At 42.1% G+C, this 72089-nt stretch overlaps 2 protein-coding genes across 2 annotated transcripts; one reads left to right on the top strand and one right to left on the bottom strand.

The window, feature by feature from the left end:
• The first annotated feature begins 29510 nt into the window (after positions 1-29510).
• On the top strand, positions 29511-34055 carry LOC127448649 (intermediate filament protein ON3-like). The gene is made up of 9 exons (XM_051711334.1): positions 29511-30035; positions 31328-31536; positions 31641-31701; positions 31805-31900; positions 31983-32147; positions 32271-32396; positions 32488-32708; positions 32821-32879; positions 32978-34055. The coding sequence occupies exons 1-9, from the start codon at positions 29634-29636 to the stop codon at positions 33088-33090; spliced, it is 1452 nt and encodes a 483-aa protein (XP_051567294.1). The 5' UTR covers positions 29511-29633; the 3' UTR covers positions 33091-34055.
• si:dkey-195m11.11 (uncharacterized) lies at positions 33976-49245 on the bottom strand. The gene is made up of 8 exons (XM_051711333.1): positions 49142-49245; positions 48525-48575; positions 46750-47076; positions 46333-46647; positions 44489-44824; positions 43767-43894; positions 43425-43602; positions 33976-34880 (listed from the first exon to the last, which is right to left on the bottom strand). Exons 1-8 carry the CDS (start codon positions 49194-49196, stop codon positions 34675-34677), a joined length of 1596 nt encoding a protein of 531 aa, XP_051567293.1. The 5' UTR covers positions 49197-49245; the 3' UTR covers positions 33976-34674.
• Positions 49246-72089: the final 22844 nt, after the last annotated feature.

The following is a 72089-nucleotide window of genomic DNA, read 5'->3' as shown; positions in this document are numbered from 1 at the left end:
TGATATTTTCCACAGTGGAGGAGAAAGTGCATCTCTGTTTCAACCTCTCCATTCTGGCAGTGAACACATTTCCTGTTTTCTCTGGGGAGCCAAGACTTTTTAAATCATCCTCTTTCTATGGTGAGGTTATGATCACTCAGCCTGTATTTGGCCAGAATGTGCCTCTGTTTTACATCTCTGGGCAGATAAACTGGCAATTCATATTTTCTTTTTAGACCTCTATAGCATTCTAATTTGTGTTCACATTCTCCCAATGTTCCAAATAGGTATTTTTATTGTGCTTTATGATTTGGCCGAATTTGAAATGTTTTATTTCAAGAGTACTGGTCTGTAACTGGTTTGAGCTAGTGAGTTTCAGGACCAGCTGGCTGAGAGGACTGCTTTTTGGGTTCAGCTCTTGGTCTAAAAATGCTTCATGGTGGAGTGCTTGATGGGGGCTTGATTTAAGGTGTTTCAAAAATTTTATTGATCTTTTTTGAATGTGTAAAATTAACAGGTATCTGCCTAGTTCAGCTCAGCATGCATTATTTGGCATTTTCTTTTGGACTCTTAAAATGTTCCTACAGAATTCTGTATGGAGGGTCTCAACAGGGTGTTTATCCCATTTAGTGAAATGGTGACTACAGAGGGGTCCCCAGATCTCACTTCCATACAGGGCGACGGGTAAAATGACACTGTCAAATATTTTGTTCCAGGTTTTGATTGGGATTTATATGTTATGATTTTTTCTTTTAATGGTATAGAATGCTCTCCTTGCTTTCTCCTTCAGTGTGTTAACAGCCAGACCAAACCCACCTGACGTGCTCATTTTTAGTCCAAGATAGTCGTAATTTAGTGTGTGTTCTAGGGTGGTGTTGCCTAGTGTGAAAATATATTTAATGTCTTGAAGTTTGGCTTTCTTTTGAAAAATCATAATTTTGGTTTTAATAGGATTGACTGCCATAGCTCAGTTGTGGCAGTCCTGCTGGAGCAAGTCTAGGTGCTGCCGTAGACCTTCAGCTGTGATTGACAGCAGCACCAGATCATCTGCATACAGGAAAAACTTAACTTCTGTGTTGTTTAGGGTGAGTCAGGAGCTGCAGATTGTTCCAGTGTTTTTGCCAATTCATTGATATAAATGTTAAAAAGAGTGGGACTTAAACTGCAGCCCTGTCTCACCACATGGCCCTGAGTGAATTATTCAGTTCTTTTTTTCCTTTTTTTTTTTTTTTTTTTTTTATAGTTTTATAGCACACTTATTGTTCAAATAAATTGATTTAATGATATCATACACTTTACCACCTACACCAGTTTGGAGAATTTTATAGTATAGTCCTTTGTGCCAAATGGAGTCGAATGCCTTTTTAAAATCAACGAAACATGCAAAAATGTTAGATTTTTGTGTTTGGTGAACATGCCTATCAATCAGAGTTTGTAGCATATAGATATGATCTGTTGTGCAGAAGTTTGGTAGAAAGTCAATCTGGTTTTTACACAGGATATTGTACTCTATAAGGAAGGCCTGTACTAGCGTTTAGAATACAGCAGAAGACCTGACACATATTCTCCGGTAATTGCTGGGGTCAGATTTGTTTCCACGCTTATAAATATTAGATTATAATATTATATTAAATTATATTATATTAGACCTTTGTTCCAGATTTCAGGAAAGTGTCCAGTTTGTAAAATAAGGTTGAATAACTTAAGTAAAGCAGTTTGTAAGTCAGGTGAGCTGTTTTGAGCATTTCTGTTCTAATTAAGTAAGGGCCACATGCTTTGATATTTCTTTTATTTTTTAAGTGTATGTGTCAGTTCTTTTAGTGTGAGGTTATAATCTAGAGGGTTCTGGCTGTCTCTGATTGCTGATTCTAGTGTTTCAAGCTTGCTTGTGGTAAGTAATTGTTGGGGTGATAGACTAGTTGATGGGAGTTCTTTGTAAAGAGTTTTAAAATGATCTTTCCAGATATTTCTGTTTGATATACTGTAGGTATGTCCTGATTTTTTGTTGTATTTAAATGATTCCATTTCTTCTAGAAGACATTTGTATTAATGGACTCTTCAATGTCTTAAAGTTTGATTGTAATATAGTTGCTTTTTGTTGCTAAGCGTTCTTTTATATGTCTTAAGTGTTTCATTGTATTTCTCTCTTAATTCAGACTTGTGAGGTTGATTGTGTTTAAGGTTGGAAAGGTATCTAGGTTGTTTTCTAATAGAATTACATTCATTTTTTTAGCTTTAAAAGTGGATCTGTAGAATATTTATTTGATTAGTTTTACTGCCTTGTTTACATCTGTTAAGGTGGGCTGGAATTAGATTTCAAGGAATCTTTTGATGAGGTTAGTTATTTCTGCAGAGTTGATTGTGTTGATGTATTTGGTTTCAATATCAATAGTCCATTTATAGCTTTCCTTCATTTCTATTAGTTCATAAAGATTATGATCAGTTATACTGTGATTATGGATTCTTTTCAGGAAAACATTAATTTGGCAATGATCTTTCAAGTATGTCTGTGATCTGACTGTGAAAGCACTTATATAGGAGGGGTTCATGTCTTTGATAGCATAATCAACAACACTCGAGCCAAGAGCTGAGCTGTTTGTGAAGCGGCCCAACGAGTCTCCTCGGATTCGGCCGTTTTGCAGGTACAGGCCGAGGCCGAGGCAGAGCTGTAATAACTCCTTTCCGTTTCTGTTAACTATTTGGTCAAGGTTATTGCGAACAGTTGCTGTGGGGGTCAGTTGCAGGGAATTCTTGAAAATGTGGTTATTTCCGTGAGTGTCTATGATGTCACATTCGTGCCCTGTCCTGGCATTGAAATCCCCACACAGCAATATGTTTCCCTGTGCCTGAAAGTCACTGATCTCTGTGTGGAGGATGGAGAAACATTCTTCATTATATGGTACGGTGATTCTGTAGGTGGAGTGTAAGCTGCACATATATAGAGATCTTTGTCATTCTCTATGATGCCTTTTCGAAGTTTTAGCCAAATATGTGTGAGTGCTGTCTTTGTGAATGATAAATGTGATGAGAGGATTTCTTTATTCCACACAATGACCCCACCAGAGTCTCTGCCACGACTCACATTTTTGTGTTTGTAGGAGGGCAGGATTATTTCTTTATAACCTGAAGGACAGAAGGTGTTTACATTTTGCCGACACCATGTTTCTAACAAGATTACAATATCTTGATCAGAAATGTTTGAAGTAACTCTGAATTTGAGAATTTTTGGGCCTAAGATGGAAGAAAAAAGGCCTATTCCACGAGCTTATACAGAGAGATTGCATGAAGTGTAATTTTGTGAGTTAAAAGTTAGATACAAGATAAGACAATACATCATATCGGTTTAAAGTAACACAGTGTAGCAATATAGAATAAAAAAAAAAAATAATAATTCCCCACATTTGTAAAAAAAAAAAAAAAAACAGTATATTGTATTGTGTTCTAGATTACTATTTAGCCTAATATCTTGCAAATAAGCTGGAGTAGTTGGTGAACTTCTCCTATGTCTGAAAAATCTAGATGCTTTTTACCTTGAAGCGCCGCTGAGTAGGTGTAGAGCTGTGGAGGGGATGCCTGCTGGAGGGGGTTATGAGGTGAGTGACACAAGCCACTGTAAGGATTCTCATGGCCATGAGCTGTTTGGATGATGCTGGGCAGAGCTCTGTTGTGTGGGGGTTCTCTGTGAAGGGCTCTGTAGGGCGGGGCTCTATCAGGTAGTTGTTTGGTACTTTCCAGCGGATGATGGCTGAGACTGTGGGAGCTGTTGAGTTGTCTTGGTTGATGGTGTGGTGAGACTTTATTTGGCCTGTGGATTGACAGATCTCTTCCAAGCATCACATCTGGAGCAGTGGTGGCTCAGTGGTTAAGGCTCTGGGTTACTGATCAGAAGGTCAGGGGTTCAAGCCCCAGTACTGCCAAGATGCCACTGTTGGGCCCTTGAGCAAGGCCCTTGACCCAATCTGCTCCAGGGGTGCTGCATCATGGCTGATCCTGCACTCTGACCCCAGCTTAGCTGGGATATGTGAAAAAAAGAATTTCACTGTATATGTGCATAATGTGTGATAAATATAATTATCTTTCAGATTTTTTGCGAAGATTCTCATCCCTTCTTGGTTCAGGTGTTTGTGGTCGTACAGGTGCTGCTCTGTCAGAGTGGGGTGATGAGTGATGGTTATATTGGGAAGGTCAGAGCAGGCTTTGATGATGTTTTGGTTGTTTTTTTAATTAAGTCCTTGGGAAAGTCTGTTCTTGGCAGCAGAGTGGATATTGTTATTTTGGCCCTAGGGAACCTCTTCTGAGCATTTTCTGCCATATTTTTCACAGCATCTACTACTTTTTCTTTTTTGGAGCGTAGATCATTTGTGCCAGTGTGAATTACAATGTTTTGGGGATCTCTGAGAGTGGACTGGCAGAGGAGCTTAAGAACTGAGTCTGTGGTTGGGCACCAGAACTTTGCGACTTTGTGAGTTGGTAGTAATCTTCTTTGGTTGAGATACTTGTTGTTTGAATCAATTAGGATGACAGTGTTGGGACATTGAGGTGGCATGTTTAGGTGAGACCTGTTCTATTGATGGGCAGGTGGTCCAGGCTGCAGTAAAGGCTCTCTCTCTCTCTCTCTCTCTCTCTCTCTCTCTCTCTCTCTAGGCTAGGTAACAGTCTGTCAGCTAACTATCTAGCTACTGTAGCTAGCTGGAAGTTTATCCTACTGTAATGTCTGTGAATAACTATCAAACTTCAAACTTTTAAAACTAGTTAAACTTTCAGAAAAGGCTTCATCAATCCATCATCAAAGTTTGTCATCACAAGCTTTACCTATCTAGTTCTCATATAAATCACTCCAGCCCTGACATTGGCCCAAAGTAATGACAAAAAATAAAGGGGTATAGTGGCATAGACTCTGTAACTTACAAGGCTCATAGTTGCAGAATTTGTAAAAGTTCTTCTGACAGCTGACAAATTAAGTCAGAACAGGATTATGACTATTCATATGTAGGATTCGTGTTGATTGACACATTCATTGTTTACCCCCATCAGCTTTTAACACTGTAATAGACACCCTGTTACACAAAGACTATATAAACAATGGCTGATTTAATAAACTAATAAGAAAAATATATATGCAAATACAAGTGCAACAGATTAGAGTTAGACAGAGCAGAGCAGAGCACCAGCAGATGATTGAATGGCTTTTGGCAGAAGTACTGTAGCAAGAGTTTGTATAGCTACTGTGAGTACTGTAAATGTACTTGCTATGGTGAAAGTGCTTGGTTAGGGTTGGCATGTGTTACTATGGACATAGGGTGTCACTACTATAAATTATGACTCCATGTTGCCATGGATATTTGGTAGATGCTTCAGAATGTCTCACACACCAAAGTATTACTCACAAAAAAAAACAAAAAAAAAAAAAACAAGTACTACAATCTGATTTTTTAGGCCTTGCATACTTTTGGCATGAATCCCATCCCCTTTAACAAAAAAAGTTGGAGCTATAAAATCACTACTGCAGCATTGCAGTTACACTTAAATGTCTTAATATGTAAATTAGTTATAAAAATGGAAACACATAGCTCACTTCAGACTATGTCTATATTGTAAAAGAAAGCGAAAGATGTTTCCATAGTGGGACATCATGGAGACTGTTTGTATTACAGTTTTAGTCTTGCAATGCAGACTATGAATGGAGCTAACATATGACATTAAATACAGAGTAGGTCTGGGTCAAAGCTCACTCTATTACTGTGCAGGATGATGAAGTCACAAACTTGGTGGTTGCTAGGCACCGTGAAATAAAAAATAGCAACAATAGCAAAGAACTACAGAAATGCCCACTTCTGACTGTTTGGACATGTCTGATCTGTGATGTTTTAGTTCTTTGTAAACAAATCTGATCTGACTGTTTTTGCTAACCCTTATTTCTGTTCTTATCTCCTAACTGGATCCAAAACAAAGTTTAGAACTGAGAAGCATTTTTATGGGAATGACATTCTGTTGTCATCACACTGTATAGACCAGGACTATAGAGACATAAACATATGATTGGAAAATATGATGATATCTGCTTCTGATACAGACTGAACAAACAACTGTTATAGAGACCAGCATCCACCCCACCGTTCCCTGACTTAATCACTGCATTACTACTGAGTCTCCTTGATTCTAGGGGTGTGTCTCACTCAGCTCCCTCATTCAGTAGAAAGTACAATTCCCAGGGAGCCATTTCTAGCTGTCCCATTGTCAAAATCGCTCCAGTGCACTGAAACGTTCCATCCCTAAAGATTCACAGAACAGTTCAAAACCATGTTCACTTACCGGGAATGTTATTTTGTCTCTCAAGTTGTCAGAGAATGGGTGTAAATTTAAAGTAACATTTAATGCAATGACATTTAACGTAAATTTAATGTAAAAAAAAAAAATGTATATGGCGGTACTCTGAATAAGGTCCCTACAGGGCTGTCTAAATGGTAATATCCTGGCAGCCTAAGACTCCCTAGAGTCTCATTCGCTGTCACTAAGGTAAGATTTAGGGTTAAAATTAGTGGTAAAGTTAAGTTTAGGGTTAGGTTTAGGGGTATGTGTAGGCTTTCTGTGGGACTCCAAATAAACACGATAAACACAGTGTGTGAACATCACATGCGGCTCTGGCAAGACTTTCAGCAACTGTGGGGTTGCTTTCTTGTCATGACCACCATGAACTCGTTATTGCATCGCAGGTAACTGAGTCATCAGTTTATACATTTTTACTTGATCAACACACTCGCCAGTGCCTGAATTTGTGTTCACGATATGCTGATTCACGACTGGGCCGGTACTAGAATGTGATCTTTGTGTTGGCTGTACTGCAGTTAAAAGTGCTTTTGGATCATTCTGCATACAAAACATTGATAAATTATCTGTCCAAGAACATTCAGTATACAATTAGAACTCCAGACAACATGAGTTGTGGAAAATCAGATGTGATCTAGGAGCTTTATACAGCTTTATACCATTTGTGCCACTGAAGAGACTGTAAGTCTGTCCCTCACAGCCTCATTGTCATTCCCCCCAAAAAATGTTTAAGCAGTATACTTGTCTACTTTATTAAATGCACCTATTTAGGTTTACACGTCTTGTCTGTCATAAAAGAAACAGCTAAGGACTTGTTTTATTTAAAAAATAAAATAAAAATAAAAATAAAAAAAACACTGAATATAAGAGTAATTGCTCAACATCATGGTGAACAAGTAGGTAATTGCTGTCTTTAGTAATGATATGCCAATGATTTGTAAATGGCCATGAGCTGCTGGCAGTGATCTGATATCTGCCTCTTTAAAGCAAATCCTCTCATTCATAAATTCTTCACAACCAGCCCTGAGCAGCAATAATATTAAAAAAGCCATAAATCCTCATTTTCTTCCATCTTTCTTGTACATTTTACACAGGAATCACATGGTTTAAAAAAAAGTAAGAATTGTCATGTAATGTCTTTTGTTCAAATTTCATTGCCTAATCATCCCAGCTGTTTGTAATTCATTGGTCTGTTGAAATGGTGTATAAAAGTCATAAATGCTCATAAAATAGAGAAAACCCATTTTAATTTCTCAAAGAGAAAGTTGCTTTTCCCTCTACTGTATATACACACAACTATTGAAAAAAAGCTTTCGAAAATTTCCTCTGAAATTATTCTACTTTTAAAAAGTTTATTTATCAAACATATACTGTACTGTATTGTATGTGTTTGTTAACTAATATATATAAAGTCCTCTTCCAAAACATATCTGTATTTAAAATGTTATGGTATTCTAGGCTATTTCATGGCTTGTCAGCATTGTTTAAATGGCAACTCTTTAATGTTGCCTTCATTTAGTACATTAGTAAACTACATTAATTAACATGAACTAACAATGAAAAATACTTTTACAGTGCTAAGTAATCTTGATTAATGTTAAATTTAATACAAACTAGTACATTTAAAAATTAAAAGTTGTATATTTTTACTTTAGTTAATGTATTATGAACTAACAAGAAGTAATAATGAGCAACTGAATTTTTAGAAATTTACATTAACAAGATGAATATATGTTGTTGTATAGTGTATCATTGTTAGTCAATGTTAACTAATGCATTAACTAATGTTTACAAATACAACCTTATTGTAAAGTAGGGATGTCCCGAGACCATGTTTTTAAAAACTAGTACGAGTACCGATACTTTTTTTGGTTCTCCCCGATACCAAGTCCGATACTCCATATCAACAGTTTATTTAAATTTTATCATCAAAATGGTGTTTAAATAAATAAATAAATAAAAATTTAATCAAATGAAAGTATAACAATTAATTTTCAACATGATATTGTACTATTTTTATCTAATGAAGTGATTTTACACAGAACCTCACACACAATCAAAAATACAACATTGGAGTTATTTTTTGTCAAATAAAGTGCTGCATAACAGAGCATCACAGATGTGAGATACTATTGCTTAAATATAATAACATTACTATTGATTTATTATTATTATCAAGGCCGTAACCATGTCTTGAACATTGGGGGGGACAAAACCATTTTAGGCTTGGGGATGGGGGGCTCGCTGGTGTTGAGGACTGAAATATAATGGTCCTCTTTGGTCCTTTTAAATGGTAAAGGCACAGAATGCAATAATTTTCTGAATAAAAGCTTCAAATGGCCAAATTTGTATTATTTTTTGTTTTAAAAGATACATGTTGTTTTAAGTTCACACAGTACAAGACAAGCACTGTGTCTGCATTGCTAGCAATTTGCCTGTCTTAGTCATTTTTTCAAAGAAAAGATGAATAGAATTATAATTACTTTTCATCACTGATGTATCTGTAAAATTACATGACATCAGCTGGCAAAACAAAATTATTTACTGCCCTCAAGTTGTCCCTCATTGTGTGTACCTCAACCTAAAAACACAATGGAAGCAACAAGTCACAGGTCTTACCATGTTCTAGTTCTAATCTGTGGGTGATAACACTACTTTGTGAGATAATTTTCTTAGACATTGTCAAGTGATTTTTCTAAAAAGATACTTCAAACGCCTGCTAGACAAACACATACATTCAATTCCCCTAAAATATACACACATTCGCTCTTTGTCTTAAGCCTGATATGCTGAAAACTGCTTTGTTAATGTTTTCACATTCACAGTTATGTATGACATACAAATCACATACTGTACATGACATATTTGTATGTACGTGGCAGGTTTGGTTGGTTTACGAGGATATTTTTTTAGGTTACAAACTGGTAATTACAAGGGTATTATGCTATAAATATGGTTTATGAGGACATTTCTAATGTCCCTCTAATTCAAATCGCTTAAAAAACATACTAAACGATGATTTTTTGAAAATGTAAAAATGCAGAAATTTTTTTGTGAGGGTTAGGTTTAGGGGTAGGGTTAGGGGATACAGTATAAAAATCATTATGTCTATGGAGAGTCCTCATAAGGATAGCCACAACATGTGTGTGTGTGTGTGTGTGTGTGTGTGTGTGTGTGTGTGTGTGTGTGTGTGTGTGTGTGTGTGTGTTTGTGTGTTTGTGTGTTTTCATCACAAAACAATCTATTGAGGTTTTGGGTGTGTCTAAAAAGTTTCTCTGTGACTGGCAGGCTAAGAGGTATGATTGTGGCTGTTTGCATGAGTACCCTCTTTCTTTGAAGGTATTCTTCTTGAAGGTTGGTGCAGAACAGCTATAGAAGTTGGCAGCTCTTTCTGACAGAGAGTAATGAGATACTCCAGGGTGAGTTTCTCTAAACGTTTTTCAAGGCAATACCCATCTACTAGCCCATGTCATGAGGTAGGAGACAGAGGAGAAGGGAGACATATACAGACAGAGACAACTACACTTCTTGTCCCCTGAAACAAAAAGCAAATAAAATATGTAAAAAAATAAATTAAAAAAAATTTAGCAGATGCCAAATCATTGTGGCCCAATGCTGCACACATGTACACATCATAATAAATACAATTTATAATGACATCTGATCAAAATATTTGGTTGATGTAGGCCCGCCAGAGAGGGAAATGGTGGGAAAGAACCTGAAGAGCCGTGAACCTAATTCTAAGTTTCATTGGGTAAAAAAGTTTATGTCTGTGTGCATGCATAAATGGGTTGCATGTCTATAAGCATTGCATGTTGCTTGTACTTTATGTCTTTGTATTATAAGGTCTCATCTTTTTAACATTATTGCTGGTGCATAGGCTATGAGAAGTCTTGTGCATTTCATGATTACCTTTAAAAAAATACAAAAGCATATGTGGGTGGATGGAATGTGTCTGAGTAAGTGAGATGACCTTTCAGTTGTCTTGAATAGATTACATTTGGCAAACTTTTCTCCACCAAAGGACACCCAGCAATGAATAAGGTGTGAGTTAAGAATTTCAGCAGAAAGGAATTTTGTTTGATTCAGTCATGCAGAACTGAGAAGGGTGTAGTAGCAGGTCATGGGAGAGGGCTTCAGTCTATCAAGCATAATCAGGAATTACAGACCCGACTGGTTTCATTCTGGTACAATTTCTTATCATGTGTTAGAATGAATAAGGTTTGTGCTACGGAAACCTGAGATCTGAATCTTTAATTAAGCTTTGATTTTTGCAAATAGACCTTTTTCACGCTAGCACCATTTTTTATTTTTAATGGGAATTACAAGAGACTGTGCGGGATAGACTTACAGTCTCTTCAGTGGGCTGTACTGCAGTTAAAAGTGCTTTTGGATCATTCTGCATACAAAAACATTGATAAATTATCTGTCCAAGAACATTCAGTATACAATTAGAACTCCAGACAACATGAGTTGTGGAAAATCAGATGTGATCTAGGAGCTTTATACAGCTTTATACCATTTGTGCCACTGAAGAGACTGTAAGTCTGTCCCTCACAGCCTCATTGTCATTCCCATTTAAAATCAAAGATAGTGCTGCGTGAATAAGGTCTATTGGGTACAAACTTGAAAACTTGAAAATTACACATCTCTACCGTTTCAGCCGAATTTCTATCTAGTCTTGAACAACTCTTTGCATGTTGGCATGGGAGCATGTTTTATTTCAACATACTCAGCGTACAGGTAATTTACTTTTCAAAAGACTTGCATAAACTGTCATAAAAAAATTTTATGTTCTTTGACATAGAAATAAAACCATGACCCTCATTCTCCATACAGGTTTGACAGCCTCCATTTACTAAATAAAACATGGCAATTTATCTCTAAGAGGTTGTAGTGTCATGTCCCTGATATTGTTAGAGATCAGTTCCAAAGTTGTAAATGACCTGAGCGTTTTAAAGTGTTAAAATAATTATATAAAATATGTTTGATATTACTGTGCCAATAATGCCTGAAATAAGATAACATAAAACAATGAGCCTTTCAGCACGTGGTTTGAAATGGAAATATTGACTGTTTCATGCATGAATTATTAAATATTCAAATAAATCCGCTCCCTGTTCTGTTTTGTTTTTGTTGTTCCATTGACATATGTTTTGCACTTGTTCAAAATGCATACAGGTGTTTTGTATGTCTCTCGTTAATCCTTTTTGTTGAAACCAATGTGACTAGACTTGATCGGATTAAAAACACGAATCTGGCTTGGAAAGATCTAATTTTATCAGATCTAGACTATTGGGTGTGCCATTAAAGTAGGTATCTGAAGATGTTCTGTTCTAAGAAATGCAGTGGTAGTGTTTTCATTATGACCTGCAAAAATGGTGCACATCTGAATATGATTCCACCCTTCTTGTGAGTGAGAGGTGGCCTGGCCACATGCCTTGCATATGGAGCTAAATTCATGTCTAAAATCTTTGAAGCATAAAAGCTTGTTGAATTGCTCTAATCGAAAAAATAAATGCATTGTATTATCAGTGCTAGCATTTAAATGTGTTGAATGTACAGTGCTTGCAATTTGGCAGGCTATTTTTAAGCATTGAATATTTTATTTGGAAATATTTAATAAAAATAATTTCATTATTAAAAATTAAACAATAAATATTTTTCCAAAGATCGTTTCCAAAATATTCCGTTTATTTTAATATAACATCTAGATTTTTCGACAGGTAAAATTCAGCCTGATCTATTTCGCTTAACAAAATTCACTTCCTCAAATTCATTGTTTCAAATTTGGTTGGAAATTCAACCTTCCACATGCAGAAAAAGCAGCAGAGTTCCGATGCACCATCTCCATCTGATGCTATTCGTTCTCACCAGTAGGTGGTGCAATGCAATCAGGTGTTGACTGCTGAAGACCAAAGCTACAGGTAGAGAGAACAGCCATGAACGTTTTGATAGTTTGTTTTTCAAAATTTTTCATGGGTAGAAAATAAATAAATATTTGATTTGCACATGTGGGTGGGCATGAAACACACCTTTCCACTGATTGGTCAACCCGCGTCATCATTAGTTCCTCAATGGCGTGCAACAGAATTATTATCAACCGCTGCTCAACTTTCAATGCAAAAACATATTATCTCTCTCACATTAAGCAACCAGACTAAGGAATGTCTGTGACACAAACCGTACTAGTTAGGGGAGGGTCTATAGACAGGGCTTCATGCCAACATTCTTCTGCATAGGCATGGGTTCTGCAATCTATGTGTGCCAGAAAAATATTAGTTGTCTGTTTTAGAAAAAGCCTATTGATGTCCCTCGCATCTGCATGCAAAATTACTTAGCCTACTTCTTAGGCACACAGCCTGTTTTATTTAGCTGTCAGCTATCAAAATCTCTATCAAATGGTGTGGCGAAGCTGTGCACCTAGCGCGACCCACTGGACAGTTGTAGTGAAGCGCAGAGCAGTATGTGGAATGCATTGACTTTTAAAAATGTTTATAAAAAGATTGCTGATACAGTGTCCAGATTATTGTGAGCACACACATTGACGTTGAATGTCTTTTTAAAGATGAGTCTTTATAAAGATACCTTTACGTCTTTGTGTGATTCCTGGATGCGTTCGTTATCTCTCCGCCTCCGACAGCCACAGGCGCTGCCTCACTTGTCTGGGCAGCTATCACACTGAGACAGCGTTTGCAGATGGTTCATGTTCTCATTGCGAGAATATGACCATGGCAATGTTGTGGTCGTGGCTTTCCTTCTTCCGAAGTGGGAAAGCCACTCTAGCCACCCCCCGCGCTGCGCCTTCTACCCACGGGTATGAGGCTGGCTCGGCTGGCGCTGGAGGCGATTAAGAGACTTCAATGGGTGCGGTCTCACCGGGTAATTCCCCGCAGACTGCCCGTTCCCCAGCACGCTCGTTTGCTCCAGTCCGGTTCTGAAATGAGACCAGCCCGCCTCATGGCCAGCTTGACGTCTCTTTCGGGGCCTGCGAGCAGGATGAGTCTTTGATCACTGCATCAGAGAGCGCATTGGCGATGTCAGACGCTGAGGACTCGACTGGGCTGCACCTTTGGGTCTGCCCGCCCTGTCTGAGGCTGATGCAGAGCTGACCGCCATGCTCGCCCTGGCCGCCGTGAGTATTGGGTTGGACTGGAACCCTCCACCCTCCCCTGAGCACTCACGGCTTGATGATTGGTTCCTGGGTTCGGGGCATCGCTTACGACCACGCCCCCCCCCCCAGGTTCCTTTCTTCCCGGAGATGCATGATGAACTGACGAGGTCATGGAGGGCACCTTTCGCTGCCCAAAACAGATTTCCGAGTTCGTCTGCTCTCACTATCCTCGACGGGTACACGGAGGTCCCTCAGGGGGATAAGGCGGTTGCAATGCACCTGTGCCCACAAAATGGCACCACCTGGTGGGATCATCCGACGCTCCCCTCCAGAGACTGTAGGACTACGTCATCTCTGGTGACCAAAGTCTACAGTGCCACTGGACAGGCTGCCTCTGCCCTGCATGCCATGGCCCTCCTGCAGGTAAACCAGACCAAGAACTGCACATGGGTAGTCCTGATCCCGATGTGCTGCAGGAGCTGCACTTGGCAACTGACATCGCCCTCCGGGCAACAAAGGCCATGGCGCGAGCACTCGGGCAGGCGATGTCCACTTGGTGGTCCAGCAGCGCCACCTGTGGCTGAATCTGGTCAAGATGAGGGACGCTGACAAAGCACGCTTTCTCAACACACCCACCTCCCAGATTGGACATTTCGGCGACACCATTGAGGACTTCGCCCAGCAGTTCTCGGCAGTGAAGAAGCAGACGGTGGCCATCCAGCACATCTTGCCCTGGTACAGCTCAAGATCCCGCACCCCATCTGCTCGCCAAGGGTGTCCCCCTGCGGCGGTGAAAGCCCAGGCGGCTCCACCTGAACCCAGCTCTCGGCCCCAGCGTAGAGCCCCCGTCTCATGGGCTGGCACTAGGACCCGGAAGGCTCCTAAGCGCCCCTGAGACAGATGACCCAGGGAGCGAGACGTCCGCCACGGAGCTGGTATCCAGACCACTCCATCCCACGGTGGAGGGCCGGGAGGTAAATCTTTTGTTTCCTTCTCTTTTTTGTTCGCCGCACCCCGAAAGAGCGGTTTCCTCACTCCTTGTGTTGTTCACGACCGGCGTTGTCACGACGACCAGACGCTGAGCATTCACAGCCAGGACCCCGCAAATGCGGTCCACCCACTTTCGCGCACCCAGTTGCGCCATGCCTACGGCCAACCGGTTGTTACGAGTCTCGAGGATGACCCGAGAGAAGCAAGGTAAGTGCTTCGAGGTCCCCCTCAGTGCAGCCACCTTGGAACGAAGCAACGGTCCTCAACATGGCATCACCTGCTCCTCCCCGCCATAAGGCCCCACCCCCAGATACGTCAGATGCGATTGTCCCTTTAGTGCCCCTCGCCCGGAGCTTGGACGCGTGGCTAATGCTTTCCAACCAGTCGTGGTGGCTGGCCAGGACCATCCGACTCGGCTACGTGATTCAGTTCGCCAGGCACCCACCCCGGTTCAGCTGCGTCCACTTCATTTCAGTGCAGGGCGAGAATACCGCCACCCTGCATGTGGAGATTGCGACCCTTCTTCGCAAGGGCACTATAGAGCCTGTCCCTCCAGCCGAAATGGGGGAAGGGTTCTACAGCCCTTACTTCATCATACCAAAGAAAGGCGGTGGGTTGCAGCCAATCTTGGACCCGCGAGTTCTGAACACAGACTCCTGTTCAAGACGCTAACGCAGAAACACATTTTGACTTGCGTCCAGCATCAAAATTGGTTTGCGACGGTAGACCTGAAGGATGCGTACTTTCAAGTCTCGGTTTTACTTCGACACAGACCCTTCCTACGGTTTACTTTCGATGGTTGGGCGTATCAGTACAAGGTCCTCCCCTTCGGCCTCTCCCTGTCCCCTCGCGTCTTCACGAAAGTCACAGAGGCAGCTCTTGCCCCGTTAAGGGAAGTGGGCATCCGCATACTCAACTACCTTGACAACTGGCTGACTCTAGCACACTCGAGAGAGTGGCTGTGCGTGCACAGGTACCTGGTGCTCAGGCACCTCAACTTCGGCTTCGGGTCAACTGGGAAAAGAGCAAGCTCTCCCCGGTTCAGAGCATCTCTTTTCTCGGCATGGAGTTAGACTCGGTCTCAATGATAGCACACCTCACAAGCGAGCATGCACAGTCGGTGCTGAACTGCCTGAAGTCATTCAGGCGGAGGACAGCAATTCCACTGAAACACTTTCAAAGGCTCCTGGGGCATATGGCAGCGGTCAGGCCGCTTGGGTTGATGCATATGAGACCGCTTCAGCACTGGCTTTAGACTCGAGTCCCGAGATGGGCATGGTGCCACGGCACACATCGCGTAGCTATCACGCCGGTCTGCCGCCACTTATTCAGCCCTTGGACAGACCTCATGTTTTTGCGGGCAGGAGTTCCCCTATAGCAGGTGTCCAGACACGTCATGGTCACCACAGATGCCTCCAAGTTGGGCTGGGGTGCCGGGTGCAACGGGCACGCAGCCGCTGGTTCCTGGACAGGACTGCGACTGGGTTGGCACATCAACTGCCTAGAGATGCTGGCTGTACTGCTCGCCCTGCGGACGCTATTGTCATTGATCCGGGGCAAGCATGCATTGGATTGGTCGGACAACACAGCGACAGTAGCGTACATAAATCGGTATGGCGGCGTACGCTCTCCTCGCATGTCGCAACTCGCCCGCCATCTCCTCCTTTGGAGCCAGCGGCAGCTGAGGTCACCGCGGGCCACTCACATCCCGGGCAGCCTCAACGCTACAGCGGAACGCGCTGTCACGGCAGGCGACGCTCAGCGGAGAGTGGAGATTCCACTCCCAGGTGGTCCAGCTGATTTGGAGTCGATTCGGCAAAGCACAGGTAGACCTGTTCACTTCCTGGGAATCCTCCCACTGCCCGCTCTGGTATTCCCTGACAAGGAATTTGCAAGATTTTACAATCTCCGGGTAGAGCCAGTTTTGTCCCATGTTTTGTCAGGTACGAACAGGTAGAGTTTGGTAATACGGAACAACTGGCCGGGTGTATTACTTGCGTATAGCGCCTTTCCCCTTCCCTGAGGTGAAAGCGTGCGCTTTTACCCCCAGTCGAGTTCACGAAGTCATGGACCCTGGATGTCCTTCCTCCCTAGCCCCGTGGCTCGCAAATTCGGCGGAGGAGTTCGCATCCAGACCCACTAAGGGTACTAATAAGCCCTTTACTTGAATAGTTGCTCCACAGGTGCCGATTACTCAGGTAACCCCCTGTGATGTATTTTCGGCGGTACGGTCTCCCTGTCGGCAGACTCGCGTCTCCCTTGGGCAGGGCCCTCTCTGCCCCCGGCCGCTGTGTTTGTAGAGCTCCTCCCCTTCGAGGAAGGACCTACCACCATGCCCCTTCCATGTGAGGCTGGTGAGCCCACGTGTCGTATTGCCACATGTTGACCTCCCCTTTGGGCAGGATGTGGTCTCCGAGGGGTCTTTTCCCCCTCAAAAAATAGGAATGGAAAAGAACACCTTCCCCGATGCGTATAATAGCGTTAGATGGCCCCAGCCGGATCTAATACTCTGTGGAGAGAAAACATAGAAAGAAAAGGCCGCGGCTGGCGCGGCCTGCTCCCATGCTAGTTACGTCGCTTCCCCCCTTCAGGGATGTGGGGAACTACATGACATCTTTTTGGGGTGTTGGGGGAGGTTACATGCAGACTGATACACCTGCTATTACGCACGCAGCAGCTTGCCTGCACCTGCATCAGCAGTTCACGTAACATGGTTCACCTGTTGTGGCGTTTTTCTATAGGGACCCCTAGTGTCACTACATAGACACAACGTCTCATTCCCTCCATCAGAGAATGGAGGTTACGACAGTAACCAAGATGTTATCCTATGTAAGGTCACAAAGGTACTGAAGCCTGTCCCAGGAACATGTTTTTTTTCTTTTTATCTAACATTAGAAAAGCTGAAAACTAAGCTTTGGCTTTTACAAACGAAGATAGGCAGATATGTATCTGCTAGAAATTAATATACTGTTAGCCTAGCGTAGAGCCGAGGAGGGCGGGGCCGGCTGGAATGACGCACGCCTGGTTCCCAATCAGCCTGATGGGGCGCACAAGGGATAAAGGCGGCCGGGGACGACAGTTCGAGAGAGGGAGAATTACAAGCAGCTGTACTGTGTGTTTATGGTTGTGTGTTTTTGTTTAAATTGTTTATTAAATTATTATTTAAGTTGTCAAGCCAGTTCTCACCTCCTCCTTTCCACTGAACCCCCTTACACCTAGATAAGATTTTTTGAATTTCTATTAAAAAAATTATGTCTGACAGTTAAGTTTCTGATTTAAAAAATCCTCGACTGTGTAGAAATCCTTGGTTTTTTGAATTATTTACTTCAGCACTGGACATTAATATGCAGATATTGACGTAGTTCAGGAAACACAAATAACAAAAATAAACAAGGCTCAGTTTTCACCATGGTATATATAAACATTACAGGGTAGGTGACCTGCAAGCGTTCTCTGTCAGTGAAACATGCCTGGAGTTCGGTCCGGGTAACTCTCACGTGATCCTGAGACCCTGACCGGGCTATGTGACCAAGGTTCCCACCACCCCTTTTAGGGACCAGGTGGTGAACCTGCAAGCGCTGCCCCAGGAGGAGGCAGACCCAGCCCTGTCATTGCTGTGTCCGGTGCACGCTTTACGCATCTATTTGGATCGCACACAGAGCTTTAGAGTCTCTGAGCAGCTCTTTGTCTGCTTTGGTGCACAGCGGAAAGGAAGCGCTGTCTCCAAGCAGAGGATCGCCCACTGGCTCGTTGACACCATAACTATGGCATATCTCACCCAAAACATGCTGCCCCCAGTAGGGCTACAAGCCCATTCTACCCGAGGTGTAGCGGCTTCCTGGGCCCTGGCCAGAGGTGCCTCTCTAACAAACATTTGCAGAGCAGCGGGCTGGGCAACACCCAACACCTTTGCAAGGTTCTACAACCTCCGGGTGGAACCGGTTTCATCCCAGGTAGTGGCACGCAACACAAGCGGATAAGCCCGGGATAGCTGGCCGGGTGTATCATTTGCACATAGTGCCTTCCATCTCCCTTGGAGCTGAAGATACCTCCCTCGAACGCGAACTGCAGGAAGGGTCTGTGTCGAGGAAGGATCGAGACGTGGAAGTACGCATCCTTCAGGTCTACCGCCGCGAACCAATCTTGATGCCGGACGCTCGCCAGAATGCGTCTTTGCATCAGCATCTTGAACGGGAGTCTGTGTAAAACCTGGTTCAGTACTCGCAGGTCCAAGATTTGCCGCAACCCACCGCCTTTTTTCGGTACGATGAAGTAGGGACTGTAAAACCCTTTCTTCATCTCGGCTGGAGGGACAGTTCTATCACATCCTTCCGTAGGAGGGTAGCGATCTCCGCATGCAGGGTGGCGGCGTTTTCGCCCTTGACCAAGGCGAAGTGAATACCGCTGAACCTGGGCAGGCGCCTGGCGAACTGAATCGCGTAGCCAAGTTGGACGGTCCGGATCAGCCACTGCGACGGATTGGAAAGCGCAAGCCACGCGTCCAAATTCCGCACGAGGGGGACCAAGGGGACAACATCGTCGGACGTACCGGCAGGTGGAGCCTCCCGGCGGGGCGGAGCATTAAGTGCGACAGCACGTCGTGGCCATGCTGAGTCTAGGGACATCGAAGCACTTAACTGGCTCCTTGTGACCACCCCCGGAACAGCCTGGGACGGGGAAGGAAGAGGCCTGTCCTCGTAACCCATGGAGGCTGCCACATCGGGGGTGGCTGTGTGCCACAGCTGGGTGCTCAGAGGCGGAAATGGCACCACTGGAGAGCCAATCCTGCAAGAAAAAGCCCGTGGACGGTAGTCGTGGTGACGACCGTACGCATCGGGTATGTGACCCAGGGAGGAAGGAAGCTGCTCTTTTGCTGAACTGTTGGGTACCTCAGCCACTTGGGCGTGCGGCGAAATCAAATAAAAAGGCAACAAACGATTTTCCTACCAGCTCCACGTGAGTGGGTTCCCTCGTCCCTGGGTTGCCCATCTCAGGGGCTCTGCGAGGACCTCCGTGGGTTCTTCGGCGCCAGCTGTGAGACAGGTGGCGTCAGCTTCCTGCGGTGGGCTCCCCGCCGGGGCTGGGCCGAAGGGGCGAGCTGCTGCGGAGCCGGTGCAGTCGCCGCAGGGGGACGTCCTTGGCGATGAGTAGACAGGGTGCGGGATCTTGAGCTGCGCCGGGGGAAGGATGTGCTGGATTGCCTCCGTCTGCTGCTTCACCGTCGAGAACTGCTGGGCAAAGTCCTCGACGGTGTCGCCGAATAGGCCCGCCTGGGAAATGGGGGCAGCAAAGAACCGTGTCTTGTCGGATTCGCCCATCTCGACCAGGTTGAGCCAAAGGTGGCGCTCCTGGACCACTAGTGTGGCCATCGTCCACCCGAGAGACCGCGCCGTGACCTTCATCGCTCAGAGGGCGAGGTCGGTCGCCGATTCACAGAGTTGTCCCGGAGCCACTCCTTTGTTATCTTGGCTGTGTGCTTAGGGTCGTTGTCCTGTTGGAAGATGAACCTTCGCCCCAGTCTGAGGTCCAGAGCGCTCTGGAGCAGGTTTTCATCAAGGATGTCTCTGTACATTGCTGCATTCATCTTTCCCTCGATCCTGACTAGTCTCCCAGTTCCTGCCACTGAAAAACATCCCCACAGCATGATGCTGCCACCACCATGCTTCACTGTAGGGATGGTATTGGCCATGTGATAAGCGGTGCCTGGTTTCCTCCAGACATGACACTTGCCATTCAGGCCAAAGAGTTCAATCTTTGTTTCTCATGGTCTGAGAGTCCTTCAGGTGCCTTTTGGCAATCTCCAGGCGGGCTGTCATGTGCCTTTTACTGAGGAGTGGCTTCCGTCTGGCCACTCTACCATACAGGCCTGATTTGTGGAGTACTGCAGAGATGGTTGTTCTTCTAGAAGGTTCTCCTCTCTCCACAGAGAAATGCTGGAGCTCTGTCAGAGTGACCATCAGGTTCTTGGTCACCTCCCTGACTTAGGCCCTTCTCCCCCGATCACTCAGTTTGGCCAGGCGTCAGCTCTAGGAAGAGTCCTGGTGGTTTCAAACTTCTTCCATTTACGGATGATGGAGGCCACTGTGCTCATTGGGACCTTCAATGCTGCAGAAATTTTTCTGTACACTTCCCCAGATCTGTGCCTCAATACAATCCTGTCTCTGAGGTCTACAGACAATTCCTTGGACTTCATGGCTTGGTTTGTGCTCTGACATGCACTGTTAACTGTGGGACCTTATATAGACAGGTGTGTGCCTTTCCAAATCATGTCCAATCAACTGAATTTACCACAGGTGGACTCCAATCAAGTTGTAGAAACACCTCAAGGATGATCAGTGGAAACAGGATGCACCTGAGCTCAATTTTGAGTGTCATGGCAAAGGCTGTGAATACTTATGTACATGTGATTTTTTTCGGTTTTTATTTTTAATAAATTTGCAAAGATTTCAAACAAACTCCTTTCACGTTGTCATTATGGGGTATTGTTTGTAGAATTTTGAGGAAAATAATGAATTGAATCCATTTTGGAAAAAGGCTGTAACATAACAAAATGTGGAAAAAGTGAAGTGCTGTGAATACTTTCCGGATGCACTGTATGCCTATCAATGAAAGCTAATATAATGTTATACTGTGTTATGTGTCTTGTAAATTTAGACCTATCACGTTGCATGCTCAGACTGTGCAGATTGCTTATTGATTTCATAGCGATTTTTTTCAACACTTTGTTATCCTCTGAAATAGTTTACAATGGCTTTCCAATTATCAAAATATATAAATACAATACAATTTATTAAATGTCACATTGTCTTTGACAAACTGTGAAAGATGTCAGAAAGATATGTTTAATTTGCACTTAATGTACTTAAGAGCGGTTCAAGGGCATTAATTTACGAATGTTTTTACAAACTACTTAGATAACGATGCCTTTGGGAAACACACCTTAGAGTTTAAGTACTACTTAAGTGCTACTAACGTCCTACTTAGTGCTTTGGGAAACCCAGCCAAGGTTAATAATAATAATAATAATAATAATAATAATGCATAAAATAGATATATAAACGGATGAATAGATAAAATCAAATCAGAGAGAGCAGAAAAATGTCCATTCTGACACCCAAGGATGCTCTCGCCCGCAGCACACGCTGTGCAGCACCACATTTCTGTCACCGTTATCACGTCTAAGTGTAAAGAGTAGACCTCTCGATTGAAGAATGTCCCTAAAGCCCAAGTTCCACTGTCTCCTTGTTTGGCACTCCGCAATAACAAGGTGATTTATATTCAATTAATGTCATTGGCTGGACTATACGGCCTCCACTGTGTTCATTGATCCTGGAAGCTTTCATCTCGACCCACAGAGCAATTTGTGAAAACTAAATATTACAAATGCACATAAATGCACACCTGATGAACGAAGCATTGATTGTGTAAAAGAAATACACAATCGTTCTGCACAACTATTGCAAAACAAAATGTAATTAGCCTATGTAGTTAATTAGGATGATTATTTCTTTAAACATTTCCAGGGAGGTAAATTACAAATGTTTATAAAGTTATGTACAAATATAATGATGTTACTATGACGAGCAGCACTGGTCCACCCAGACTGACGGCTGGTCCACCCAATCAAATCTGTCAGAATATAGGCTACTAATAGTTTGTAAAAAAAATAAACTGCATTTTGTTGCACGCAATATAGCTCACAGGATAATCATCATATTCCTTTTAAAAAATGTAGTTAGACAATTGTTTTTATTTCAAATAAGAAAATTGATATGTTTTTGGTGAATTGAAATATGTCGTGTCACGCTTCTCACCGAATTTGTCTGTTCCACTCAGCTAATTGATCACGTTTTGTCTCTGTCGAAGTAGTTAACATCCAACACACAAACAACAGCCACATATGACCAGTAATAGGCTGACCGCATCCTCTTTTACCCGAGCCTGTCCTTTTTGTCGGACCTCTGGTCGATTGTATGGTAGTGATGGGAAGATCGGATCATTTTACTGACTTGGATCTTTGAGTCTTGTTCAGGAAAATGAACGAATCTTTATTCAAGTCATTTCGTTCTTTTGAGCAGAATTAAATTAGAATATTACATTTTCAATAGCCAAATCCCCCCCAACACGTCTACTTACGCAAACTTTGATTATAGTCCCAATAAGGGAAAAAAATAAAATAATTATTTTGCAGCCAAGGACAAATTATGTGAAAAATAAATATTAGTTCACCTCTGGAATCTTCTTGTCAGAGTCCTTCATTCTTTTTTCACGTGACAGCCGTATACGCTACGATTGGGACCAGATGACTTAGGAGGTGAACTATTCATATCTGATTCCTGTGTGAGCAATGCATAGCATATATGGCTGTCACGTGACAAAAGAACAAAGGACTTGGACAAAAAGAGTTGAAAGGCAAACTAATCATTTCTGTTTACTGTACAGTGCCTATGTGGTTTTCATGTAACAAACGAACGGAGGTTACGCAATGTGCATGCGCGGCCAACACAAAATGAACGAATCACTCTCTGAGACTACTCTTTTTCTGAGTCACATAAAAGATTCATTCAAAATGAACGAATCGTTCATGAACGACCCATCACTATTGTCTGGAATAATCAATGTTGCTGTCTACACTGGGTGCACAATGCACCACGACGGCTTGAAGCTGTCTACACTGGACGCATCAAAGCGAACTCTCTAAAGGCCGATACACACTAGCAAGCCTTTAGAACGTTCGCTTTTACAAGTATCCAGTTCATTTTCAATGAGAGGCATGCGGAAAGCAGCAAATTGCAGGTGGTTTTGCTAGCGGCAAGGAGGCGGCACGCAAGCAGTGCTTGTGCACCAAATATCCTGCCGCTTTCACGTGCACAGCTCTTCAGCACAGGCGCCACAAGAGGAAAAAATATTTGATCTTTTTCAGAGCTGCTGTAGCAGTCATTGAAAGGCTTATTATTCACAGCCAGACATACAACAATTTACGGAGCTCATATCAGATTGCTGAAAACATTGAAGAAAAGAAGGCTAAATATCATTAAAATTCCTGAACTACATGATCCTTTGAAAATCTCATAAAGAGATATTATTTGAAAGCCGGGACTTGGGAGCATATGAGTGCACAAGTAGATTTGCCAGGTTAAAATAAACTGCAAAATGAAACCTAATTTTAAAATGAACTGATTTCAATGGGTGACATGTCGTCAATGCCAATCATAAACCATACCCAAAAATATTTCACTTAATTCTAATTAAATTATAAACAACAAATAAAAATAAATGCTGTGCTAAATTTGCATCAGGTATTCTTGAAGGCAAATCAAAGACAGACAAATCAACAATAAACACAAGTGCCATTTTTATTTTATCATTTGTTTATCTCATGTAACAACCGATTATGATTCAACTGACTTCTATTATTCAACGGACTATCTGCTGATTTTATTTAACTACTATATGAACTGCAACAGTTAAAGAAACAAAGTGAGCCCAGTTTAAAATCTGTGGTCAGTTTCATCTTAATTAAAGAGTGTTGACAGGGCACTGTCTGGGTAAAACAGATCCAAAACGACTTTGGATAACGAAATTTGTGTTTAATTACATTGGTTTTAGTAGGCCCTAAATACAAATATGTGTGTGTGTATGTGACTTGGCACAATGGAGTTCTTGTTTGTTGTAAATATGGCAACGGCTGCCCCTGAAACCGTAACGTGAGCACCGCCTACACTGCACAAAATGCATATGTAATGAGGGAGCGAGAGCTTTATATCTCTTGACATTTCTCTTAATTTATGTACGATGTTTTGCACTATTTTCTTTGCATGCCATTTCTTTCTAAGCTGCCATTGCTTCTAAGCACTTAAAACTGAAACGGAGAGCACTCCCAGCCAAGTGCATTGATCGTGAGATACAAAGGCTGCGTGCTTTTCCGATAACTATGGGTTTTAGCTCTTAAGAGCGTTCTCTACATGCGAAGTTGCGAACTTCCTTTCCTCTTTCTCGTGCATTTCCCAAACCTGCACTTAACATGAATGCGCAACGCACTTTTAAGTGCTTCTTTGCTGTCCATTGTGAAGTGCTGAAATCTGACTGTATGTCACTCATTCATAGATTTGTGCATAACTTTATAAATACTTGTAATTTAGCTTAGTTATTTTCTTAAATAATTAAACTAATTAACTACATAATGAAATACATAGTTTTGTAATTATTTTTGTGCTGGAGGCTACAATCTACAGTTTTTACACAATCACTGCTTTGTTTATCAAATGTGCATTTGCAATGTTTCATTTATCATCTGTGGGTCGACCATTGGGGTGCAAGCTTCTATACGGTTTGTGAAGACTATATAAAAAGTATAAAGAGGTTTATGTGTTGGCAGGCCAATTTCATGTGCACAATAGGGCAGTGGAAGCACTAACATAGGGTAAATGTACAAACATTAACTGATTAAGTGGAGATCTGTGCTTTGCACCCAAACTGATCATCAATGCATAACAATGTGTGCGTGACAGTGCCCTTCGGTGTCAGGGAGGAAGATGAGAGTTTGTAAAGAGAAGGAATGTGGGAAGACGCACCAAGATAGACAATTTCCCCATAGATACAGTATAACATCAGCATCGTTCCGTCTAAATTTAATACTATATCATGCGGCCACTTTGTACCAAGTCATGCACTAATGTAGGCCTATTGTTTATTGATTTAGGCCTAATTAATTTTTCATTCATTCATTTATTATTTTTATTGTAATATATTATTTAATTAAATTATCTTGTTTCTGCTCATTTCTTTTCAAATTGAAAAACAAACTATCAAAATGTACACAGCTGTTCTCTCTACCTGTAGCTTTGGTCTTCAGCAGTCAACACCCAATTGCATTGCACCACCTACTGGTGACAGCGAATAGCATCAGATGGAGATTGCGCATCACTGCTTTTCCTGCAGTTCCTGGATATGGAAGGTTGAATTTCCAACCGAATCTGAACCACTGAATTTGAGGAAGCAAATTTTGTTAAGCGAAATAGAACGGGCTGAATTTTACCTGTCAAAAAATCTAGATGGTATTTTCAAATGAACTGAATATTTTGGAAACGAACTTTGGAAGGTGAATATTTATTGTTTAATTTTAATAATGAAATTAGTTGTGAAATGTTTCCAAAATGAAATATTCAATGCTTAAAAATACAACCATGTTAAATTTCAGCCTCTCAAAATGCAGGCACCGTAAATGCAACACATTTAAATGCAAGCACTGATAATACAATGTATTTATTTTTTTCGATTAGAGCAATTCAACATGCTTTTATGCTTCAAAGACTTTAGTCATGAATTTAGCTCCATACTTGCACTCTTTTTCGTGACTGATGTACCACTGCACATCTGAACTGCTTTCATTTACATAAAATTTTATTGAAAAAGTATACCGTGTGGATTTCATCTAGACATTTCGGAATATTTTAAAGCATCATTTAAATGGTTTGTTCTAAGGTATAGTGCAGTGTTTCAGGTCTGATAATGATCAGAATAGTGTGTGTGTCCGTTCTTGTCACCTAGCCAGTCCTTGCCCCAGGAATGTGCTTCCTGCTCCGGATCTTTATCTCTCATCATCAGACTTGCCCCTTCAACTGATAGAGAATTTCTAACCTTGTATATCTGTTGATCTGTTATATACTTACATAGGGGTTCAGTTGTTCACATTAAAAATCAGGTATTCAATCTATTTTCAACCTATATTCAATCTATTTTCAACCTATATTCATCTATATTCAACCTGGAAATAAAATAAACTTTTAGAATTTTGAACATTTAGTACAAAGAAATGTTATGACCTTAATTGAATAAGGAATACAAATAAGCAAATTTGTGACAATGATCATGTTAACTTCTTTGAAAAAATGATCAGATTTCCATTAAAGCACACAAGATGCTTTTTGAAACCTTTGCAAATCATGCTGGCATAACATGGATATCAGGTTTTGCATAAACTTGTAGAGTGCATGTTGACAGTAAAGCAAAAGATAGCCATGCGAAATAATAATTAAACTTTTCGCTCAAATTGTTATGCTGATAATATAATTTGCAGTAATCCTCATTTTTGTTACAATCGTATTAGCAAAATGCTAAATAGAAGCATTTTCACAAGTAAAAAGTGAACCCCACTGTATGTGTATGTACACTAAAGGTCAAAAGTTTTGAAACATTTACTCATACTTTACTATATATTCATATATTTATATATTATATATTATTATTATATATTATATATATTATATATTTTATATATTTATTATATATTATTATATATATTATTATTATTCTTTAGTGTGTGTGTGTGTGTGTGTATATATATATATATATATATATATATATATATATATATATATATATATATATATATATATATATATATTTTTTTTTTTTTTACATTTTAGAATAATAGTAAAGTCATCAAAACTATGGAATAACATAAATGGAACTATGGGAATTATGTTGTGACTAAACGAAATCCAAAATAAATCAAAACTGTGTTATATTTTAGCATCTTCAAAGTAGTCACCCTTTGCCTAGAATTTGCAGACATGTACTCTTGACATTTTCTTAACCAACTTCTTGAGGTATCACCCTGGGATGATTTTTAAACAGTATTGAAGGAGTTCCCATCTATGTTAGGCACTTAATGACTGCTTTTCTTTATTATTTGTTCCAAGTCATCAATTTCAAAAACTTTTTTTTATTTATTTTTTTATAAAATTTTATTTTTATTTTAATGAAATAAATTAATATGGTGGCAAAATTATATTTTTGTCTACAAAACTAATTTCAAACATTTAAACATACGCCTTCAGATCAAAAGATTTTTAGGATCATGAGAAACATTTCAGTCAAGTGTTTCAAAAGTTTTGACCGGTAGTGTATATGTGCATATCTAAATGATTAATTAGTAGCATAAAAATCTGCTGTCATCAAATTTATCCCTTCAATACATATCTATGCACAATTCTTTCCCCACAGTGATTTATTGCAGTGCAAATAGGTTACTGCATTGCATTAATGCCAAGGCGCCAAACCCTTTTACGTTGCTAAGAGCAGATAACTTATGCGGTGGAAAATATGCATAACATACCTGAACTTCAGATCACTTCAACTTTAAAACACCCATGCACACTTTTACATACACTACCATTCAAAAGTTTAGGGTCACTTACTCATTCTTTATTTTTTATTTTTTATTTTTCACATTTTAGAATAATAGTAAAGTCATCACAACTATGGAATAATAGAAATGGATTATGTTGTGACAAAAAAAATCCAAAATAAATCAAAACTGTGTTATATTTTAGCATCTTCAAAGTGGCCACACTTTGCCTAGAATTTGTAGAAATGTATTCTTGGCATTTTCTCAACCAACTTCTTGAGGTATCACCCTGGGATGCTTTTTAAGTATTGAAGGAGTTCCCATCTATATGCTAGGCACTTAGTGACTGCTTTTCTTAATTATTTGGTCCAAGTCATCCATTTCAAAAACTTATTTAAAACTATTTTTTTAAATAACTTCTTAGTTTTGTAATTAAATAAATTAATGTGTTGGCACAATTATATTTTTGTCTACAAAACTAATTGAAACATTTAAGCATACGCCTTCAGATCAAAAGATTTTTAAGATCATGAGAAACATTTCAGGCAAGTGACCCCAAACTTTAGTGTATAGTGTATATTTATACGTGCTCATGAGCAATACCCAAAATGTCATGGATGAGTCCACACACTATCCTGTGGATTCTCAAATGCAGCCTACCGTCTGGTTTAATAGTTTGCCACAGTTATTACAGTCAACCTTCACCACAATGTCCCAGAGATCCAGCCCTTTCCTGCCTGTCCTTTCCTTGTGTCTTTGAATGCCACATTAGAATTACCTACAGTTTCTTACTCAAAACAAACACTTGTACAATGCGGTGATTCACGTACTATGATCTCACAAATTTCACACCTGCATTATACAAGTCATAGTGTCATGATTTGTAGTTGTAGAGGATAGTGTAATGCTATGTGCGTAATGTTCATCAATGGCGGCAGTGACACCCCAAATATTTGTCTGTTCATGTTGACATCAACTGGAACTGAGAAATGGTCCAGCTATGCTGGGTGTCTTGTGTGTGAGAATTGTTATGGAGTGATCAACATTGGTTGATAAAGAAGTTTATAGGGATAATTCACCCCAAAATGAAAATTCTGTCATCATTTACTCACCTTCATGTTATTGCAAAATCGTATGACCTTCATTCTTCTGTGGAACACAAAAGTAGATGTTCGGCTGAATGTTAAAAACTGGCAGCCTCAGTCTCCATTCACTGTCATTATATGGAAAATAATACAGATTTTCTGAATTTAAATTTTTGACAACTATTCCTTTAACAGTTACAGCAGATTATGCTTTTCTGATAGGTGTGTTTTTACTTCTTGCTTTTGTTTTAACACAGATAGTTCAGGAATTACACGCTGTGTCCTATCACTCTGCTCCACCTCAACAAATATGTGTACACTCATATGTACACACATATAGTGTCGTTAAAAGCCATAAAATACATGAATTGGGCCATTGTGTAGAGCTGTGTGCACTTTTTCCTTAATGGAATAAGTTATGGAATGAGAATTGATACGAACAGAAACTCTGCCCACTGTTCTTTTCCCTGTAAATCTCAACAGTGCAACGGGGGTGGGGGGTGGACCCTGCACTCTGTTCTAGACACTGGCAAGTAGATAGAAAAAAGCCATTCATAAATGTGAAAGTAGCTGCTGTGTGCAGAGATTAACTCATACACCTGCCCAGCCAACCAGATACAGAGGCAGAAACACTCCCTCTGGCAAACTCTGAGAGCTACACTGTCTCTTTTTCGACAGAAAATTTAAACTGGAATGTCTGTCCTCAAGACTTTGCCTCTCCTTCTCTCATTTTCTCATTCATCCTGAGGCAAACCATTTGTCTTGCCACTTTCTCTCTGTACCTGTCTAACAGGTAGGGTGTGTGTGAGAGTCTATCTGTGTGTGAGCAGGCAGCTCCCCCCCCCCCCCCCATCCATGTACATATAAAAAAGGTTGGCCAGCAGCAGAGAGATTTGCAGAGGGACTTTGACTCTCCTTTGTGAGCAAACCTCCTCCACTCCTCTCTCAGAGAGCACTCTCGTATCTCCTTTACAGCAACTCCAAGACCAGATTTTACACAGACACCATGACAAGCACCAGGTCTATCAGCTACAGCATCGGTGGTGGCAGCAGCGGTGGCTCCATCAGGAAGAGCTACTCCAGTCAGTCAGCCTACGCCGCTAATGCTGGCTCCAGCAAGGTCAGCAGTGTGACCAGCATCAGGCGATCCGGTGTGGGAGCCGTACATGGTTTTGGTACAGGGTTTGGGAGTGCAGGCAGCAGCTACAACTTCAGCAGCAGCAGCATGGGTGGAGGATTTGGTGGAGGCATGGGCTTCGTCCCAGCGCCCATTACATCTGTCACCGTGAACCAGAGCCTCTTGGCCCCCCTCGACTTGAAAATTGACCCCACAATTCAGGCTGTCCGCACTCAGGAAAAGGAGCAGATCAAGGGCCTCAACAACCGTTTCGCATCCTTTATTGACAAAGTGAGTATTGGTGTATCTATTCTCTTTTAAATTAACTCTGTAATTAAAGTACTATGCAAATATATATAATAGTATTGCTCTGCACATGCCAGTCTAATCTTGGTTGGTTTAGTGCATTCAAATTCTCAAACACAAATGCAGAATTCTACTTTTATTACACAAACTATGACCTTTGAACCAGTGATTCTACACTCTGAATGCCTGAAGTTATTACTTCACACTACAATAGTGCTTGCAGCTATAAAATCAGAGAGTGAAATACAGTATGTCTAGTCTTGCACAACAACATTTCTTTGGAATATTTGCAAGCTAAGCATTTTCATAGTAAAGACAAAGATGAGATGAACTCTGTAGTGTAAAGTTTCATTTCATCCACTTACAGATGGCCACTACCGTACTATCATTGCTAACTAGGCAGTAGACGTATAGCTTTAATACTGTAATTTAACTTTTTTCATCTAAATTCTGCAGATGGAATAGTTACATTAAAAAAGGATATCTGAAATAGTATTGCTTTGGCTGGTAAAATATTTTTAATTTTTTTATTTGAAATAAATATTGTCATTCTGTCCTTTCATATTAGCCTATCCCCTATTTCCACTAGACACTGTGCTGTGTGTATTTTATTATTATTATTTTCTACCCTTTTTCTCCCCAATTTGGAATTCCCAATGCGCTCTAAGTCCTCATGGTGGCGTAGTGACTTGCCTTATTCTGGGTGGTGGAGGACGAATCTCAGTTGCTTCCGCATCTGAGACTGTCAATCCGCGCATCTTTATCATGTGGCTTGTTGAACGCGTTATCGTGTTACTTTTTCATCAGAGCTTAAGTCAGCTGTGGGTCTGTTACACCCATATTTGGCAACAAACAATTACTTCACAACTTTCTGAACAAATATAGACAGATGACACACCCTAAAAGGCATGCAGTCAGCACACACACACACTCAAACACCTTTATTTTTTTGTGTCTGTGTGGTAAATAGTGTGTGACCATTATGAGTCATCTCTACTGTAGAGGCTTCCCCATCCCCTTCCCCATCCCCTTTGCAAAAATGACTCACGGCCATTAGTATTCACTTAACAATGCTTGAAGAGAGCATATACAAAGAGACTTAAAGAGCCTGAACTACAAAAGAGTCATACAAGCCAGACAAATCCATCAATTCAGTGAAACAATGTACTTGTTTTTTAAAATGCTATGTTTCTCAACTTTTTTTAATAGTAAGGGTAAAAAAAAAAAAATGAAATTTTTCAGAGGAATAAAACGGATTACTTTTTCTCTGTCCCCAGGTGCGGTTCCTGGAGCAGCAGAACAAGATGCTGGAGACCAAATGGAGTCTCCTCCAGGAACAGACCACCACCCGTTCCAACATCGACGGCATGTTTGAGGCCTACATTGCTAACCTACGCAGACAGCTTGATGGCCTGGGTAACGAGAAGATGAAGCTGGAAGGAGAGTTGAGGAACATGCAGGGCCTGGTTGAGGACTTTAAGAACAAGTGAGTGAAGTTGCTATGCAAACTATGATAAAACCAGTTAGGGTGAACTGAATTGGTGGTAAAAACAGAAGGGATTTATTGACATCTTCCCGTTTGTGCAACAGATACGAGGATGAGATCAACAAGCGTGCAGCTGTCGAGAATGAGTTTGTCCTGCTTAAGAAGGTAATCACCATGATAACATTTCTTTTTAACAGCTTTGAGGTTTTATTTATTAAAAAGCAATGGGATAAAATGTCCTCTTCCTACTCCCTCCCATTTCTCTCAGGATGTTGATGCCGCCTACATGAACAAAGTTGAGCTAGAGGCCAAGGTTGATGCTCTTCAGGATGAGATCAACTTCCTCAGGGCAGTCTACGAGGCTGTAAGTTCAATTTTGTGGTGTTTGACCAACCAGTGAGTACTGCTATATGGTAATTTACAGATTGGATGATCTGTGTTTGCAGGAGCTGCGTGAACTCCAGTCTCAGATCAAGGACACATCCGTTATTGTGGAGATGGACAACAGCAGAAATCTCGACATGGACTCCATTGTGGCTGAAGTTCGTGCTCAATATGAGGAGATTGCCAACCGCAGCCGTGCCGAGGCTGAGAGCTGGTACAAACAGAAGGTGGGTCGAGCAGACAAATACTGATAACTCTTTAACTTTTAATATTTATTACACTTTCCAGACATTGAAGCCCATCTCATCAGTGGCTACACAAGTGCTGAATTATCTGCATATATGTTACAGTTCGAAGAGATGCAGTTCTCTGCTGGTCAGTATGGTGAGGACCTCCGCTCAACCAAGGCTGAGATTGCTGAGCTCAACCGCATGATTGCCCGACTGCAGAATGAGATTGATGCCGTCAAGAACCAGGTAATGATGAACCAAATGTTGATACATTCGTTTTTCACATCTCCAGTTTATTTTGCAAAAGGCTGACTTGGTTACTTTTTTATGTTACTAGCGTGCCAATCTTGAGGCTCAGATCGCTGAGGCTGAGGAGCGTGGAGAGATTGCAGTAAAGGATGCCAAACTCCGCATTAAGGACCTCGAAGAAGCCCTCCAAAGAGCCAAGCAGGACATGGCCCGCCAGGTGCGTGAGTACCAGGAGCTCATGAACGTGAAACTGGCCCTGGACATTGAAATTGCCACATACAGGAAGCTGTTGGAGGGAGAGGAGAGCAGGTAGGAAAAGTTCTGAGACAGTTCCCCTGATATTTACACTCTCAAACCTAATCTACAAGCCTCTGAGTGTTGAAAGATATTATTAAGCAGATCTGCTTTCTTCTTTATTCAGACTGTCTAGTGGTGGAGCTTCAGCCACCATTCATGTGCAGCAGTCCTCTGGAGGAGGAAGTAAGTCAATCGTCATCTCTCCATGGATTAATCTCTACTCATCTCTTTCGCCATTCCATGTTGGATGAATATTTGAACCTTCTTTCTTTGTCTTGCAGGTTACTCAGGAAGCAGCAGCTCTGGATTCGGCTATGGTGGTATTGGAGGTGGATTCAGTAGTGGCTCCATCACCAAGTCCAGTGTCTCCACCATCAGCAGTAAACGCTATTAAGGAGAAGATGCCCACCTCACCCCCAACCTACCCACCTCCCTAACTTCCTTACCTGCAACTAGATCACTCCTTTTACAGCTTAAACCAACTATGGTGCTATATTCTTGCCAGACAGCTATCCCCTGTTAATGAGAAGATGAGGACATGATTTCATAAACGCAATGTTTTAGGTTGTTCTGTGCATTGATGGTACAGTTACCAATTGCATCTCTTGTCTGGTGGTGTCAGTGCCATTTTGAATCATCCACCCAACTCTGCTAAAATGACACTAGGAAGAAAGTAATGGGGAAATATTTCTCCCATCCAATTAATTGTTTTTTTTCTGCACTGATAAGTCTGGGGAAAGAGAGACTTGACAGAAACATATACACATAGAAACCACTGAAACAAATTAGACCCTTACAAGTCACTTTATCACTAGTACCATGGTTTCACTGGATCAGGGATTTGCTGTAAAAGTTCTGATTGAATGTTTTGTGCTGTTACAAACTCCTTGGTATATTTTAACTGTTAATTAGATGACTAATATGACTTTTGTCATTATGTTATGGCTGTTAATGTCAGCTTACTTACATGCTAAAAATAAGTATATGACTGTCAGCCTTTAACTGATGACGATGAGTAGTTGTGGGCTACCAATGTCCAGTTACCTCACATTCCAGGAAGATATGGCATAAAAAGGGACAAAATGGCATTTCTTTGGACTATACCACCTAAACTTTGAGTACTCGCTGAGTTGGAAGCCGAGAGCTCCATTTACTGTGTTGTATGCTGTATTATTGTAAACGTAATAACAGAGACCTTCCCTTGTATTCAAACTGCTTCAAGAGAATATTTTAAAGTCCCCCTGTTATAAATGGTTTACTTGAAAAACAAAACTGAAACTATGTTTAACTAGATTTATTTTGTATTGATTGACTTTACACCAAACTATAATACTGAATACAATAAATCTGAGACCACCAGTTTTGTCTTGCAGTGCCCTTCATTGCTTGAAATGATTTCACCAACAATGGCTGTACAGTATACAGCTCAAAATTAAACAATGGGACCAGCAAGAAGATAGAAAGAAAAATATAGGGAAAAAAAGAGAGATTTCAGTGGAGTAGAACAGTTGAAAAATAAATTCAATGAAATCCAATATATTAACGTTGAGGTACTAAAATAGATAGCTAATAGTTAAACTGGATGATAATGATACTAGACTATATCATTTCCCTCCAATAAATCAGTACCATCCTGCATGTTGAGCAACTTGTAAGGCATACTTCCCTTGTTACAAGCATTATAGATTAAATACATATTAATTCCTTTATAACAAAAGTACGTGTTTTAAAAATAAATTCAAGGTTCAGTTTTACCTACCTTAAAATCTACATAAACTTTGTCTTGTTTTGAAAAAACATTTTCTTTATGAAGCTAAATTCTTATGTGCAAATATTCTCTTGAACCTCTTGAATTCTATTGTAAAAATCTTTTTACCTTCACATCATAGTATTTAATGAATAAGGTTGTTGAGATAATGTATTTCCATGTCATGCTAAAGTTTCAAAGATTGTAAACAAGAAATTAAATTCCTCTGGCCTACATATGCTGAGGTAAGTAGTTGACGCTACTTTCTGGCTTTGTGTCAATCTGTGTTGCCTCTGGGCCCTGAAAATGTGTTGGAGTCGTATTGGCCTCCATCTCTGTGCTGGTTTTGTATACACAAACATACATCATAATTGCTACCCCAACTGCAGTTGTGAGAACACCTGCAACAATTGGCACTGGATCCGGAGGATTGTATACTGCAAAGGCAAACAGGAGCGAACATCAGTACAGTATGGATAGACTCATTCTACTGTCCTGGGTTGACAATGAGGTGCTAGACCTAGATTTAAAGGGTTAATTCACCCCCCCAAAAAAAATAACAATGTGATATTTTACATCCCCTCATTATTGTCCCACACCCATTATGACTGAATATCTTTGTAATGAGGAATCAAAATTTCCTTGATATTTTGACATATACAGTAAGAGGTCTTTCTATTATAAAAACACACAGTAAATTTCAGAATTCAAAACATAATCCCCAATGCAATAAAAGCATTTACTGAAACCAAGCTACCAAAATACCCCATTCTCTACTTCTGCGACAACCCTACGTCACTAGAGGTACTCATTAACTCATAACCGCCTCTACAGCAACAACATCAATGCCTACTTTACATCATCGCACCCTTGGCCCAGTCCAATTGGGCTCAGTTTGTAAAGAGAGAGTGAGAGAAGAGGACATACTGTAGGCCTACTGTGGCCTCAGTATTCACTAACACCAAAGGGGAAGTATCTGGACTATTTTGAATGATATTTTATGTAGGCATGCACTACACAGACGTCTTTGACTGTTGTCATGTATCTCGGGCTGCTTTTAAAAGACGCGCTAAGTTTAAACTCTGAATAGAAGACATGGTTTCATCAGCTGCTGTGCCTCTTGTTGTTTTGTGCTTAAACTGCTCACAAACTGTTCTTTTGCCCATCTGTGCTATTTTTAATTGTTGGTGTATGTTAACACGCACTAGATGGACATCTTTGACCGTTTTAATGTGGCTCTGGAGATGTGCACCGCAGTGCAGGATCCTACTGGAAACTGGATGTGTGTGTGTCTTCACTGTGCTTTGGACTATGTATGTGTCATTTGGATATGTCTTCAGCGTATTTCAGCATGGACTGCATGTTTTGTCGAATAATATCAGCATGGACTGCTTGTGAACCAATCATAAACGATTGAAGCTTTGCCAAGGAATTGTCATTGAAGGATATTGAAAAAATGCTATTGGACCTCATAAAATGTAAACAGTTCCATTCATTAAAATTTCAAATGTTTGTTTGATAGTTAATGATGCTGACATGCTGTCTAGGCCGTGCGCATCCGTTGACGTGACACAACGCAATGGCTTGAGGCAGTCTACACAGGGCATGTTGACACAAACTTTCTAAACCGTTGATTTGTGTTATTGGCAGTAGTAGCATCAGCACAAAATGGAACGGGACATCTGTTTCCATGGAAGACAGCTTGGTAGATGCTTCCATGGTAGACAGCATCATTGATTATATGCGTTCTATTGCTTTTGATGCGACATGCCACTCACGTCTGGTGCAGACATTTGCGCATCACGAGCCGGCACCCAGCAGTGCTTCACTTTTGGTTAATGGCGCAAGTAAATTTTGCTTTGCTTTGGTGCCCGCTTTGCTTTGGTCAGGCTGTGCGGATGACAGCCTACATTCCATGTTTCATTTGTTTCTTTTTGCTTTCAGAACAACACATGATGTAAGAAGGAAAACACCACTATTAATCCTTGAGGTTCCCAATCCAGCATACAGGTACACCCTCCTTAAACCATAGTCACACTCAAAATTACATTAAACGATTAAAAGAGCAAACATAAACCCACATATTGGGTTCAAAATATGAGTCTATTCAAAATATAAATTAAACCTGGAAATAAAGTTTTAGGATTTTGCAGGTACGATTCATCGAAAAGTGTTAAATAGTTGATCGATTTGCACATGCAGCACGAGTCTCGTCACTCTCCCATTCAGCTGATGAAAACACGCTGCGTGATCATGAGGAAGAATTACGTCAACATGTAGATTGGAATGCAGGTGTGAAAAACTTCTTATAAATAAAATAGCATGCTTCTCTTTCGCTGTTGCTTGCGTGCTAGTGATTACCCCTCTCTATGATTTTGAAAAATGTATGACATAGCATAAGAAATATTTAAGTCAAATATCATTTGTAATGAAAAATAAACTTTGAAAATAGAAAAATGCAAAATAGAAACATTCACAAGTGGTCTCAAACTTTGGAAAATCACATACTTGCGCATCGGCACAGCCATTGACCAGAAAAAAAAAAATGGCACTCTATGGCTGTGTCTCGTTTGGAAGGTTGCATGCTAGATAGGACGCATCCTTTGAAGGCCGCAGTATATATAAAGAAGTGTCCTCCTTTAAACAAGTCTGGTTTAAATGAGACAGCCTTCATAGGACAAACGGAAACGGAACGTAACATGGTTGCTATGACAGCATACCACTTTTTAACAAGCGCAAGCGCTTTGAGTGAGAAGGGAACGAAGTCCCTCTGGAAGGGAATGTATGAGGCACATTTTAGGAGAGTTATAATGATGTAAAGAGAAAAGAAAATAGATTTTAGAGGTGTACTTTTAGTACTTGTATAATTATATATGAATATAATTATACATATTATATACTCTGCACCCATCTACTGAGGTACTTCAACTTGGGAATTAACATTCCTTGCGTTTGAACATCATATTTATGGGGAAATTGGCGTCATTTTTTTAAACATTTCCATTGAAGCAAAGAATTGTGGGTTATGAGTGCCCACGAAGGATACACCTCATGCATCCTCCGAATTCCCGTGAAAGAAGGTCACATTCGAAGGCTGCATTCGAAGTATCCTACTCGCTTTTCTGAAACAAGACAGCCTCGATGATGTATGTGGCTGACAAATGCGACCTCCGGAGGACGCATCCTTCCAAACGAGACATAGCCCATGTCAAAAAGGTTGCCGACCCCTGTGCTAATAGATGATTTCAAATACCATCACCTGTCCTGGTGTTAGTTCTGCAAACTTCTGCATTTGGGGAAAGTTCCAGGATAAAATACAATACATTTGTGGCATTATGTGGATTACCATGTATATAAAAAAGTGAAAATTGTGGTTACAGTAAGGCACTTACAGCGCAAGTGAAAGGGGCCTGTCCATAAATGTTATGTATTGCCAAAAGACGTTAACATTTACATGTTAACATGATTTTGGTATGATAAAATTAAGTACAGTATGTATTGACATTACAGTGTTTATTACAGGGGTCTTTAACAGAGTTTAGGGTTGCCAACATTTCACCACATGAATATGGGAAGCTTGGCTTGAGCATTTTGTGTGCTTCAATCCACCTTTTTCACGATGTAGAAGTGTTCTAGAATTAATAATAATGGAAGCCTGTTTCCATATCTGTCACTCACTCAACGTTGGTGTCGATGTAGTGACACTAGGGGTCACTCTTGGGAGCCCAAGACACCTCTGGTCTTTGATAAAAGGCCAATAAAAATTGGCGAGTGGTATTTGCATGCCACTCCCCCGGACATACGGGTATAAAAGGAGCTGGTATGCAACCACTCATTCAGATTTTCTCTTCGGAGATGAACGGTCATGCTCATTGAGCTGAATACTACTGTTCATTCACCTCTGCTGGATCTGACGGCACATTTCAGCAGCTTCTCCCCCCTCTGCACTGGTGCACTGCAGAGAACGCCCCTGGGAGCTTTGGCAGAAAAACTAGAGAGTATATTTTCTGAAAGAGCATTTTTCGCCTCTAAAAAGAGTATATATTTCTCTAAAAGAGTGCACACACGGAACGTCTTTTTAAAGACGCGTCTTTTTAAAGATGCTTTTCCGATTGTGTGTTATTCCTGGTTGTGCTCGTTATCTCTCGCCTTCTAACGGTCACGATCACTGTCTTTCGTGTCTGGGCACTGCTCACGCGTAGACAGTGTTCATGGATGGTCGTGTTCTCATTGCGAGAATATGTCCATGGCAACGTTGCGGTCGCGGCTCGCCTTCGTAAGAAAGCAAGCCACCCCAGAGGCTCCCGCATCGGTCCTTTTACCCACGGGTATGAGGCCAGCGTGGCTAGCACTGGGGGCGATTTGGGGACCCCAGTGGGACCGCCTCCGCCGGGTATCCCCCCGCGGACCTCCCATTCCCCAGCACGCTCGTCTGCCCCGATTGGGCTTCCGGGTGAGTCCGCCGGCTCGTCTCGACCTCTTATTCGGAGCCCGCAAAAGTGATGAGCTCTCGAGCGCAGCATCGGAGAGCGGGCTCGTCCAGTAAGCCTCAGCTGGGCTCCTCCCTTCGGGGTCGATTGCCCAGTCACAGGCTGACGCGGAGATGACGACATGCTTTCCCGGGCAGCCGCGAGCGTCGGTTAGAGTGGATTTTACCGCTCTTCCCTGAACCCTCGCGGCTCGGTGATTGGTTGCCGCTCAAAGCCACGCCTCGCCCCCATTCCTTTCTTCCCGGAAGTGCATGAAGAGCTGACAAGGTGGCGGGAGGCACTTTTTACTGCCCGGTCCCGATCTTTTCAGCTTCCCCGCCCTCACTACCCTCGATGGTGGGGCGGCCAAGGGCTATCCGACAATCCCCCGGTGGATAAAGGCGCTCACGGTGCACCTATGCCCGTAGAGCGCGCCACCTGGCGCGGGTGCCCAAAGCCCCCGTCCAAGGCCTGTAGGTTTACGTCATCTCTGACGGCCAAGGCCTACGGTGCTGCTGGACAATCCGCCTCCGCCCTGCACGCCATGGCTTTCCTGCAAGTCCGCCAAGGTGCTAAAGGAACTGCACGAGGGTAGTTCCGCCCTGGGATTGATGCAGGAGCTGCGCTCGGCGACCAACCTTGCTCTCCGAGTGACGGAGGTCACGGCGCAGTCTCTCGGGCAGACGATGGCCACACTAGTGGTCCAGGAGCGCCACCTTTGGCTCAACCTGGTTGAGATGGGTGAGGCCGACAAGACACGATTCCTTGCTGCCCCCATTTCCCAGGTGGGCCTATTCGGCGACACCGTCGAGGACTTTGCCCAGCAGTTTTCGATGGTAGAGCAGTAGATGGATGCTAGCCGGCATATCCTGCCCCGGCGTGGCTCAAGATCCCGCACCCCGTCAACTCATCGCCAAGGGCGTCCCCCTGCGGTGACTGCACTGGCTCCGCCGCAGCCTGCCCCTTCGGCCCCGCCCCGGCGTGGAGCCCACCGCAGGAAGCAGACGCCACCCGTCTCGCGGCCGCCCAGAACCCGTGAAAGGCTTCAAAGTGCCCTTGAGACGGGCGACCCAGGGACAACAAAACCCACTGCTCTGGAGCTGGTAAGCAAATCTTCATCTTTTTGTTACCTTTGCATTTAATTGCGCTGCATGCCCATGTGGCTGCAGTACTCAAGAGGGGTTTCCTTGTTCCCTGGGTCAGGTGCACCTGTTCGCCTCCCAAGAATCCTCCCCATTGCCTGCTCTGGTACGCCCTAACCGAGGCCTCCCTCGGCATAGACGTGCTGGCACACAGCTGGCCCCCTGGCATTCGCAAATGCGTTTCCCCCAGTGAGCCTGCTTGCATAGACCCTGTGCAAGGTCAGGGAGGATGAGGAGCAGGTCGTCTTGGTAGCACCCTACTGGCCCACCCAGACATGGTGCTCGGACCTCACGCTCCTCGCGACAGCTCCCCCCTGGCAAAATTCCCCTGAGGAAGGACCTTCTTTCTCAGGGAAGGGGCACCATCCGGCACCCGCGCCCAGACCTCTGGAATCTCCATGACTGGCCCCTGGACGGGATGCGGAAGACCTAAGCTGTCTCCCACCTGCGATGGTAGACACATTCACTCAGGCTAGGGCTCCCTCTATGAGGCGCCTGTATGCCTTTAAGTGGTGTCTGTTCACTAAGTGGTGTTGTTCCCATCAGGAAGACCCCCAGAGATGTGCAGTCATATCAGTGCTTTCCTTCCTGCAAGAGAGGTTGCAAGGGAGGCTGTCCCCTTCCACCTTGAAGGTTTACGGTGCTGCCATAGCAGCACACCACAACGCAGTCGATGGTAAGTCCTTAGGGAAGCACGACCTGATCATCAGGTTCCTAAGAGGTGCCAGGAGGCTGAATCCCTCCAGGCCGCGCCTCGTTCCCTCATCGGACCTCTGTAGTTCTTCAGGGTCTACAGAGAGCCCCCTTTGAGCCTTTGCAGTCAGCCGAGCTTAAGGCACTCTCCTTGAAGACTGCCCTTCTGACTGCGCTCACTTCCATCAAGAGGGTAGGTGACCTGCAAGCGTTCTCTGTCAGCGAAACGTGCCTGGAGTTCGGTCCAGGTTACACTCACGTGATCCTGAGACCCTGACCGGGCTATGTGCCCAAGGTTCCCACCACCCCTTTAGGGACCAGGTGGTGAACCTGCAAGTGCTGCCCCAGGAGGAGGCAGACCCAGCCCTGTCGTCGCTGTGTCCGGTGCACACTTTACGCATCTATTTGGATCGAATGCAGTGCTTTAGAACCTCTGAGCAGCTCTTTGTCTGCTTTTAGTGCACAGCGGAAAGGAAGCGCTGTCTCCAAGCAGAGGATCACCCACTGGCTCGTTGACACCATAACTATGGCATATCTTGCCCAAAACATGCTGCCCCCGGTAGGGCTTACGAGCCCATTCTACCCGTGGTGTAGTGGCTTCTTGGGCCTTGGCCAGAGGTGCCTCTCTAACAGACATTTGCAGAGCAGCGGGCTGGGCAACACCCAACACTTGCAAGGTTCTACAACCTCCGGGTGGAACCAGTTTCGTCCCAGGTAAGCCCGGGATAGCCGGCCGGGTGTATTGCTTGCACATAGCGCCTTCCACCTACTTTTGAGCTGAAGGCGTGCGCCGTTAATTCCCAGTAGTGTTCACAAAATTTGTTCCCTGGTTGACTTCCTCCGAGCCCTGTGGCAGTCGAGTGTTCGGAGAGACTCGCTGCTGGCCCTGTACATGCGCTAACTAAGAGCCCGGTTCTGGGGTAGGTGCTCCGTATGTCGCGGTTCCCTGTAAGGCTAACCCCATGCGATATATATCTTCCGCTAATTCGTTTCCCTGCTGGCAAACTGCGTCTTCCTTGGGCAGAGCCCCTCTGCCCCAGTCTCCATGTTTGTAGTAACTCCTCCCCCATTGGGCAGGATCTACCTTGAAGGCTCTCCACATGGTTTGAAAGACCATGTGACGTATTCTTCCACTTAAATATCCCCCTCTCTCTTGGGGCGAAGTGTGGTCTCCACGGTGTCCTCCCCTTGGGAGGGACACCCCCCAACTAGACCTGGCGGCCCAGTCGGATAATGCCCCTTCTTTTTTAGGGAGTGGAAAAAGAGAAGGGGAAAAGAGGCCACGACTGGGTTAAGCCTGTCTCTATCTTTGGGTAGTCGACTTGTCCCCAAAAAGAGCCGTTCAACACTCATAACTGTGTTGGGGAGGTTACGTGTCGACCTGGTGTGCTGGCTATGAGGCACACAGCAAGTCTGCCCACCACACACCGCCAGTTCACGTAACACAGTTCAGCCTTGTGGCGTTTTGTATAGGGACCCCTAGTGTCACTACATCGAGTGAGTGACAGATAGAGAACGTCATGGTTACTGGTGTAACCTCCGTTCCCTGATAGAGGGAACGAGACGTTGGTCCCTCCTGCCACAATGCTGAACTACCCGCTGAAATGGCCGGACCTTATATCGGCTCCTCAGCGTAAAACCTGAATGAGTGGTTGCATACCAGCTCCTTTTATACCCGTATGTCCGGGGGAGTGGCATGCAAATACCACTCGCCAATTTTCATTGGCCTTTTATCAAAGACCAGAGGTGTCTCGGGCTCCCAAGAGTGACCCCTAGTGTCACTACATCGACACCAACGTCTCGTTCCCTCCATCAGGGAACGGAGGTTACACCAGTAACCATGACGTTTTGTTTTCTGGTCTCCTGTGTTTTCACTCCCATCGGTGTATGTTTTTAGCAGATAATGTGATGGTAATTGTATTAAATCAGTAAATATTGCCAAAAATAAAAAACAAAACATGTGGCTCCATAGTGCCGATACGTCGTGATAATCATCATTTGACACAGTGCCTCACCTGAGTGGCTGGTTGAGATGAAGCGATGGCTCGGGGTGATTTACATTGATTTCATTATCTAATTTGTTGTTATGACAGCCAACAACTGCAAGTTGAGCCAGATCTAATATTTACTCCAAATAACACTTAAAATGATCCATCTGGATCGCTTGTTTCAGTAGTTTTACATTGCTTCTTATGAAGACCGGAACCATAAAACAATCCAGCGGCATTCATGGCGCTGCCTAGTGGTTGGTCAGGAAAACTGAAATGGAACATCTAGCTGTCAGACCAAGGGGGTTTTGTAGGGCATTCCCTCAAGTGTTTCGCCCCCTGGTCGGGGTAGGATAATCAAAAAATTATGTTTTTTTTGTGGTTATTTAACATTATGCCACAAATACTTTCTATTGATTTGTTTTGAGCCTGGAACATTCCTTTAAACATGATCATCACTTTAATTTGTAGGCCAACCAGGATGGCTAACTTGCCATGAACTTAGGCTACATCTTATTTTACTCTTAAATTAAAAACCCCTATTCTAAAAACCCTAAGAAAATTCCAGAGGGAACCAATGGCTCCAAATTGAAAAATCTTAATATATATATATATATATATATAAAATAAATAAATATATTTTTGTCAATTGTAACACATGGAAAAGTTGGTAATTTATAAATACTCACTGTAAATTAAAACTGAATTGCTGGGTGGAGAGATGCTTTCTGTTCCTGAATCAAGTTTGAATAAACACTCATATTTTCCTTCAGGCACAGGGGCGTACTGTGTTAGAGACACTGTCATTCCTGGAGTCATGTAAATGCTTCTCTCAACAATGCCACTGCGTCTCAAGAGAAGTCTCCCCTATAAACAGTGAACAAATACTGTTAAAAGGACAACTGTAAACTGTTTTGAATTATCATTAGTTGCATGGTAATAATAATATACTATATTATTATTATTATTATTATTATTATTATTATTATTATTATTATTATTTGAGTGTAAGTGTGTAACAGGTGAGTTACAGTGTCTCCTGATTTCAAAAAAGTAGAGTCGAAGTAACAGGAGATTTCCACAGATTGTTTGTCAGTGACATACAACTTGGAGACATCACCGTATGTAACCACTGACAGTTTAGGTGGTGGCAATACATCTGGCAAGCATAGAGTAACAGGAAGACATTTATTAGAATGGTATGAAGCATTATAGGGAATGAGAAAAATTAAAGAGCCCTTGAAAACAGAAGTTTTGTGGCTTTTAGTCCACGTCTATTAGCTTTAAGGACATCCACATACTTGGGTACTCCTAAAAGTAGATCAAATTGAACTTAAGCTGATATATACACATTTAAAAACAAAAAATCTAATTAGTCTCTCTCTTCCAGGAAAATGGACCAAAATATTGATGACTAATCTTGCACAACACAGACTTTTGTCCAGAGAAATGCTTTATAGATGGAGAAAGTCACTCCCCCTAATACCACCTGCAATCGAATAACAAGTATCAATCATGGTTTAAGGTTGTGACGTAACTAGTCAAAGTTCTATTGGTTATTTATTTTTTAAATGGGACAAGCTCTTCGATAAATCCCACCCAATAAGAAATAAGTTAACACAGGAAAGAAAACTGCATTTATCAAGTCATTTCATTGGACATTTAAAGCATTTTCTGGATGTAACATTGAAGTAAATTGTGCAGTAATACCGCACAATTATACTCATTCTCTCTCTGTCTTTTTCTATCTCACCTGAGCAAAGTATGGAGAGAGTGTTTATCTGTTTGCAGAACTGAATGTCATCCATTGGGCAATCTCTGGTCTTTCTTTCGCTTCCACTGCAATTGACCCCCCCAGTTGTGTGTGTTTTCAGAAGTCTGTTATCCTGAACCCTCTTCCAGCCCAGCGCATGCCCACATCCCAGTTCCCTGCACACCACTTCAGCCGTAGCAGCAGCGGTGGATGAAGAGTTTGCAGTATTGATTTCCTTCTGACAAACAGGTACCCATTTGTCTCTGAGCTTGATATCCAGATTTCCTAGACAGCTGGCTTCATGATTATTTGTCAAGAGCCGAATTGGAAGCTCTTCTAAAAGAGCACAAGGGAACATAACACACCATGCTTGAGAAAATATACATAGTGTACACACTGCTAAAATGTATATAAACCAGTGGGAAAGCAAAATCACAGTGAGACCTCTCTCTAAATTGATTCTCCTAGACAGCATTAAGATACAAAGGGGAGCAAATGGAGAAATTGCTTAATTCTTGTGCTTCTCAGATGTTTGAGAAGATTCTTTTTTTAAGAAGAATCCAACTGTTCAGACTTTCGAAGATACCAAAGTCTACCATTAAAGTCAGAGATTACAATATGGACCTCTATTTCTCTCCCATTTCAACCAAGACTTAATTATCTGAGCTATGCAATGCACATTTATTGTTAATAATAAATAATTTTTAATGAGGCAGAGGCAATTTGCACTAAAATCACCCAAACCGTTTCTTACATTTTTTATTTTTTTTTACTACAGTAAACATAGTTTCACCATGGTGTTTTTTGGTAAAATCATAGTAATCACAAAAGTAAACATGGTTACTATATTTACAGCATGATACTGTAGTAACACCATAGTTACCTGCATTAAAACTGTGGATTCTGTCAAAAAACCTGGTTACTACAATATTACTATGGTAAAACCATGGTTAATTTACCTGTATCAGACCTTCTCTCAACTATCTGACCTTCACCGTGGCCAAATCACTGCGAGGAAATCAACCTATATCTTCATTTTTAGTTATTATTATAAGTAGTATTAAAGGAAATATTAGGGGTGGAGACAGGAAACAAGATGGAAAAAAGTGGGACAAAAGGCAGGATCGAACCCGGGTCGTCTGCATGAGAAAAGCATATCCACACCATCGATACCACCTCACGCCACTGCAGCAACTCTAAGGGTGCAGTTTGACTTCAATTTCTGTTTCCACTAGTGGAAAATAGTTTCCACTATTGAAGTGCAAATAGCCATGCTGTGTGGCAGGTGCTATTTACACCTAGTGCAAATAGTTACTCCATTTTAGATCATTTTTATTACTTTATAGCTCTATCCTCTTGCATATCTACAATTGTCATGTTTTTATTATTATTATTTCTCCTAAGGAATTTTTGAAGAAAGATCCAGAGCTCTATTAAGTTTGCTGAGTCAACCTTTAAGCAAAAAATTTTGATCTGGGAAACTTAAAAGCTGAAGTGTGTAACTTTTTCCAAAAAGTTCAACAAGTTCATAAACTGTAAACAATGTGTCTCTGTGGCACTGCAAAACTATTGCTCTGTTTGTTTGAGCGGTATGATCGTCTGACAAAGCAACACTGACTCAACCAGTGGTATGGGGAAGAACTATCTGTTTGTTTAATCAATGGCAGATGGGGGGCTAATTCATGAAAGTTGTCTGTAAACAGTATTTAATCTTTGCAATTCTGTTTAGTGGTGTTAGTGGCACAGAAATGACACACTTCAACTTAAAAATGTTGTAATGAAAGCACATATAAAAACACTTATATATCCGCATACATACAAAGAAATACATTGCTCCTCTGTACCTGGGATGGCTGCCTCAAAATTGGACATTGGTGAATGTAAGAGCCTTCCGTTGTACCACATCTCCATAGTGCAGACAAACTCTACACGGTTGACTGCATTCCTCACTGTAGAATAGATATAATGGTTCACACCTGTTACATTCGCTGAACCAAGGAGGGTCAAGCTGTTGCCAGGGGTGACAGGGAGGGGGCGGTAAAACAGACTCATTGAGAAGTTAGTTGCTGGGCCAGCAGTTGAATCACAGAACACTGTGTAATTCCCACCCACACGAAAAAGATTGGGCTCCAAAGTCACTTTGGGAGGAGGGAGGGATGCTAGAAAAGGGAGAGAGAAAAAGAGAAAGAGTGAAGCTTTAGTTTTTTTTTTTAATGTAATATGTTAAAAAGACCCAAATATGCATGACCAAACATACTTACATATGACTAATGTAACATTGTTACTGAATTCAGATATTTCTCCAGTGCGAGTGGATTTGTACCAGCACACTACCGTCCCCTCTTGGCTGGGCTGTGCAATGATATTGAAATACAGATATCTATCTGGATAATTGATGACCTCAGAGGTCACAAAGGGTTCTGTGGTCGCTGGGGTCTGTGAAGGGCTTTCAATCTTGCCTATAGACACAGTTATGGGATATGGAGCACCGGAAGGGGCGGGACAACCAAGACTTACTTTAGTGTAAAGCTGAATATTACTTTCATTCAAATTGGAAAATAACCTGAGTATAGGGGTTGGAATAGAGGCTGGAGGTGAGAGACAGAATGAGAAAAGGAAAGAAACAATGAAAGAGGACAATATTTATTAATGACAGCAAGTATTGGACATTCATTGGCTTTTCATTTAGTTTATTGTTTATGTGTGTTTTTCTGAAATAGATTATATTCAACAAGCAACACTAAAATAAAAGCTTAAGTATGATCTTTGAACTGGGATTTCATTGCATATTGACCTGTAATGACACCTTAAAGGAATGTTCCAGATTCCGTACAAGTTAAGCTCAATCGACAGCATTTGTGGCATAATGTTGATTACCACAAAAATTAATTTCGACTCACCCCTCCTTTTCTTGAAAAAAAAAAAAGCAAAAATTGAGGTTACAGTGAGGTACTTACAATGGAAGTGAATGGGGACAATGAAAGTGAATGAGCCAATTTTTGGAGGGTTTAAACAAAGAAATGTGAAACTTACAATTTTATAAAAGCACTTGCATTAATTTTTCTGTTAAAACTTGTGTATTATTTGAGCTGTAAAGTTGTTTAAATTGTAATTTTTACAGTCATTTTAGGGTTTTAGGATCCAAGTCAAAATACATGTGGTAATCAGTATTATGCCACAAATGCTGTCATTTGAACTTAACTTGTAGTGAACCCAGAATATTCCTTTAAAGAATGCTTCCTGTATTTCACATCATATTAAGAGGAGAATCTGCTCTCATTAGGACAATTTGCCCTCTTCAGCTTGGCCTTTGCAGTACGTTTGTAACACAATCCATAATACAAAGGCAAAGATAGATAACAAGTTACAGATAGCAAGTAAAAATAACAAGTTCAATTTAATCAATCAAATCCTCAATGAACTCTGGTAATGCTGCCCTGGTGAGTCAGATAAGCTGCAGGTTACATTGGTTGACTCTCTTCATGCACTTGTAAAAACTTTATTATGATCACTTATGTTTTTACACAGAAAATATATGTACTGTACTATTTTTAAAGGGATAGTTCACACAAAAATAAACTTCCTGTTATCATTTACTACTCTATTATTTCTGTTGTTCCAAACTTGGATGACTTTCTCTCTTCCATGGAACACATAAGGAGCTTTAGTCACCATTCCCTTTAATTGCATTTTTTCCATACAGTGAAAGTGAATAATGACAGAGGCTGCCTAACATGCAAGAAGAAAGTCATATGGGTTTGGAATGACATGCGGGTGAGTACATGATGACAGAATTAAAAATGTTAGTCAATAACCCTTTAACTTAACTTATGTAGCACTCTGTACAGTATGTTATGAACAGGATGAGTTACTTACAGTACTTCTATAAGGGAATGAGGTCCTTTTACAGAGGTCCCTCTACGTGATGGACATTGTATGGACTGTGTCAAATAATTGCACTTTCTTACTCTTATTGTCCATTAGTGTGCTACTGCTGATGTATAGCAGTAGCTTACTCAGGTCAAACAATACTTACCCCGGGACACTGTGAGTCTTACATACATCATCCAGCACACCACAGCTAGCACTATGAGGAAAGAAGAGTGATTGCAATATACTGTGAAACACAGGATTTCCCATATTAAAGTAAGTGAAATGTTGCGTCAATCATACACATGGGGAAACAAGAAAAAAAAAGTTCAGCACCTAACCCTGATTCATAACATTCCATCTATACATGCTGCAACAGTTTTTGTTGATTTGACATGACAATTTAATTTACTATGAAAATAATACTGTTTTAATAATAATTAAAAAAAAAGATTAGGTACATCTACATGCAACTAACTTTACTAAAGTACACTCATCGTAAAGACTATATCAAGTTATTGCACAAGTTTTAAGAGTGAACTTGTTTATTTTGAGACAACTCAAATTGTTTAAGTATATTAAACTCATGGGTTGTGGCGTACATACAGTATGATTTTAATGGACTTTAAGGTTAAAGATTTATTTAAATTGCTTGAATTCATTCATATTGCAAATGACAAAGCCACAAACTTTACACCATCACACCTAAGAATTTAAGCAAGTTGTGAATATGCTAAAAACTTTTACTTATAAAATATTAGGAAAATTATAGTAAACACTTGCCTCTTACGTCGGGGAGAATCATCCTAACAGGTAACAGTAAACGAGACTGACACATTAGGATGGAAAACTGGTTTTATTCACAGCAAAGAAGATCTGAAATACCCCACTGTTGAAACATGGCTTTGAGTAACACAGGAAGTTAGTTCATAGACCCCAAAAGGATAAGATTTTTTTTTTTTTTTTAAGAAATGTCCATTTAGTCCACTGTATTATGTGTAAAAGATCTAATGCACTTTAAAATTTTGGTATGTTTACTGTATGTACATACTTACATACATTTTTTTATTTATATGAACATTCAGTAGCTTTTGTATTAAATCTCTAGTTGTTTATATGGACTATTGTATTTTCTATATTGATGCTGTTGAGTTCTGGAATAATAGTTTAAACAAGACAAGTGTTATGTTGAGATATTTTTTATTCCCTTTTCTAGCACATTTCTCTTATCTCATTGCTAATTATTAGTTCTTCTATGAATATATACAAATAAAAAACAATCACAAAGCATTGTCAATTATTGTAATAACTGTTGATATACAACAAATATAATACTTAATTAAATATAATTTGCTCAAAGAGATACAGTAAGATGCCATTTAAAGAGTTTAGCTCATTTTCAGATATAACTGTTGTGTGAGGTCAAGGGCTTCCTTTTTGTTTTATACTTTTAGTATAATTTGATTTGCTACTTGCTATGCTATGTATTTCTGTATATTGCTTGTCAGTTCTGGCTACTCACTTAATTTATACTTGGCACTATTGTTTCGTAATACTGGGTGTACCCACTGGTTACACTGGTGCCAAAACCCGGGAAAAGGTTTGAAGATGACGGAGGTCACCCCGTAGAGTCCTCCCAGTTGGCTGAGATCCTCCAAGCCCTCGCTGGCTTACATCGGAACCACCAGCAATCCCTGCTTGAGCTCCGGCAAGATCAAGACCGCCAGTTTGGAGCTCATGCGCGCTCAAGCAGAGGACCGACAGGCGATCCGGAGCCTCCTCAGCCAGGAGGCATCCCCGGCCGCGACCCCGGATACCCACACGCCGTTACCCCTGCCTATGTTACAGAAAATGGGGTCAGCGGACGACCCAGAGGTGTTCCTGGATCTGTTTGAACACACCGCCGAGATCTGGGGCTGGCCACTCGGCCAGTGGGCATCCCGACTCATCCTGCTACTGTCCGGGGAAGCCCGGCTCGCGGCTCAACAACTGCCAGCGACGAGCCTCCAGGCTTACGGAGACTTAAAAAAAGCCATGCTGCAACGGGTTGGTCAGAGTCCGGAAGAAAGTCGTCGACTCTTCTGGAGCCTGAAGCTGGAGAGCTCCGACTGCCCGTTTGCCTTCGCCCAACGGCTCCGCGATGCCTGCCGAAGATGGTTGCTAGCGGGGGACCGTGGCGTCGACCAGGTGGTACTGGAGCAATTAATACATTGACTGCCAAAGGGGACGGCGGAGTGGGTCCAGTGCCACCGCCCGGCATCGTTGGAGGAAGCCGTCCGGCTTGCGGAGGACCACATGGCGGCGATCCCGAGGGCGGAAGAGCCCTCCCACTCTCTCTCTTCCCCCTGTCTCATTCCCCTCCCCCTCTCCTCTCGTTCTGCTCTCTCTCCAGGTCCCATTCCTGCCCCACGCAGTCGAGGAGGACTTCAGCCACTGAGACCAGTTCCCCAGGTGTGGGAGGTGACACCTTCCCCTATCCCGATGCCCCGCCACTCTCCCCCTCGGGAAGTGCGGGCGTAGTGCCTGGGCCAGCCTGCTGGAGGTGCGGGGACCCGGACCACTTCTGGGATCAGTGCCCTCTGATGGAGCTGGGGATGTTGGTGTGGGTCTCTGACCTCCCACAGGCTACCCCCGACCGGGCCGGAATGTACCGGATACCAGTAAGTGTCAAGGGGGGTACTCACCAAGCGTTGGTGGACACCGGGTGTAATCATACCACTATCCACCAACGCTTGGTTCAACCCGGGGCACAACTAAAACAGTGAGGGTGAAATGTGTGCACTGGGATATTCACAAGTATCCGGTGGTGACCCTGACGATTAAATTCCGGGGGTAAAAGCATAGAGTGGAGGCCGCGGTTAGTTCCCGCCTCACCCATCCGCTGATTTTGGGGACTGATTGGCCTGATTTTAGAGTTTTATTTTTTATTTTATTTTTGTGCGGAATTTGTGCAGATGGGTCCTGTATGAAGTTAGGGAGATGTGCAATGTGTGATGCTCTGGCAGGCGAGGCGGAGGCGGGGCCATCCTTGACAGCTCCACATCATAATGACGAGAGAGGGGGAGAGGCTGCGGCCCCTCCCCTTCTCAGGGAATTCCCTGAGGGGGATTTCCCTTTGGAGCAGTCACGAGACGAAACCCTCAAACATGCCTTCGACCAAGTGAGAGTCATCGATGGTCAACGACTCCAGACGGACATTGCCCTTTCATACCCCTATTTTGTGATTATAAATGAGCGGCTGTATAGAGTGACACAGGAGGCTCACACTAAAGAGGATACAACCCAACTTTTGATTCCACAGAGCCATCAGGAAAAGGTATTCCAGGCGGCTCATTATAATCCCATGGCGGGTCACTTAGGAGAAAGGAAAACACTGAACCGTCTAATAGCCCGTTTCTATTGGCCGGATATTGGTGGCGATGTCCGCAGGTGGTGTGTGGCATGCCGCGAATGCCAGCTGGTTAACCCACAGGCCAGCCCAAAAGCACCATTGTGCCCTCTTCCGTTGATCGAGGTCCCCTTTGAGAGAATTGGAATGGACCTCGTCGGGCCATTAGAATGGTCAGTCTGCAGACATCGCTTTGTATTGGTCCTAGTGGACTATGCAATGCAATATCTGGAAGCAGTGCCTCTTCGCAACATCTCAGCACACAGTGTTGCGGAGGCACTCTTCAAAATAATCTCCCGGGTGGGGATTCCGAAAGAAATCCTCACCGATCAGGGCACAACGTTTATGTCACGGACACTACGCGAGCTGTACGAGTTGTTGAGTATTAAATCGATTTGCACCAGCATATACCATCCTCAAACGGATGGCCTGGTGGAACGATTTAATAAAACCCTCAAAAACATGATTCGTAAGTTCGTGCACGACGATGCTAGAAATTGGGATAAATGGCTCAACCCCCTGTTATTTGCAGTACGAGAGGTCCCGTAAGCCTCCACTGGCTTCTCCCCATTCGAGCTGCTGTATGGGCGACGCCCACGCGGTGTGCTTGATGTATTGCGAGAGGCCTGGGAGGAGAGACCTTCAAACAGTAAAAATGAAATTCAATACATTCTTGATCTTAGAGCAAAACTCCACACTTTGGGGCAGCTAACACAGGAGAATTTGCTCCAAGCTCAAGAACGACAGCGCCGACTGTATGACAGGGGAACTCAGCTAAGGGAATTTGCACTGGGAGATAAAGTGCTTGTACTGCTTCCCACATCGAGCTCTAAATTACTCACCAAGTGGCAAGGACCCTTTGAGGTCACACAACGAGTGGGAGATCTCGATTATGAGGTTAAACGAACCAATAGAGGGGGGCGCACGTCAAATATACCACCTCAATCTCCTGAAATTGTGGAGGGAGGCGGTCCCTGTGACGTTGGCTACAGTAGTTCCCGAGAAGGCGGAGCTCAGACCGGAGGTGAGTTCAAAACATAAACAGTTCACCCCGGTCACTTGTGGAGACCACCTCTCACCGAGTCAACTCGCAGAGGTTGCTAGGTTGCAACAGAAGTTTGCGGATGTGTTCTCCCCTCTACTGGGACGTACAAACCTCATCCATCACCACATCGAGACCGAGCCGGGGGTCGTTTTACGTAGCCGCCCCTACCGATTACCCAAAAACAAGAAGAAAATCGTTCGGGAAGAATTGGATGCAATGCTCGATATGGGGGTAATAGAAGAATCCCACAGCGACTGGTCCAGCCCAGTTGTTCTAGTGCCTAAGAGCGACGGGTCTGTACGGTTCTGTGTGGATTATAGGAAAGTCAACGCGGTGTCTAAATTTGATGCGTATCCAATGCCTCGTGTTGATGAGTTGCTCGATCGGTTGGGCACTGCTCGATTTTATTCGACATTGGATTTGACGAAGGGTTATTGGCAGATCCCCTTGACACCAATTTCCCGTGAAAAAAATGCCTTCTCCACACCGTTTGGATTACACCAATTTGTGACACTTCCGTTCAGTTTGTTTGGAGCCCCTGCTATGTTTCAGCTTCTCATGGACCGAATCTTCAGACCGCATTCAGCTTACGCCGCTGCCTATTTAGATGACATCATCATTTACATCAATGATTGGCAGCGGCACATGCAACATTTGAGGGCGGTTCTAAGATCGCTGCTCCGAGCGGGACTCAAAGCAAACCCAAAGAAGTGCGCGATTGGGCGGGTGGAGGTACGGTATCTGGGGTTCCACTTGGGCCACGGGAAGGTGCGTCCCCAAATTGACAAGACAGTGGCGATTGCGACCTGCCCGAGGCCCAAGACCAAAAAGGGGGTGAGACAGTTCCTGGGGCTGGCTGGCTATTATAGAAGGTTCGTGCCTAATTATTCGGATGTCACCAGCCCGCTGACTGATCTCTCTAAAAAGGGAGCTCCAGACCCGGTCCAGTGGACAGAGCAGTGTCAGCAGGTGTTCACGCAAGTTAAAACCGCACTTTGCGGGGGGCCGCTTTTACATTCACCTGACTTCTCTCTCCCTTTTGTTTTACAGACAGATGCTTCAGACAGGGGGCTGGGGGCTGTACTCTCTCAGGTGGTGGAGGGGGAGGAGCGCTGTACATTAGCCATAAGCTCTCGTTGATGGAATCTAAGTACAGCACCATGGAAAAGGAGTGTCTCGCCATCAAGTGGGCGGTCCTCACTCTCCGATACTACCTGTTGGGATGGGCCTTCACCCTCAGTTCCGATCACGCCCCACTCCAGTGGCTCCACCGCATGAAAGATACCAATGCCCGGATCACCCATTGGTATCTGGCTCTTCAGCCGTTTAAGTTCAAGGTGGTCCACAGACCGGGAGCGCAGATGGCTGTCGCCGACTTCCTTTCTAGGAATGGGGGGGGGCAGTGGTAGGCAGGCTGGATACCTCCCCGGCCTGAGTCGGGCGGTGGGGATATGTGGCAGCGGGGGCGTGGTCAAGCATCTCTCCGGAGAGAGAGAAAGCGGTAAGGGCGCTTACACCTGAGCTAAATTATGTCTAACACCTGTCTCTAATTTCAGTGAGCACGGGGAGAGTGGCATAAAAAGAGCCACACCGCAAGTAGACGAGAGATAGAGAAAAAAGTGTGCAGCAGTGTCAAACTGTTTCCATTTCATGTTTAAGCTATTGAGAGTGAATTATTGAACGGAGTGAAAACCCCGAAAGAGTGTAAATGTTGCAGTGAAGAGAATAAAACACCTACCTGAACCAGGAAATCTGCTTCTCGCCTCCTCCTTTCATTGAGAAGTGTTACAATGTCCCTCCATCGGGGAAAGTAGCAAATGCCAGGGGCCTCATAAGACTGTATTCAACTCCAGCTTCAACATACACCAGGAGCGCCGGTTTTTATTCTCTGTCATTTTAATCATTGTAAATTAGAGATTGCTCTCTCTGGTTACGAACAGTATGTTAAATGCAACACAAGAGATAAGAAGGTTTTGGACAAATGCTATGGGAACATAAAAGAAGCATACATGTCCAGATCAAGGCCTCCCTTATCAAGCTCTGATCATAATACTGTGTATTTAATTCCAACATACAAGACTCTGTTGAAGAGACAGAAACCTGAGATCAAAGTTGTAAATGTGTGGTCGAAGGACAGTGTTGAATCTTTGAACCGATTGGGAAGTTCTCCATATCAAGGACATTGATGAAACTACCATGGTAACGACGGACTACATTACATTTTGCTCAGATAATGTGGTATCCAAAAAGGAGGTGATCACTTACCCCAACAACAAACCTTATACAACGAAGGAGATAAAAGATTGTATTAATAGAAAGTAACTGGCTTTTTGAAATCACGATCATCTCACATTAAAATTTATTTAGAAGGAAATGAATCAGCTATTAAGAGATGCTAGGAAGAAATATAAGGAATTCTTGGAGAAGAAGTTTTATATGTCTAACCCTAAACAGCTTTGGGATTCTATGAAAAACTAATATGCAGTCTTCAAGGAACGTTGTATCTACTCTTGATGACTTACAGAAAGCCAATGATTTAGACAACTTTTATCTAAGATTTGAGAATTGTGGTCATACTTCTGAGAATAGCACTAGTGAATTAGGGTCCACTTTAGGTATTATTAAAGATAAGTTGTTGATTGATGTGAACCAGATCAACTAAAATTTTAAACACATTTGCCCCAAGAAATCGGCAGTTCCTGGTGGAATTTCTGCCTTTATTGTTAAAAGTTGTGCAGATGAATTGACTCCAGCGTGGTGCCCCATATTTTGACAATCTTTGGATACCAGTATTGTTCCCAGCCTTTGGAAAAGGGCTGTGATCATACAGGTTCCAAAGATAGCTAAGCCATTAGACAATAATGATTTTAGACCGGTCGCATTAATGTCTGTTGTTATGAAATGTTTTGAAAAGTGCATTGTGTCTATGTTAAAAGCAGAGGTTGCTAACAATTTAGATCCTTTAGAGTTTGCCTATAAACAAGGGAGGGGAACTGAGGATGCTATTAACAGCACCATGCATTTGATTTTGAAACATTTAGAGGATCATAGAGCGTATGCTTGTTTACTTTTTATCGATTTTAGCTCTGCTTTTAACACTATTCAACCCCACTTGTTAATTAAAAAGATGGAGCAGTAGAGTGTAAACCCATCTATTATTAAATGGTATTTTTCTTTTTTTAATTGATAGAACTCAGTGTGTGAAAGTAAATAACTGTCTCTCACAAAAAAACAAAAAACAAAATATTAGTACAGGGGTCCCGCAAGGCTGTGTTAGTTCACCAATTCTTTTGACACTTTTTACAAATGAGTGCTCAAGTAAGCATTCACAAAACTACATTTTCAAATATTCGCACGACACAGCTATTTTAAGTTTACTTTATGCACAGGACAATATTAGCACTATCTACCAGTCAGAAATAAGCCGGTTTGTTGACTGGTGTGATAACAATAAGTTAATAATAAACACAAAGAAAACTGAGGAGATTGTCTTTGATTCACAATGTATAGGTGACCATCGTCAAGTGGTTATACATGACCAACACATTATTCAAATGCAGACTAATAAGTATTTGGGCGTGTATGTATATAGATAGTTCATTTATTTGGAAAACACACACTGAATGGGTTTGCACCCATTTGAACCAGAGATTGTACTTTTTATGCAGACTACATCTTTATGGGGTTACCAAGGATATTATGTTGTTGTTTTACAAAGCTGTTTTAGGAAGTATTGTCAGGTATGGTATTACGGTATGGTTTGGGAACCTAATTATACAGCTCAAATCTAAATTGGTGCACCTAGTAATGACAGCAAGGAAAATTGTTGGGCAGGAAGAACATCTTAATCTTCAGAGTTTATATGAGAAATGTATTCTTAATCAGGTGCAGAAAATCTTATGTGATCAAATTCATTTTTTGTATTCACAGTATAAATTGCTTCCCTCTGGGAGAAGATATAGAGTTCCATTTTGCAAATTAAATAGATACAAGAATTCCTTTGTACCTGTATCTGTGCGAATGTTTAATAGCAGTTTAACTTGATGATATGTTATTATTTGTATTATATTATATGTACTATTTGTGTGTCTGTGTCTGTGTCTGTGTGGTAATGGTTGATGCTTTTGTGATATGTTTTTTCTTATTTTGTCTATACAGCAAAATGAAGTCCACAACAAATTTCCCTTCGGGGACAATAAAGTATACTTTACTTTACTAGAGAGATCGCAAAGGGGGGAAAAAAGTCTACAAAGAGATATGGCAACAACAACAACAACAACAAAAAAAAAACTTAAAGGAGTACAGTAATCAAAAGAAAGACATAAAGTGGTCTTTAAGGAGATTATTGGCCAGCTATTCTATTAGGAAGACCACTGCTATCTGTTAATTAAACCAATGGAGATTCTCTTTCAAGACATAAATGTAATGTTATATGCTATATAAAAAAATCCAAATATAGACTGAGTCACGTGACATCATGCGAGGTTCGGATGTGTGAACGGCGAACTCTGCGCACTTTGCTTGTTTTGATACTTTTTGTGTCATAAACCAGTGAGATTCGATACACCCTGATCCATAACTGTTCTAGGAAGACAATATGTCAAATAATTCAAAATCCTCTGGCTCTGGAGACATTAAAAGACAATAATGTGCTCAAATTGACACCCCTCTGGAGGCCTCGAGCCAGGGAGTTGATTTGGCCAGAGAGGTGAAAGAGATTCGGCAACAATTGTTGAACGTATCGGCGATGCTGACAAAGGTCGTTGCAGACTTGGAGGATCTTGCTGCAGTACGTTGATCGATCACGGCCATTGAGATGAAATTCACTGAGATAGTTACAAGAGTGGCGGATGTCGAGAAACGGATCGATTATCTGGAGTCATCAGAGAGGGAATTAGCTGCTAATCCACTAGCGACCAAGGCGGATCTGGAGCGCATCTGGGAAAAGTTGGAGGATGTGAAAAATCATAACACCGACAAATTGTTGGAATTCCTGAAGGAGCAGAAGGTCAGAATATGGTGGAATTCCTGGACGGGCTCTTTACGAATTTGCTTGATATAACAGGCTATAAGATGGAAATCGGGCAAGCTCACAGGGTCCCGGCTCGGCAATCCACAGAGGGAGACAGGCCCTGATCAATTCTGGCCAAATTTCTGAGATCATCCAATAAAGATCTTGTGTTAAGTGAGGCGAGGAATAAAGGAAGGCTTTCTTGGAAGAACCACAGCATTTTCTTGTTCCCAGACTTTGCAAATTCGACAAGAGAGAAACGTGATCAATTCATGGAATGCAAGAAAATCTTACATCAACGGAAGGTCTCTTTTGCACTGATGTTCCCAGCCAAATTGAAAATAGATAAGATAATAAATAATGTCCCCAGCAAGCAATGTCCTTCATAAAGTCAATGACTAAGTTATTTGTGGTTCTCATGTTGCAGCCAAGTGAGCCTGAATCACTGAACATCCACTTGATCATCTGAGGAAGCTGAGCACCTTTTTTGTTTCTTTTTGTGCTGGTTACGCCTAGCGGCAGGAGTTTGTTTTGTGTAGCAGCACTCCTTCGGGACAGTGTTGTGGATGAATCTGCACGTTCTTTGTGCTTACACCTCCTGTTGTTTGGAGTTTGTTTTGTGGAGTATTTCTTGCAGGACAATGGAGTGATTGGGTCATTTGTTGCACTCATGTAGCAGTCGAATGGACCGGCTCACTGAGCATTCGTTTGACTGTCTGAAGAAACTGAATGGCCTTTTTTTATTTTTTTTTTATTTTATTGATATATATATATATATATATATATATATATATATATATATATATATATATATATATATACGTACATGGACTGTTTGAGTTTAGAGGGATGGACGCCGGTTGGCGCTGTTGTGTGTGGGGATAATGCACATGTTTTCTTTTTTCTGTTTGTTTGGTTCGGGGTTTGATTGATGCATTAATGTGGAATGTGATCTTTATAATTGTAAATACACATATCCACGTGGAATGTGAATGGGTTGGGGCACCCCTTAAAAGGAAGGAAAGTTATTTCTCTTCTTAAACGTAAGAAATATGATATAGTGTTTCTTCAAGAAATGCATATTTCCCCGAAGGAAGCTGAAAATTTTGGGAAGATATGGGGTGGACATGTTTTCTTTAGTGCTGTCTCAAGTAGGAGCAGGAGAGTCATTACATTGATAAGTAAGCATCTACAATTCAAATGTCTCAAACAGATTAAATATAAATTAGGAAGAGTCATTATTGTTTTAGCAGAAATTCAGGGACAAAGTCTGATTTTGGCTAATATTTATGCACCTAACACTGATGATCAGGGCTTTTTTATAGATCTTGAAGGGATGTTGCAAGCTGCTGGCACCCCTCATGATATAATATTGGGAGGAGACTTTAATCTATTGATGGACTCAGTCCTTGATCATAGTGAAGCAAAAGTGTGCAAGCCCCCTACAGCAACATTGACGCATCACAGGATGTGTAAATATCTTGGTCTTACAGATATTTGGAGACTTTTGAACCCATCCGGTTGGGACTATAAAGTTTTTTCATCAGTCCATAAGATTTATTCTAAATAGATTTTTTTTTTTATACTTAAGTCATTTCATCTGTTGTTGATTGCTCAGTTGGAAACATCTTCGTCTCAGATCACGCCCGGATGAGTTTAGAGGAGTTGCCACATACGGAGAAAAAAAAATCATATAGTTGGCACTTCAATGTTTCCCTTTTGCAAAATCCTGAATTCCAACAAATGTTAAAGGCAGAAATCAATGTGTATATGGAGACCAACTGGTCCTCAGTATCCTCTGTGGGCATGGCTTGGGAGGCACTTAAGGCGGTTCTTAGGGGTCGGATCATACAGTATGCCTCATTCATAAAAAAATCCAAAGCACGAGAACTCGTGGAGTTGGAAGGGAATATTAAAAGTGCAGAGGCAGAGCTGAAGTGGCAAATGTCATCTGATGGCCTCAGAGAATTGACCCGATTGAAATACAGATAGAATGTCTATTTTGTCACGGAAGGTGGAGTTTTGGCAATTCAGGGCAAGACAGTCAATCTTTGAGTCAAGGAAAAATCAGGGAAGCTTTTGCCTAGATATATAAAGCAGAGAGAGTCTTTTTCTACCATTCCCTCAGTGAAATCTGCTGGTGGTGAAATATTTACCTCGGCCATTGATATAATAATGCTTTTAAAGAATTTTATCTTGATTTCTATAGTTCCACGTCTTCGTCTACTGATGAAGGTATTAGAAACTTTGTGGAACCATTAGAACTCACTAAACTGACGAATTAGTAAAAACATTCTCTTGATTCTGAGACAACCTTGGAGGAGCTTGGCGAGGTTATTAAGGCCTTGCCTACAGGCAAGTATTTTAGATCTTATGCTACAGAATTGGCTCCACTTTTGCAAGAAGTTTATACGGAATCATTAAAGAATGGAAAGCGTCTCCCAACTATTACGTAAACCTGGATCAGTCTGATTCTTAAAAAGGACAAAAATCCATTTCCAGTTACCGTCCAATTTCCCTGATCCAGCTAGACGTTAAAATATTGTCAAAAATGTTTGCTAACCGATTAAGTAAAGTTATGATATCTCTTATACATATAGATCAGGTGGGGTTTATTCCAGGCCATAGCTCTTCTGATAACATCAGGTTCTGGTCGCTGCCATCTCACTCGAAGCTGAAAAGGCGTTTGATATGGTACAATGGGATTATCTTTTTAAGATTTTGTAAATGTACAGGTTTGGGAATACGTTTATTGGATGGATTAAGTTACTTTATAGACACCTGGTAGCGGCTGTACAAACAAATGGATTCATTTCAGATTACTTTACTCTGGATAGGGGCACCCGGCAGGGTTGCCCTCTTTCCCCATTATTGTTCTGTTTTGCCCTGGAACCATTAGCAGCCACGATAAGAAAGGAGGATGATTTTCCAGGGGTGATGGCGGGAGGTGTGGCGCATAAGCTTTTGCTTTACGTAGATGATATTTTATTATTCGTCTCCGACCCTTCTAGATCTATGCCTTGCCTCCACAGAATTATTAATTCCTTTTCAAAGTTCTCGGGATACAGAATTAATTGGTCTAAATCCGAAGCTTTGGCTCTGATAGCGTACTGCCCGATAACGGCTTTTCAGCCTGGCGCCTTTCAGTGTCCCAAACAGGGCATTAAGTTTTTGGGCATTTTATTCCCAGCAAATTTGTGTGATTTAGTTAGAGTTCATTTTGACCCTTTAATAAAAAGTTTTTCGAGTGATGTGGGCAGGTGGGCTTCATTACATTTATCGATGATTGGGAAGGTTAATGTTATTAAAATAAATTGTATTCCAAAATTCAACTACCTGCTACAGTCTCTCCCTATAGATGTCCACCTCTCTTATTTCAAGCAATTTGATAGCATAACGAAGACCTTCATTTGGAATGGTAAACATCCCAGATTACATTTCGGTAAGCTGCATGGGCCGATTGACAAAGGTGGGCTAGGCCTACCCAAGATTCTGTTTTATTATTATGCATTTGGTCTCAGACATTTGGCTCATTGGTCGCTTCCACCTGAGTGAGCCCCTCCCTGGTTTTGTATTGAACAGGAAGTTCTTGCCCCTATTTCGCCATTACAAAGCCTTTCTATCAAACTAACCGGAGAAGTTAAGTTACACCCCTTTATCTCACATTTGCACTCAGTATGGACAAAAGTGTCCAGAGTGTTTAATTCAGACATTTATTTAAATGTTGCCTCGAGCATATGGCTGAACCCAAAATTATGTATTAATAAGTCCCCTTTCTGCTGGTCAGAGTGGATTGTGAGGGGGGTTACTACACTCAGTGACCTATATGAGAGCGGAGTGTTGAGATCCATTGAAAATTTGGTTCAATATTTTGGGATTCCCAGATCTCAGCTCTTTAGGTATTTACAGCTGTGCCACATGCTCTGTACTATTTTTGGGAGTAGCATACACCCACCTAAAGTGGCAGACACTGTGGGAGGAGTGATTACTGCATTTGGAAAAGGTCATGAGGCATCAGTGTATTACTCCCTGCTAATTTAGAGTCTGGGGGACAGAGCTTTAATTTCTATCAAGAGACTATGGGAGAAAGATTTAAACTTGGTATTGGAGGAGGGAGAGTGGACTAGGATTCTAAAAAACATCAAGGCTGCATCTAGGGACGCAAGGGTGCACCTTATGCAATTCAAGATTTGACATTGATTCTGCTGGACCTCCTCTAGATTGTACTGGCTTGGTCTTAAAGACACACCCTCCTGCTGGCGATGCCAATCAGAGGATGGAGACATAACCCATGTCTTTTGGTGGTGTGTTAAGATCCAGGAATTTTGGTTGAAGGTTCAGAGTTTTGTGTGTGACGTATTGGGCACTCGGGTTTCATTTTGCCCCAGACTCTGTATTTTGGGTGATGGGGTGGTCATCAATGTAGAGAATAGACACATAAAGAGTTGGGTCCTAACCAGTGTCATGATCGCCAAACAGATAGTTTTAAAATGTTGGAGTTCAGCTGGAGCACCCTCATTTGAGGAGTGGTGCTCGGAGATGGGGAGGGTGGCGGCTTTTGAAGTATGGTCATTTAGGAGACTGGGGAAATTGGACTTCTTTGTGGGGAAATGGGGTGGATATCTGGCATTTCTTGAGGGCTCTTGTGGAGGGGCATTGGAGAGAGAGAGGTGTAGTTGTCAATATGTGTGATTATTATTAATATTTTTGTGTGAGTCTATAATCATGTATGACCACTGGGATGTTTTTGGGGGCCAGGGTGGGCTTGGGGATTGAGAGGGGTAATACAGTGCATCCGGAAAGTATTCACAGCGCTACACTTTTTCCACATTTTGTTATGTTACAGCCTTATTCCAAAATGGATTAAATTCATTATTTTCCTCAAAATTCTACAAACAATGCCCCATAATGACAATGTGAAAGAAGTTTGTTTGAAATCTTTGCAAATTTATTAAAAATAAAAAACGAAAAATAATCACATGTACATAAGTATTCACAGCCTTTGCCATGACACTCAAAATTGAGCTCAGGTGCATCCTGATTCCACTGATCATCCTTGAGATGTTTCTACAACTTGATTGGAGTCCACCTGTGGTAAATTCGGTTGATTGGACATGATTTTGAAAGGCACACACCTGTCTATATAAGGTCCCACAGTTAACAGTGCATGTCAGAGCACAAACCAAGCCATGAAGTCCAAAGAATTGTCTGTAGACCTCCGAGACAGGATTGTATTGAGGCACAGATCTGGGGAAGTGTACAGAAAAATGTCTGCAGCATTGAAGGTCCCAATGAGCACAGTGGCCTCCATCATCCATAAATGGAAGAAGTTTGGAACCACCAGGACTCTTCCTAGAGCTGGCCACCCGGCCAAACTGAGCGATCGGGGGAGAAGGGCCTAAGTCAGGGAGGTCACCAAGAACCCAATGGTCACTCTGACAGAGCTCCAGCGTTTCTCTGTGGAGAGAGGAGAACCTTCCAGAAGAACAACCATCTCTGCAGCACTCCACCAATCAGGCCTGTATGGTAGAGTGGCCAGACGGAAGCCACTCCTCAGTAAAAGGCACATGACAGCCCACCTGGAGTTTGCCAAAAGGCACCTGAAGGACTCTCAGACCATGAGAAACAAAGATTGAACTCTTTGGCCTGAATGGCAAGCGTCATGTCTGGAGGAAACCAGGCACCGTTCATCACCTGGCCAATACCATCCTTACAGTGAAGCATGGTGGTGGCAGCATCATGCTGTGGGGATGTTTTTCAGCAGCAGGAACTGGGAGACTAGTCATGATCGAGGGAAAGATGAATGCAGCAATGTACAGAGACATCCTTGATGAAAACCCGCTCCAGAGCGCTCTGGACCTCAGACTGGGTCGAAGGTTCATTTTCCAACAGGACAACGGCCCTAAGCACACAGCCAAGATAACAAAGGAGTGGCTACGGGACAACTCTGTGAATGTCCTTGAGTGGCCCAGCCAGAGCCCAGACTTGAACGCGATTGAACATCTCTGGAGAGATCTGAAAATGGCTGTGCACTGCCACTCCCCATTCAACCTGATGGAGCTTGAGAGGTCCTGCAAAGAAGAATGGGAGAAACTGCCCAAAAATAGGTGTGCCAAGCTTGTAGCATCATACTCAAAAAGACTTGAGGCTGTAATTGGTGCCAAAGGTGCTTCAACAAAGAATTGAGCAAAGGCTGTGAATACTTAAGTACATTTGATTTTTTTTATTGTATTTTTATTTATTTTTATACATTTGCAAAGATTTCAAACAAACTTCTTTCATGTTGACATTAAGGGGTATTATTTGTAGAATTTTGAGGAAAATAATGAATTTAATCCATTTTGGAATAAGGCTGTAACATAACAAAATGTGGAAAAAGTGAAGCGCTGTGAATACTTTCCGGATGCACTGTAGTGGGGGTTAATAGTTGATTCTGTGTATATATGTTTTGTTTTTCTGTGTTTAATATGTGAATCAATATCCTCTGTTCCAGTTTATAGTACTTGACAAGTTAAGCCACATTCAAAAGTTCATACAAAATAATGTAATAATGTCACCTGTCGTCTTGAGTGTAGATGTCATCTCTGACAAACTTGTTGAGCAATGTTGTATTGCATTTCTCTGTACATTTAAATATGTCCTCAAAAATGAAGTTCTAAATGAAAGTTTGGGAGGAGCCCGATCTTTTAGACCTGTCAGTCATGCCACTAGCATACAGTATATAAGCAGCCTCTTACCATAGTCCCGGGAAAATTCTTCCGGCATCCCGCTTACTCCCCAACTCCACCTTTTTCTCCAATTTCCTAACTTCCCCCACTCTATTTCCTCTTGTCATATCCAGAGCTCAAATCGAGTCTCGATCTAGAGCCTCTCTGGCTGAGACAGCAAGCCAAATCAGTTTACCATTAATAGCCAGGGCTGGACGGGAGGGCGAACTAGTGAAACAGGAGTAAAAGATGTAAACAAACACTACGATGCACCTGTTTGTTTGTAGGCAGTTGAAGTAGCCATGTGACCTGTTATGTCACTGTTCGGTTCTCAAGTAGATCTCAAATCAGTGGAAAAGCGTGGCCGGTTTACGGCTCTAGATTGCCATTGTGGTGGAAAAGGGCTATTAGAGGCCTCTGCTTGACCTGAGTTACCCTACTGGACCTCTAATCCTGAATGGATTAACTGCTGCTCTCAGGAAGACTGGGTTTGCTTAACTGTGAGAGAGCAGATTACTGACTATTTAGCCTTACGTATGTCCCCTGCAGTACTATCAGAGATACTAACAAAGGTTTGTATAGTGAGAGAGAAACCCTAATAAGACAATCACTTTGGGTACTACAGGATGCACAAGCAGCTTTTCCACCGTTGGGCGGAACTGTTACAGTAGCATTTCCACTTAAAGGGTCACGAAACCCCAAAACTAATTTTTTGAGATGTGAACAGATATGTACAGGTTGCACATCACTCAAAACAATGATAACACTCATTATGTTTGTTGTTAAGGGGAAAGTGGTTATTTTTTGTTTTATTGAGCCATTTCATTCTTCTGGTTTCAAAACTACAGTTGAAGCAACGTCACAAAAATTAGGTAAACTCTGAGTTATGATTGGTAGGACAGCACGTATTGTATGTCACTTGATTCTGAGAGCTTTTCCAATCACAGCGCTGCCTCATGCATGAGCTGGCATAACAGCGGAGGATTCAATCTCACGTCCTGGACATAACAGCTGTTCTACAGACGTGAGACTTCAACAGCACTCATGGAACAGACATGAGAGAGGACTTTTACACTAAATACTGTGGTCAATACTAGTCGCGCTCCAAAACATGCTGTTTGTGAGGGAGGACTGTTACAAGAGCTGATTCCATCACTTCTTGTCTGTGTGGGATAATGGACATGATAAGATTTAAATTACACATCAGAATGGACAGTCCACAGTCCATAACTGCACTGAAGCAAGTATGTTTGTTGGCCGGCCACTTTCAAACAACAAGCAGCGATGTATTCCAGGTGTATTATTCCAGGTGTATTTGTGGAGTCTGTTCTGTTTAGACAGTGCTGATCACGTCTACTCGCGGTGCATCTCATCATAAACAGGATAAGGCAATGGCTTGTTCAAAAACAGAAGATAATCATGAAAACCAAAATTCAAAGTCATGTCAGCTCTATTTTTGATCTACTTTACATCAAGTTTCCGGGAATTATGCCCATTTTTTACCAGTGTTACGTAGTCGTGACAATGAAAATGTATCAGTTGTAGAGCGATTTTAGAGTCATGCTAATACATATTATGCTGAAGTATTGTGGCTATACTTTTAAAAACATTTACTTTCATTGTATGTGCCTTACTGCATGCGATTTGTTTCTTTAGAAAAAGAGGAATGAGTCTAAATCATTTTCTGTGGCAATCAACATTATGCCACAAGTGCTGTCTATAGAGTTTAACTTGTATTAAACCCAAAACACTGCTTGTAAGAATAAATATCTATGAATTATTTTAAAGTCTTAAAGCAGTGCTGGTTTTGGTGGTAATGTCTGCGCTTAATACTGTTCTCACTTCATTCTCAAAAGTTTGAACAAAAGTTTGAACGGCAGTGTCCACATGAGACACTGCCGACAAGACTCGGTAAGACCATGTGACGTATTTCCACACAATTTCCTCCCTCTCTGGCAGGGTGTGGTCTCCGTGGTGTCTTCCCCTTGGGAGTGACACCCCCCTGACGCAGACACTATATGGCCCCCAGCTGAACTATTTTTCCTTTTGGGGAGAAGAAAGAGAAGAGGCCGCGACTGAGGCAGCCTGTCCCCATTTTTGGGCAGTCGACTTGTCCCCGAGGTGCAGGGGACTGTACGACGCTCATAGGAGCATTGGGGGAGGTTAAGTGATGGCCAGGTGCACTGGCTACGAGGCACGCAATGGCCTGCCCGTCTCGCACTGCCAGTCCAAGTAACACAGTTCAGCTAGTTGTGGCATTTCGTATAGGGACTCCTAATGTCACTACATCGACACAACGTCGAGTGAGTGACAGATAGGGAACGTCTTGGTTACTTTTGTAACCTCCGTTCCCTGATGGAGGGAACAAGATGTTGTGTCCCTCCTGCCAAAACACTGAACTACCCTCTGAAATGGCCGGGACCTTGTCTTGGCTCCTCAGCACAAAACCTGAATGAGTGGTTGCGAGCCAGTTCCTTTTATACCTGTATGTGCGGGGGAATGGCATGCAAATTCCACTTGCCAATTCCCATTGGCCTTTTCTCAAAGATCAGTGGTGTTTGGGGCTCCCGAGAGTGACCCCTAGTGTCACTACATCGGCACAACGTCTCATTCCCTCCATCAGGGAACGGAGGTTATGAAAGTAACCAAGACATTCTCAACCATGCTGGTGTGCATGTTTAGTGTATCTTCGTGATTTTATGATGATAGTTTAAGGAATATTGAAAATACTCTCAATTTACTCACCCGCATGCCGTCCAAGGTGTGTATGACTCTTTCTTCAGCAGAACACAAATGAAGATTTTTAGAAGATTATTTCAGTTCTGGAGGTCCATAAAATGCAAGTGAATGGGTGTAAAATTTTTGAAGCTCCAAAAAATACATAAAGCCATCATAAAAATTATCTATATGATTCCAGTGTTCTAATTAATGTATTCTGAAGCGAAATGCTTGGTGTGTGTAAGAAATAGATGAATATATATATTTTTTTTTTTACTAGAAATATTTTCTTCTGGCCAATTTGAGGTGCCTCTCGTGTGACGTAAGCCTCCTCTGCATTAATATTCATACGTAGATCATTTATTAGCAGTTGTTTCTATGGACTGCTGTACTTTTTTGACACAAAAGCAGTTTATGGAGCGAGGAGCTTGGTCTGAGGCATCTCCTCCACTCACTTACTTGCATTCAAACCAATTCAAACAGCTCTCCTTGTTGATCGTTCCAAGATGGCACTGCAGTTAACGTATTCAAATCAGCCGAATGAGGCATCTATTTATAGGGGTGTTTGAGTTCGACTGCACCTTGCCTTACCGATCGGTGAGATTTGCCGATGTTCTGTAATATTCGGTTTTTGAGATTTTCGGTTGCACTGGGTGGAGCATACATTAATATTCATGAGTTTCCTGTATCACGTTAAAGCGACACTGAAAATATTAGTGCCTGCTAGGATTACAATTAATCTAAACAATGTTTTCGGAAAGGTAATTACGTTTCAGCATCAAACGAAGTTAAGATTAACTGTTCATCTTTTCATAACAATTTATAGATTGTGCATGCAATAATATTTTCAGTGTCACTTTACCACAAAACAGGAAACTCATGAATATTCATGTATGCTTCACCCAGTGCAACCGAAAACCGAATATTTCAGAACACTGATTGCAGTCGGGGGGAGGAGTTGAAAAGAGAGCAGCCAACCTGGACACTTTGCTCTTCCCGTCATCTGTTGAACCTACACCAGTCATGGAAGATCACGCGATGTTTGCAGACGAAGTGGAATTCAGATAATTTTTTTGTTATTAACATTTTTATTGATTCCATCTACAAAAACCAATAAACACAACATAAAATATGGAATCAATTATATAAATTAAACCCCTCCCCCCAAACCCCCCGCCCCCCCACCCAACACAAACACGCTTTACAGTGGTCTCTTACAATTATAACAAAAAATTAGAAACAAGCTAAAAAATATATACTTTCAAAAAACAAGAGTGCACATACACATCAAACTAAAAATTAAAAATCAAAAATCCCTCTCCACTGCCCCTCCCCGAGAACCCGCACCACTCCCAAAACGAGGGTGCCCCAGCCATCTTCCACCCCCTGAGAATTATTAACCTGGCCACCATAACTCCGGCCAGGACCCAACCTCTCAAATGGCTATCCCCAAAATTAATTACCTCCCCATCACCCAAAATGCAGAGTCAGGGGCAAAATGAAAACCGTGTGTCCAACACATCACACATAAATCCCTGAATCTTCAACCAAAATTCCTGTATTTTAACACATCCCCAAAAAACATGGGTTGTGTCCCCATCTTCTGATTGGCATCGCCAGCAGGTGGGTGTGGCTTTAAGACCAAGTCTATACAATCTGCATCAGACGCACCCTTGAATCTCTAGATGTAGACTTGATGTTTTTTAGAATGTTAGCCCACACTCCCTCCTCCAATACCAAATTTAAATCTCTCTCCCATAATCTCTTGAGAGAAGTTAAAGCTCCATCCCCCAGACTCTGAATTAACAGGGAGTAATACACTGATGCCTCATGACCTTTTCCAAAAGCAGTAATCACCACTTCTAGAGTATCTGCCAGTTTTGGGGGTGTATGCTACTCCCAAAAATAGTACAGAGCAGGTGGCACAGCTGTAAGTACCTGAAGAACTGAGATCTAGGAATCCTGAAATGTTGTACCAAATTTTCAAACGATCTCAACCCACCACTCTCATATAAGTCACTGAGTGTATTAACACCCCTCACAATCCACTCCAACCAGCAGAAAGGGGACTCACCAATACTCAACTTTGGGTTTAGCCATATGCTTGAGGCAACATTTAAATAAATGTCTGAATTAAACACTCTTGCAGATGCAAGATGATGGGTGCGACTTAACTTCTCCAATTAGATTAATAGAAATGCTTTATAATAGTAAAATAGGGGCAATAACTTCCTATTCAATTCCAAACCAGGGAGGGGCTCTCTCAGGTGGAAGTGACCAATGAGCTAAATGTCTGAGACCGAATGCATAATAATAAAACAAAATCTTGGGTAGGCCTAGCCCACCTTTGTCAATCGGCCTATGTAACTTCTTAAAATGTAACCTGGGACACTTTCAATTCCAAATGAAGAACTTCGCTATACTATCAAATTGCTTAAAATAAGAGAGGGGGACATCTACAGGGAGAGATTGTAGTAGGTGGTTGAATTTTGGAATACAATTCATTTTAATAACATTAACCTTCCCAATCATCGATAAAGGTAATGAAGCCCACCTACTCACATCACTCGAAACCTTTTTATTAAAGGGTCAAAATTAACTCTGGCTAAATCGCATAATTTTGCTGGGAATAAAATGCCCAAATACTTAATGCCCTGTTTGGGCCATTGAAAGGCACCCGGTTGAAAAGCCGTTACTGGGCAGTACGCAGTCAGAGCTAAAGCTTCAGATTTAGACCAATTAACTCATTTAGAAAAGGAATTAATAATTCTGTGGAGGCAAGGCATAGATCAAGTGGGGTCGGAGACGAATAATAAAATAAAATCTGTGTAAAGTAAAAGCTTATGCGGCACACCTCCCGCCGTCACCCCTGGAAAATCATCAGCTACCGGGTGTCTATAAAGTAACTTAATTCATTCAATAAAATTATTCCAGAACCCATACATTTCCAAAATCTTATAAAGCTAATCCCATTCTACCATATAAAACACTTTTTCGGAGTCAAGTGAGCAGCGACCGGAGTCTGATCATTCGCCACTGATCACATGCTATTAATGAGACGCCTAATGTTGTCAGAAGAGCTGCAGCCCCGAATAAACCCCACCTGGTCTATATGTATAAGAGATGTCATATCTTTACTTAATCGGTTAGCCAGATTTTTTGCCAAAATGTTTACATCTAGCTGGATCAGGGAAATTGGATGGTAACTTTACACTCGCTTGGATCTTTGTCCTTTTTAAGAATCAGACTGATCCGGGCTTGTGTCATGGTTGGCGGAAGCTTTCCATTCTTTAATGTTTCCGTATAAACTTCTAACAAAAATGGAGCCAATTCTGTAGTATAAGATAAAAAATTCAGCGGCAAAGCCATCTGGCCCCGGAGTCTTGCCAGCAGGTAGGGCCTTAATTACCTCGCCATGCTCCTCCACGGTTATCTCAGAATCAAGAGAATGTTTTTGCTCAGTCATCAGTTTAGGGAGTTCTAATGGTTCCACAAAATTTCTTATATCTTCATCAGTAGACAAAGACGTGGAACTATAATGATCAAGATAGAACTCTTTGAAGGCATTATTTTTAATTAATTTTTTTCTCCCAATTTGAAATGCCCAATTCCCAATGTGCTTTTAAGTCCTCGTGGTCACACAGTGATTCGCCTCAATTTGGGACGAATCCTAGCTGCCTCCATGTCTGAGACCATCAACCCACGCATCTTATCATGTGGCTTGTTGAGCGTGTCGCCACGGAGACAAAGCGTGTGTGGAGGCTTCACACCATCCACCGCGGCATCCACGCTCAACTCACCATGCACCCCACTGAGAACAAACCACATTATAGTGACCACAAGGAGGTTACCCCATGTAACTCTACCCTCCCTAGCAACCGGGCCAATTTGGTTGCTTAGGAGACCTGGCTGGGGTCAATCAGCACACCCTGGGATTTGAACTAGTGAACTCCAGGGGTGGTAGCCAGCGTCTTTTACCACTGAGCTACCCAGGCCCCCTGAAGGCATTATTAATATCAATGGCCGAGGTAAAAATTTCACCACCAGCGATTTCACTGAGGGAATGGTAGAAAAAGGCTCTCTCTGTTTTATATATCTAGCCAAAAGCTTCCCTGCTTTGTACCCTGACTCAAAGGATGACTGTCTTGCCCTGAATAACCAAAACTCCAACTTCCGTGACAAAATAGTATTATATCTGTATTTCAAACGAGTCAATTCTCTGAGGCCAGACGACATTTGGCGCTTCAGCTCTGCCTCTGCACTTTTAATATTCACTTCCAACTCCATGAGTTCTCGTGCTTTGGATTTTTTGGTGAATGAGGCACACTGTATGATCCGTCCCCTAAGAACTGCCTTAAGTGCCTCCAAAGCCACACCCACAGAGGATACTGAGGACCAGTTGATCTCCATATAAACATTGATTTCAGTCTTTAACATTTGTTGGAAATCAGGATTTTGCAAAAGGGATACATTAAAGTACCAACTACATGATTTCTTGTTCTCCGTATGTGGCAACAGCTCTAAACTCACCAGCGCGTGATCTGAGACTAAGATGTTTCCAATTGAGCAATCAACAACAGATGAAATGAGAGCCTTAGATATATATAAAAAATCTATTCTAGAATAAATCTTATGGACTGATGAAAAAAATGTATAGTCCCTACCAGATGGGTTCAAAAGTCTCCAAATATCTGCAAGACCAAGATTTTTACACATCCTGTGAAGCATCACTGTTGCTCTAGGGGGCTTACACACTTTTGCTTCACTATGATCTAGGACTGAGTCCATCAAAAGATTAAAGTCTCCTCCCAATATTATATCATGAGGGGTGCCAGCGCTTGCAACATCCCTTCAAGATCTAT

The sequence above is a fragment of the Myxocyprinus asiaticus genome, chromosome 12 (assembly GCF_019703515.2).
Source record: "Myxocyprinus asiaticus isolate MX2 ecotype Aquarium Trade chromosome 12, UBuf_Myxa_2, whole genome shotgun sequence".
NCBI classification, from domain to species: Eukaryota; Metazoa; Chordata; class Actinopteri; order Cypriniformes; family Catostomidae; genus Myxocyprinus; species Myxocyprinus asiaticus.
This window is presented reverse-complemented; position numbering and strand designations above follow the sequence as displayed.

Bases quoted from the DNA above. Each gene is read 5' to 3' on its own strand.
- si:dkey-195m11.11 (XM_051711333.1), bottom strand. From the start codon at position 49,196: ATGTGTCAGTCTCGTTTACTGTTACCTGTTAGGATGATTCTCCCCGAC. The intron at 43,895-44,488 runs GTGAGATAGAAA...TATGCTTGCCAG, and splicing joins TCTCTCCATACTTTGCTCAG to ATGTATTGCCACCACCTAAA. The intron at 43,603-43,766 runs GTAACTCACCTG...CACTGTTTATAG, and splicing joins TTTTGAAATCAGGAGACACT to GGGAGACTTCTCTTGAGACG.
- LOC127448649 (XM_051711334.1), top strand. From the start codon at position 29,634: ATGACAAGCACCAGGTCTATCAGCTACAGCATCGGTGGTGGCAGCAGC. The intron at 31,901-31,982 runs GTAAGTTCAATT...CTGTGTTTGCAG, and splicing joins TCAGGGCAGTCTACGAGGCT to GAGCTGCGTGAACTCCAGTC. The intron at 32,880-32,977 runs GTAAGTCAATCG...TTTGTCTTGCAG, and splicing joins GCAGTCCTCTGGAGGAGGAA to GTTACTCAGGAAGCAGCAGC.